Raw genomic sequence first — 72089 nt, forward strand, 5'->3', positions numbered from 1 at the left:
AGATTGCGAGAAACAGACAAAGATGTTTGAATTTGTCACGTGAAGCCAGCGGTGCTAGCAGCTCGTAGCCAAATACGAGCAATCCAGGTCTGGTAACACGCAAGTTCGAGGCGTTATTTCCACACGAATACATGTTTCAGCAAAAGTAAAACACTCGATAATATTGGTATTAACTATGCTGAACTATTTACACCATAGCGGTAACAAGTAGGTATGTTAAATGTTTTCTTTTGTTATATTCAAATAGCCGTTGGGAGGACGTAGCCGACCAAAAAGGCGGTCTATTGTGAGCGCGGAGATGTACCGGAGCTCAACGGAATATACCAGTGCTATTAAAAGAAGGTCTCCGAAACAGCTCCGAGCTTTTTGCTGACAGACCAGTGCTTAGTATATGTCGCTCGTATCAAACCTCTAGACAAGTGAATTTAACAAAGTAATTAGAAAGTCTCATTTAGGGCTTAGACTAAGTCGCCTTATCATTTACAGTGAGTGAATAATAATGTAACCAGAACGATTTATCAAATTTAGTACAGTACGTGTCGGTTAACTCCCAGAAGGACTTGTTGCGACCGGGTATCATACCCATAATACGCGCTACTCATGGTCGGACTGATACCATAACTAGCAGATAGACCAAACTGTATCTTGACTAGGTCATGGCATTGTATACCGGTAGAAACTAGGGAGTGAAGAGGAGAGTCAGGCTTCATCATCCAGTTTTCAGGAGTTGCCGACGATGAAGGAAGAAGACGGCATCTGTAATGGCATTCCCAGGAGTAGTGTGCCGGACTTCAGATACAGAGTATGCAGCGCGAAGATGGGTTGATTCCAATACACGCCGCCCTAGACGGGAGCGCTGAGGCAAAAATGGAAGACTTCAGATAAGTTGAACTGCATATAAGCATGACTTGTAGCTATAGATTCGACTCAGGGTCTTTCGATAAAGTAAATATTAAATATGTAAGTATCAGTGCCGTACGCGTGTATATTCAATTGTAATTTAGCTTAGTGCTGATCGCCTACACCAGCCATGTGCTTATTAGCTTTGTTTCAGGTAGAATGAGGGTAATGTAATAGTTTAGTGGTTATTTCGTCACTTTTGAATGTAGGTTTCGTCTGCACCTTGTAGTGACGCGGGTTTCAGATTAATGGCAATGTCTTTAGAATAAATTGGTCAACTTAGCACCAGAGGTAAATAGACTTACTATGCTTCCTGTAGCTACTAGGTTGCTCGATTTAATCAGAAGGACGTCGAAATTACCTTCCGTCATAAGGTTGAGACATTAGAAATAATATTTCGCTTTCTAGTTGGATGAGTGCAGTTCAGCATCAAGAAGGCACTGGATAACATTCTGAATAAGAAACAATGGCAAATTGTCTTTCGCGGCCAATGGATAGACACCCTGCTAGATGATGACAAACGGAGGACTGGATAGACTTATACTCCATCCAGTGGCTGGAAACTCTGCTAGATGATGGCCACGAGAAGACTGGAGAGTCTAATAACCCGGACAGTGGCTGGAAACTTTGCTAGATTACAAATAGAAGACTCGAGGGGCTTAAACTTCAGCCAGTGGCTGGAAACCCTGCTAGATAATGACAAAGAGAAGACTGGAGAGGGTGATAATCCAGCCAGTGGCTGGAAACTCTGTTAAATGATTACAAACGGAAGACTGGAGAGGTTTACACTCGGAAATGGCAGGAAATTCTGCTAGATAATGACGAAGGGAAGACTGGAGAGTTTTATACTCTGGTAGTAGCTAGAAACTCTGCTAGATGATGACAAAGGGAGGCTTATACTCAGGCCAGTGGCTGAAAACTCTGCTTAATCTTGACTTGGAGAAGATTGGAGAGGCTTATACTCCATCGGGTGGTTGTAAATTCTACTAAGTGATGATAAATACAAGACTGGATAGGTTTGAACTCTTTGTATAGGTTGGAAATAACTGACAAGAGTATCAGTGACTTACTTGATGACGAACGACATGATGAAATGTTTGTTGATAATAATGATTCACATATAGATTTTGATTATGAATGTGATGCCGAAATTATCTGGGAGATAATACTTCCAGTGTTGACTAATGTTAAACTAAGCATGTATGCTTATTTAAGGTTCTTCACTTGTTACCCAAAGACAAATTATTATATTTCTGAAACTACAGAAGTAGAAATGGTATTATTTGCTGTTTATTAATGTAAGCTTTTGTTCTCATCTCACTTGTACTGAAATACTGGTTCTGCTTCAGTTATTGTTCCAAACCAGATATTTGCAAACTAATGAAGTTTTCATGGGCGGTGGTGTGGTAATGTGTAGTTATTTAGTTGAAAGTTTTCTTATGTACTTGCGGTCTCGCGGACTTTACAGCAGAGAATTTTATACTCGATATTTCCTCCACGTGTGTTTTCGACAAATCATTAACGGTTTAAGCCGCATTAAGCCTAGTGTATGAAATGCTGTTCCCTTATGTAGCGTAGGGTTTCTACTCTAAACTATAATACGAACTGTTATTGTGAACGATCATCTAAAGTCAGACATGATGTTCCCCGGAATATTTCTTGAAATACTCTTTTTTTGCCGGTGGCTTTACGTCGCAATGACACAGATAGGTCTTATGGCGACTATTGGATAGGAAAGGACTAGGAGTTGGAAGGAAGCGGCCGTGGCCTTAATTAAGATACAGCCTCAGTATTTGCCTGGTGTGAAAAAGGGGAAACCATGGAAAACCATCTTCAGGGCTGCCGACAGTGGGATTCGAACCCACTATCTCCCGGATGTAAGCTCACAGCTGCCCGCTCCTAACCGCACGGCCAACTCGCCCTGTAATTAAATTTCTAACCCATATACTTCAGGGTTTACGTTGCGTTAAACAGAGTCTAAGGAATGTTCATTCCGTACATAGCGCAAAATTTCTGTTGGTAAATAAGATAAAAATTGTTAATGTCCGAGACTTTTTCAGTATAGTTTGTCCTAATTGGCCGTCTTGAATCTTTTGTAGAACATCGTATACCCTACAGTTCTTGCACAATTACTTTCTTGATATCTTTAACGTTTGTGGAAACTGAGCTGTGATAATGTTCGCGTGTTGTCATATTCTTTGAGTAGTTTTCCTGAAGCCATCACTGCCCGACATCCCTTCATCAAATGAATATCGTCACTGCCGGGACAAATCCTCCTATGTGAAATAATTTAGCTCAGAACTTTGGCCGGTAAGGTTCTTTCATCTAAGGTGCAATATTGTGTGCATATTTTCAAGGCACACTCGCTCTTCATAATGTATGTGTTGCGGGTAAGTATATCTCCAAGAATATTATCACATAGAAGATTTTGTTCCGGCAACGACGATATATTCTTCGGGAAATCGTCTAAGCAACAATGAAAACAACATACGGTTTTCTCTATCAGTTCTCTAGTTATAGAAGGGAATTTGCGTACCTAGCTCAGGACTTCTACTTGTAAAACGAACTGTAATTGCGGTCAAACTTTAAAAGCTAGGTATGTGATCCTTGAAAATTTTCTAGAAGTTGCTTTACGTCGCACCGACACAAATAGGTCTTATAGCGACGGTTGGACAGGAAAGGGCCAGGGGATGGAAGAAGCAGCCGTGGCGTTAATTAAGGTTCAGCCCTAGCATTTGCCTCGTGTGAAAATGGGAAACCACTGGAAACCATCTTCAGGGCTACCGACACTGAAGTGCCGGACTCAGTTAGCATCCCGTTGTCACCTACGTGCTCTCACAGCCCCTGGGAGTTACCGTTCTTTGTGGTCTCCTACAACAGTCAGGGGATAACGGGTACAATCTGCAGTTCCCACGCGGGAGGGGGGGTGATTAGTTGTATAGAATATTGATCGAATAAACAGTATGTTGTTGCTTATTATGTGCAGGTTTTGAGGTTTCTTAATGCACTATATCCTCACTTATTACCAGCGAGAAACAGGGTTTTAAGAAAAAAGTGAGCTGACTAGTTCATAGATTGAACTCGTTCTATGAAAGTCCAGCTCCTCGCCTAAGTTTATTAAGGTCCCGATTCGAATCCCGGTCAGACCCAGTATTTTTATCCGCTTTGTTTGATTCCTCTTGTTCCGAAGCTAGAAGATTTTGATAGCCTTAATGCACATCTTCACTTACACACTATTTATAACTGTACTAACCACTGTGAATACATACCTCCATATTGGGCTGGAGTTAGGAAGGGAATCTGCCCATAAAACTTTGCATCTACATGAGTGCCGACCCGAGATAAATGTAAGAAAGACGAGGAAAGCAGAAATTAATTCTATTCTAATTATTGTTTACAAATTGCTTTACATCGCAAAGACAAAGGTTCATCTTATGGCAACGATTGGAACGGAAAGGGATAGAAGTAGAAAGGAAAGGGCCGTGGACTAAATTAAATTACAGCCCCAGCATTTTCCTGGTGTGAAAATGGGAAACCACGGAAGAACATCTTGAAGGTTGTCGTCAGTGGGGTTCGAACCCACTATCTTCCAAATACAAGCTGGCAACTACGTGACTCAAACCGCGCATACACACTCATTCAGTTGTTCAGAAACTACCTCTGCACGAGTGAGGGACAACTACTCAAGTACGCATTGCAACTCTAATTACCAGTGATAAACCCTTCACAAAAAGCAAAACACGTTAGAAAATCTCATACTACACTTCTGTTCTGGATTTTGTCATACGGTCAACAACGGTATCGCAACATCTGTTCATATTCCATTGTCCTACCCTGAGGGGATTTCCACTGACCTGTAATGTAACCGCCTCAAGTACTTAAAACAATAAAAAATTTATGATCAAAACTCCATCTGTTAACCAAATACAATTAGATGTGAGATTTGATCCATTAGCATGCAGATGGTGAAATGGGAGGAGGGGTAATATACAGGATACGTCGAAATAATTTCTGTGCATAACAAGTAACCTGACAAGGACGAAATATATGACTTCAGACACTGTCCCTTATTCAAATATTACGTGTAACATCTCCTGTATTCGAATGATAATTGTAAGCACATGAACTTAGAATATGGAATCGTTTCCTTTCTTCGTTACTTGTTTTCATATATTAATGTGTGTTGTATAGTTCCGTGTATTATTTTACTATGTGCTTTTATGCCAATGAATACATTACCAGTTTCCATTTCGTACGGTATATACACTGACGGAAAATTAAATCCCAGCACCATAAAGACACTAGTCTGGGGAATGCAATCTAGGCTAAGCAACTGTCTATGTAACATATTTATTTGTTGAAAGTTAGGTCACATATTCAAATACGTACGAGAAAAACATTTGATATGGCGATACAGTAATATCCACTGTAGTCACCACGATTTAGAATGCAAGCATGCATGTCATTTTGCGGGATGTAGCTCCACGCCTGTTGCTGTGGTCAGTCAAATCAGCAACGGTTAATGCTGATATAGGATGACGCTGGATTTGTCGTCCCATAATGTCCCATACGTGCTCATTCGGCGAAGGGTCTGGTGATCCCGCAGGCCAACTCAACTGATTGACAATACGTAGAGCATGTTTGGTGGGAACACAGGTATGAGTTATCCTGCTGAAAAATACCCCTTGGAAACTCCAAATGAACAGCAGAACGATCGGTTTAGTCACTAGTCTGACGTACAAGTCCGCTGTCGATGTCTTAGGGTGGTGAAGAGATTGATCCTGCTGTCAAAGGAAATATCTCTGCAGAGAATAACTCCTGGTGCATTTCCAGTTTGTCGACGCAGCAGACAGCGATCACCCCTGGCCTCGTTCTTACCAAACTACGGCAATCACTGGCGCCAAGATAAAAGCGGCTCTCATATGAGATCTCCACCCCATCCTCCAATGAAGTCTAGATTGACAGTAATGGAATCGCAGAAGGCAGTGATTCGGAGTTACTAGCATGAACTCTACTGCAGGTCTGGCTCGGAGCTGTACGTCAAGTAATCGATTTGTTACAGTTCGCTGTGTCACACTGGTGCCGACTGAAGATCTAATGGTTTCTGCATATGCAGTACGATCCACCATAATCATGCAGTGAATGCGGCTGCGTTCCCTCTCCGTAGTGCCCTATGTGCGGTCAGACGCCGGTCTTTATTCAGACAGTGCCCTGCCGTGAACATTGTTGCCAACACCGACTCACTGTGCGTAAATCACTGACGAGTCTTTCTGCAAGATCGTGGAATGAATATATGCACCTTCTAGGAGCTCCAATGATCGGCCTCGTCCAAACTCCGTACGCTGCTCATACTGCCTTCTTTGTCTCCTTACAGGCATGTTTGACTCACACCTAACTCATAACATCAACAGCGGAAGATGACTAACGCTCACGAAGTGTATAGCGTGTATTTAAACAAACTTGCTTTGCAAGGTCATAGTGACGAAACTAGCAGTACTCTTCGTTGACTAGCGCGCGAACTTTAATAAGTGTCATCTTTGAGATGTGCAAACACAACTCCAGAATTTCTTTTATCTAGGACTCCTCTTTCTTGATGTTTCGAATTCATGTTTCACCCGTGTACTGAGACATCTGAACATATTTACTTGTATAATATCAAAACTTCAGAAAAAAAATATCTAGCTCTGTGATTGACAGACATGTATTCCAAACTTTACCTCATGTCTGGATACGGGACGAGTCCCGCAGTGGTTGCCGATCTCTCCACATGTGACGTTTCGGTAAATGAGAGTGTGGTTACCACCACAGCCTTCCCGTACGCCCGTCGAAAACTCATCAATTTTCATAAAAGGTGAATCTGATTGAAAAATAGATAGAAAAACAATAACACGTAACCTTTTACAGGAAGTGTTGAAAATACTCTCCCTCAGCCTGCAGAAAAGCATTCTATAAGGTTATGGTTTTCGGGATCATTCTCTGTAATTCAGACCCATACGTCATCCAAATTCAGGTGCGAGTTGCATTTTAAAGTTCTCCTATTGTGAAAAGGGTTACTTCCGCACACTATCTTTCAAATAACCGCGTCAATAAATGATCAAAGCCTTAAATGGGGAAACCCAGGAGGCCGTAAACCTGCGCTAATTACTCTTACTCGGAAAATTTCACCACATGTTACATTCATAGATTTGTTAGCGGTATGTGCTGTTGCAACATCTTGCTGGAGATATCCTATTTTAAGGGTATGAAGCGGAGTTTCATGAGCTATTTATGAATTCTCATATGACCAATAACGATTATTTTGTGATTGCATACTGTACCGGTAAAAGATTATATTTTAAAGTAAGCAAGTATATAGTTCTCAGGGCAAAAACTGGGTGACTAGTAGCTAGGGCTCGGTACAGGAGGTAGGGTCCTATCTACAAGAAAACTTTGACATTGACTGAACATGAGTTTATTCATATAAGACATTAAATTGCACATCACCTCCAAGTAGATATAAGCTGTCTTCCACATAGTCCTATAATATGGCTCGGATTCTCCAGTTCACCAAGCCGAGCAGGTTGGAACACGTTCCAGAAGATTCCAGGGACTCCGTACAGAAGCAGCTGGACTGTCTGGGTTGGTAGAAGGTAGAGATGCCTCGAACTTTCGAGGCCCAGGTTGAACCCCGATGATCCTGGTGATGTTGCAGATAATCATTTACGTCCTCAGTCCAATGTGACTGAGAGGGTTGATGTCTCCAAGGTCACTCGCAGTACTGATAAATCTGAGTTCATAAAAACCTTGGGTGATTAACCTATTAGCGAAGTCACTGGTTATTATTCATCAAGACTTTCAAAATTTGACCCTCGTAAAAATGATATGTCTCTGTATACGAGGAAAATAATTTTAGAGTTCACCACTAGCAAAAGTCTTCGTCTCTGAATAAATACTGGCAAAAAAACACAAGTCCCTTCTCATCAAACTATGACCAAATTTAAAGTTCACCACTGATGAAGGTACAAGTCTCTTAATGAACACGGACGAAAAACATAAGTCCATCCACATGAAAATCTGAACAGATTTAAAGTTCATCACTGACGAAATTTATAAAGTTTTGAATCAACACTGGCGAATGTACAAGTCATTGAGTGAACAGGGACGAAAAACACAAGTCCATCCACATGAATAAATTTACAGTCTATCACTGGCGAAATTTATAAGTCTTTGAATCAACACTGGCGAATGTACAAGTCTTTGAGTGAACATGTACGAAAAACACAAGTTTATTAGAGGAATGAGTCTCTTAACACTCGCAAATATTGCAGGTTCAATTTATGAAGAATTCGTTCTTTAACATTCGTATATAATACAAGTCCAATTATGAATTTAACACACGTAAATAATACAAGTCCATTTCATAAATAATTCGAAAAATTCCAATCTCGAACACCCATAAATATTGTAAGTTCAATTATGAAGACTTAGAAAATGTTCTTTAACACTCGAAATATTGCAAGTCCACTTGAGAATACTTGGAAGAATTCGTTCTCCCACACTCGAAGAAAATACAAGTTCACTTTATGAATACTTAGAAAATTACAGAGTTCCTCGTCGGGACTGTCACTACACGACGAAAGTAGCAGCGAGAGTGTACACGCTGACTACTAAGCTGTAACTGAGTGAACAGGCTACAGTGGGCCCTCCTTTTATTCGATCCGGGACGTCTACGTCACAATACGGCTTGACTGAATATATCCTGAATCCCTCGATGGATTTACTTCAAACTCGAGCATTGCGACGTTCAGGTGATCTCAAACAAGATGACATATCGCTCAAGCCGCTAGCATAATTATTACGGGAGTTACAAAATTTTCCCCGTCGAACAATCTGGAAGATGTGACGTGGAATCTAGAATATACGAGTCCAGGCTGGGAATACGTGCTGTGACGGGCGGGCGGTCTAGCTAGCCCCTGTGGCTACGTCACAGCTCACAGCTTCCTTCACTCGCTTGCTTGCCCCGCTGACGGTAAACAAACCAGGCGTGCTCAGAACATAACGCGTGGTAATTAAATGTCATTTATACTCAAAAAATACTCATGTACAGGTCGTAACCGGTACAATACGTCCATGCAAATATAACCACGCCTTATCAGAAAATTCATTATTTAAATCAGCAACGTTGTCAGAAGAAACCAATTGGAATAAGCTTTCCTTGCGGTTGGTCCTTCTGGGCTTAAACTATACACTTCTGTGACACTTTAAGGCTTGAATTTCTGTACTTTTGCCACCTACCTTGCAGTATAATATGAAACCTCACTTTTGTGAGCCAGTTTTATTAAAGAGTTTTCGCTGGATCACCCAAATCTTTTAAAAATAGTCTCAATTTTGTGAAAATAGCTATGACAGTCTGGTGTAGAGCTTGTTTTTAAGTTATCATTGAACCCTCAGTATTGAATTTATTCACAATTTCCTTAATTCTGTAACGTTTTAGCACTCGTGCTCCACGAATTTATCGCGACATTTTCTTCTCGCTCTGAGAGCAGATTCGCATTAAAAATCTACCACACACGGAAATACTTTCCTCGAAAGCTAACCGCACTAAACTGATCAATTATTGATGTACAAGAAGCAATCACGTTGTACGGAAACTTATCGCAGATTAGGTGAGATCATGACATTACTGAGCGATGGTCAGGCGGTTATTGCATCATCCACTTGCTGAGGGACGGCATAGAGAATTGCTCTACTGAAGCTCACTCTATACACGATGTGCACGGTATCTACTGTGTTATTACTGAGACAGATTAAAGTCTGATACGATGTGTTTGACATGCCTAGCATGTCTTATAGCCCTACAGAGTTCTGTTAGCTTCAAGTGGTTTTATAATTTCCCTAAAATGAGAGTAGCCATTTCCTTTTAATGAGTCAGTGATGGGGCAGTTGAATACCTAGCAATCGTTTCAGAGATTAGAATGATTTTTGCATTAAAATGATTTTATTTTGCAAAGAGCTATCCAAACTGATTTGGATGTGCCTTGGCGACTATAAAGATTTTAATGATTATTATATTATATTATATTATATTATATTATATTATATTATATTATATTATATTATATTATATTATATTATATTATATTATATTCAAATATCGCTAATGATAATGCTTTCGCCGGGCTGAGTGGCTCAGACGGTTAAGGCGCTGGCCTTCTGACCCCAACTTGGCAGGTTCGATCCTGGCTCAGTCCGGTTTTATTTGAAGGTGCTCAAATACGTCAGCCTCGTGTCGGTAGATTTACTGGCACGTAAAAGAACTCCTGCGGGACTAAATCCCGGCACCTCGGCGTCTCCTAAAACCGTAAAAGAGTAGTTAGTTATTATTATTATTATTATTGTTATGATTATTATTATTATTATTATTATTATTATTATTATTATTATTATTATTATTATTATTATTAATTACCTAGTTCTGGACGTATTTTCTGCGAACAGTTTGGAAGAAAACAATTTCTATATCGTTATTGTAATAGAGGAAAAGCCACGGTACTTCGTCCCTATCGGTGAGATGTGGTACAATGGACAACTACAGTGGAAGGAAATGTGTAGAAACGTTGTTTAACTTACGTACAAATTTTAATTTATTTGTGATCGAATTTTCAAAGTTAAGATTCATAATGGAATAGAGCCCAGTGAGATGAAATGTACAGTAAGCAGGCCCATAATATATGTTCGCCCTTAGTATTGAAGGAGGAATGCAGGGTATCCCAGCAAGGAAGGTCAATGTACTGGGGGTTGATAGTACTGGTCACTGTGCACAGAAACTTCGTTTAAAAAGAACAGTTGTATAGGTGGAACGGTTTGGATCTAAACGTCGAAAACCTATTTACTTCGGCTCGTTTTGAGGCACATTACAACATCTCCTTTTGTAGACCTCACACATCACTCAACCCTTTAAAATAATATAAAGGGTAGACCTCTTTCCGCTCCCGTGTCGACAACAGGTCGACAGCCGTCGTTCAGCGCTAACACTCGTGTGTCGAGTTCTGGTCGACACACGGTTTTGCGTCGCGTAACTACTCTGTGGAGTACATTACACTTCTATTTATTATTCAATGTGTGCTGATATCTTCTGGGTACTGCGAGAACGAATTTAAGATAACTTATTTTATAATGCGAAGGCAATATTACTCTGTTTCCTTGGTTATGCATATCGTCCCTGTTCTGCCAAAACGGCGAATGTGACAATGCTCTTCCTATCCATTATTTCCCTTACGACTGGTCACGCCTTCCAGCCACATATGGATATGCATTCCATCAGAACAATTTTCGTTGAGTTTTTCCTATGCAGGTGTGTAAAGGAAAATTAACCTTAAATACATCACACTCGAGGACTGGGTAAATGCCATGCAAACATACATTCCTTCAGTATGGTACAGTAAAGTTCATTTTCCTTTACACACGCACATAGGAAACTGAACTCCACGAAAATTGTTCTGATGGACTGCATGTCAATATATGGCTTGAAGGCGTGACCAGTCTTAAGGGAAATAATGCATAGGAAGATCATTGCAACATTCGCCGTTTTGGCAGAACAGGGACGATATGTTCAAGTGATTGCGGGAAAATGGCGGCGCCTGGCTTGACGAAGGATGAAATATTGGTGACAATTTCGACTGAACTTACGGATAGTGACCATGAAAGTGATGAACTTTTCGAGGCAAGTGGCGAAAGTGATGTTTCAGGAAGTGATCTGAATGATGATGATAATAATAAAGATAGCGTTGCTTGTAATGTTAGGTGGGAGATGATAATGTGTTGCTGCGACCCAGACATCATCGGCAAGTACAAAATTATAATACTGCTTGGAGATCGTGGACTACAGGTAATGTAGGCCTGCCTAAATTCCCTTTTAGGTCAGTTAGTGAATTTGTAAGCCATAGGAATAGACTGGTTGCAGAATTAGATAACTGGCAATTATTGTTTACGGTAGTAACCTCCATTACAAATGAGACTAACGAATACGCAAAACTAAACATTCAGAGAAACATTCCACTTCAGAAGCGGTCTATATGGTGATCTTGGAATTGAGTTACAGTAGGACTGCAAGGTTTGCAGAAGTAGGAAAGTTGAGTTGGGGAGGCGAGAAACGGTTTATTTCTACAATAACCTGTGGGAAGCAACCAGGACTTCACCCAGAACTGTGCTTCGAAAAGTATCACACCCTCCAGAAATTCCAAAGAAAATCTGGGAAAAACCTATCTGTGTCTATCTTATGTCTTTGTGTACAATATTCTTACATTATGAACCTGTACACATTTGTTGTAAATATGTAAATAAGTGCTTCACAATACATCTCCCAGTATGGCAACAACTAACTGAAATAATTATAAGTTGGGGAATATTATGGCTAATAAAATATTCGAGGGATAAAGGGTAGAGTGATCTGAGAAACCAGGGAAAGGTACTGTCATGACCAGACCACTGATTAGCAAATGCGGTACTGAGATGCTCCCGCACCCACTGCCGATAATGAGGAGCAGCTCCGTCATGCTGGAGGTACATAACAAGTCAACGGAACGGCCTCGGATTATTCTGTCAATTTACGTCGCAAAAATCTCAGGTATTTTGTCTCACCCCAACGATCATCGATAGAGAAATGAAGTTGATAATGTGTGTCTACTATACCATATGGATGTTTTATTTGTGATACGCCTACTACAAATACGTTTTCTTGATTATGAAGGACGCCATACTTTTCATTGTCGAATTAGTTTAATTAATATAACAAATCGTTTTAGTTTGTGAACGCATAAGTTCAAATATAACATAATAAGTATGTATGTTCAGTCCGACTCATTGGCTGAATGGTCAGCGTTGAGGCCTTCGGTTCAGAGGGTCCCGGGGTCTATTTCTGGCCGGGTCGGGGATTTTAATCAACTCTGATTAATTCTTCTGGTCTGGGGACTGGGTGTTTGTGTTTGTCGCAACATTTTCCTCTTCAGATTCATACAAGACACTACACTACCAACCACTATAGAAACACGCAATAGTGATTACATCCCTCCATATCGAGTTGGCGTCGGGAAGGGCATCCGGCCGTAAAACTGGGCCAAATCCGTATGTGCGATACAGTTTCCACCCGCGACCCCACAGTTGTGGTAAAACGGTAGAAAAGGAAGAATAAGAATAAAAAGTATGTTCAGTCCTCAGCCCGTAGGCTGAGTGGTTCCTCAACAGCTCCACCTTAGCTGTCGTAGATGGCCTGAAGAGGGGTACTAGGGAAATGAGGAGTGAGGTAGTTTCCCGTTGATTTTCTCACTGAGCCAGAATTTGCTATTATTTGTCAGACTGCCAAGCCCACTGGAATGCATGCAGCAACCGACCCCATGAGCAACATTTTCACACCATTTATAGCAGGGACAGGCTGCATACACTACCTGTAAAAATATACTATTAAACAAAGAATGACATGTTTTGTTCTATAAGAACATCCTCAGACTCTATCAAATCACTTTAAATCATGTGCATTATGTACCATATAGTTTACGTTAAATTGGTGATGCTAAGCCCAAATGTGAACAAGTAATGAATGCATCAGCCCTCTACTGCCATTTTAATAAATCATGAAAAACTTCTTGTACTTACTTCAGAAAATGTCGCACAATCTGAGGATGATTTTGTAGAACGAAACATGTAATTCATTGCTTAATAGTGTATATCGTCGTTGCCGGGACAAAACCTCTTATGTGATAATATTTTTGGAGATATACTGACCCGCAACACATACATCATGAAGAGCGAGAATGCCTTGACAATATGCACACAATATTGCACCTTAGATGACAGAACCTTACCGGCCAAAGTTCTAAGCTAAAATTTTTCACATAGGAGGTTTCGTTCCGGCAACGACGATATATTGTTTTACAGGTATGTTACAATGTTATGTATTACATTTTGAACTTGTTTAACTTGTGTAACTGTGGACAAAGGTGTAGATACCCACCATCGTCACCTTTGTGAAGATTTTGGACACGCTGTAGGTGAAATTGGTACAATCTTTCGTAAAGAACTGCTCGTCACTGTTCTTTAAGAATTGCGACGTACAGCGTTACGCCACGTGCTAGTAGTAAGGCTATGCTGGGCATCGCCAATAATGTTTCAACCTTCCTCCACATCGTATTGGTGTCTTAGTTCAGATGGCACATGAGCACTAGGAAGAAAACCGGTATCACTCAATGCACGTACCAATGCAGGTACGTGTTGGAAATATTCAGCTCGAAGGCTGATTCGATCCTGAGTAGTTCAGCCATCAGCTGCTACAAATAACCTAGGCGGCACTGAAGGACCATACTGTGGAAATAACTGGGGAGTTGGTTTCCCATTTTTTCTCACAGAGCCAGAAGTTCCTATTGCATATCATTCTTCCATGCCTACTGAAATGCACGCACCAACCGTCCATGTGAGGGACATTTGTTTCACCATTCATCACAGGAACTGGTGAGCTAAGTAACGGAATTACTATCATCACTCATACCTCACTCAATTTCATGTTTTCAAAGCCAATAATGACGGGAGATGATGGGTTCGAATCCCACCGTCGGCAGTCCTGAAGTTGGTTTCCCGTTTTTTCCCATTTTCACACCAAGCAAACGTTGCGGCTGAACCTTAATTAACGCCACGGCCGATAACTTGTCAGTCCTAACGCTTTCGCATCCTTCTATCCCTAAAATTGTCGACGTGTTTGTGTGACGTTAAACTACTAGCAAAAATTAATGAAGGAAAACCGCGAATGAGACTGAGACAGATCAAGGAAGAAAAAAAAAATGTTATAGGCGATTTCAGAAGACAAGAGTGCACCGTAAACACTTGGTCTCACCAATAAATGAAAAGTATTTATGCAACTCTGGATAACACTAATGGATGACGAAGTATGGCATTAGAAAAGAGTCGGTGGTACCATGCTGCAACAGCAGTAGAACTAGAATAGCAAGAAACTGTAAACAATAAGCATATCTATATATTCCACCCACGTGTAGATGTTTAGCACCTTGTACAGCACGTCCACGCTATCCCTATCACAATAAACATCACTAGTGTAATAGATCATTAATGTAATATACTGCAGTGTTCAAGTTACAAACCACAATAACCAGTCGACTGTGTACGTAAACACGTTTCTGATACGATACATCACCGCCTCGACTGTGCAGTAACTTGAAATGATAGGAAAATATTGTGTTACTGAAATGTTCTAATCTAAAATTGTCACTTACTCTATACAAGAACAAGAAATAAATAAACAGGTATTCAACTTTTAAATTCAAACAGGTTTATATTGATCTCTGTTTTACACTGGACTGTAGAGACGCAATTTTCATATGAAAATTGTGGTTCAAAACGTCAATACTAACATTCTCCAGAATATTGCCCTTTCCAACCTGAATGTGCAGACGTGCACATTAATGGTGTCCCGACATAAACAATCAACACTGCCCCACTCCAGTACTGAAAAGAAAGGGAGAGAGTGAACGGGTAGTGTCGAAGGCACAATGACTCACCTTCTCGCTTAACGCATTGCTGCATGGACTGCATGCAGACAGCCCGCTACAAGACTTCGTTGTGATCGAAATGGGCACAGTGGCGGATGTATTGAAGTACAGCATTAGGTTACCTACTCGCCCGGCCCCGCGGTGTACGGGGCAACGCGTCCGGCCGCCCCGGGTTCGATTCCCGGCCGGGTCAGGGGTTTTAATTGTACATGATTAATATCCCTGGCCTGGGGACTGCGTGTTTGTGTCGTCCTTAACGTTCCCCACATTCAACACTCAACACGTCCGCAATTCCAATTACATGCAGGTTCATATATTGTGCAAGTAGGTGCAAAAGAACTCTATACGTCAACTTCCCGAACAAATAGTATTTTAACAGAAAAAATTAAAAAGTAACCTACTCTGATAATTACAGTATTAAGACGTAAAGGAGGTTTTTAACCGAAAAGTATTTTATACTAGTTAGGAATATTTTGTAGCTGCGTTATATCGGGTCTACCAATCCTTCTTCACCTCGTTCTTGCCATATTTCTATCCATCTCCCAACTGTCTTAAGACTGCATGGTACTGCTTGTGCTATTGCTTGGGGGACCATGTGAGCCTCCCACATGCCAATACTACGTCCTCGATTCACCTGTGAAAGGATAGGAGCCATCTTATTACAATGTTACAGTATAACGCCGGAATACACACACTGTGTATTCAGCACTACCTGTTCACTCCCTTCCCCTCCTTTTCAGCACTGGAGTGGCCTTCAACACTATCCCTTTACTCTCTCCCCTCCTTTTTAGTACTGGAGTGGGGCAGTGTTGATTGTTTACGTCGGGACACCATTAATGTGCGTGCGTGTACACATATCCATTTGGCAACGAAATTATTAATTTTTTTTATTTCCCATTTTGCATACCTTTAATTTCAGTATTCTAAACGATTGATGCGATTAATTATATTTCAACTTGACCATTTAATAATTATTAAAACAATTATAATCATAATTAATTATAAGTTATTAATTATTAATTTATTAATTCAGTCCAGTGGTATTTGAAGGTGCTCAAATACGTCAGCCTTGTGTCGATAGATTTACGGGCACGTAAAAGAACTAATGTCGGACAATATTCTGGCACCTCGGTGTCTCCGAAAACCGCCAAAATGTAATTATACTTAATATGAAAATGCAGCTTGTGGACCGATTGAACAGTTTAAAGATAACTTTTATTGCAGGGTTTATCTTCCAAAGTATGTTTTAGAAGCACTCTTTTGTTGCGGTTCACTGAAAAACTATACCACCTCATTATCTGAGACATAATTGTGATGAAAAACTACTCTTTTACAATATTTTAATAGGTACATTCCCGTAAAAATGGAAATAACTGATTGTAGAAGATTTATATTATTTATAATAATGTACTTTTTGACGGTTTTCGGAGACGCCGAGTGCCAAAATTTGCCCCACATTGGTTCTTTTACGTGCCAATAAATCTGCCAACACAAGGCTGACGTATTTGAGCACCTTCAAATACCACCGGACTGAGGCAGAATCGAACCTACGGAGTTGAGCTCAGAAAGCCATGGGCTCAACTGTCTGAGCCACTCAGCCTAGCCATAATATTTATATACATTTTACTTCTAAGTTCCATGGCTTCCAGATACAAACAAGTAATATTCATCCACCCAATTTACGGCATGAATATTTATTTTGTCTTATCACTTGAATGTACTAAGAATTTTTTGAATAGTGCATGTAAAAATTTATTCACTTGCATTTGTTAAACGAAGCGTGATTTGTAAATTCTAGAATCATTTATAATTGTAGATTACAACTCTGATTAAAGATGTTACCTGTTGAATGAACTGCCAGTGAAACTTGAGCGTTACCTCCATGGAGACAGCAAGTTTCAGCTGGGAGCGAAGTGACGGGGAGAAGATAAATTATCAACAACACCCCATTAACTTTCTGTGCTCATTGTATTCAGCTTACTCGCTTCATACATATATTAGAGTCCTCCCATGCAACACTCGACTTCCATTTAATAAACCATTTCTCTCAATGTGCATTGCTTCAATGAACACGCCCACACACACACAAACGACAAGCATAACATTCTTCTGCGTGACACCACTTTACCCTCTCTTTTAGTTGAGTGATGTTCAAGTTTTCACAGAGTTGTTAGCACAATTCTCCATTCGCACTCTGGACCACACTGCGGTAATAACTTAAAATATATACATAACTTACTAAGATCAATGTGAACTGAATCGTTTCGAGATTACCCATTTCTGAATTTCTACTTTAATCTCGCGTATCCTTGACAATAACATATGTAAAAGAACACGCAAGGTTTTAATATAATATAATATAATATAATATAATATAATATAATATAATATAATATAATATAATATAATATAATATAATATAATATAATATAATATATATAAGAACCTCCGTGTCTCAGACGGCAGCGCGTCGGCGCGGCGGTGGCGCATCATACAACAGATCATGATATTTTTTGCATGAAGCCACTAGTTTCATTTTTCTGAGTTAATGTTAATTATAGTCAGAATTGTTTCCCTATTGAACTGCAGTAAATTCATCGATATTTGAGGTGTTTAATCTTATTCACTTAATTCACTGATCATAGGTTCAGGATATACTTCGAAAGAATCCTCGTGCATACTTTCATTGCACAAAAGTGAGTTACTTTATTCATTACACTTCTCTAAGTTATGAACCACGTGCGCCCCTTGATCCTAATAAATAACTATGAACTTGCTTGCCTCGGCAGTAAAAAAGAAAGCGTTTTATGGTTATCAAATTATTTAAAGGCAATTAAAGCAGTTACATTTAAACATATATTAACCCCGGATTAACTATGACGGCTAGCTAATTACATTTTCTTTGCTGCTATGTTGGTTTTACAGGCACTTGATACAGTACGGATATCGTTAAATTTTTTGCTGATGGGTAAGAACAACAACACCCTATTCTATTGTATTCCAGTGGCCTGAAATGTGCAAGGATAATCTCTTTATTTTCATTTACCTTCAAACTGTTAATTAGAACAAGAATGATAACTTTGGAACGGCATTTTACAGGAACTTTAATTATATGCTGGTATGTATTATATATCTATATATATAATTGGATGTTGGTATATTTGTAATTAATAGACTCAAAAACAACTGGACCGATTTCGCTGAAATTTTCACAGTTTGTTCTTATAACATCTGAGAGGGATTATGAAGTGGTTTGAACGAAATCGTATATCCTGATAGTCCGTTAAGAAATGCTGTATATAGGAGGATGGAAACACATCACTATGGTTTATAAAGTACCATCCCTTGCTAGGAGATTCATGAATGACCGTGGCTGTTATTTGAAAATAGCAATCCAACATGCCGTGATCGAGACGTACTTTCAATAGGACCAACTTTGATAGGTCTGCCCAGTTTGAAGAATGTAGCTCTCTATTAGATGTGCAAAATATTTATGAAACTGTGAAACATGTAGAATATCAGGAGTGGAAGGACACGACTTACCGCCCACTCCTAACGAAGAGCAACTGGGGATTCCCAACGAGCAAAGACGAGTCTATGTAATCTATCTATAGATCTATATACATCAATGTCATTGTATGTGGATATTTATGTATTACATCTCCTAAACCACTGGAACGATTTCAACCAAACTTGGTACACTTGTGACTTACTATCAGGAGACAAAGTTCGTGGGGCAAAGACACCACAAGCACCCTTAAATGCGAGTGGGGGGGGGGGTGAGTGGATGATTTATAAAAATAATCGATAATAGCATCGAATCCATATTCAGGATCGCTGCGATGAATAGTGACATTCCGGATATTTGAAAGTCCAAGTTCAGCCCCCTTTGCTGTGGGGGAGAGGAAGGGAGATATAAAATAATCGAAAATAGCGTCGAGTCCATAGCTCTCGTGGTCGCCGAGATGAATAGTGACACTCCGGATTTTATACCCTTAGGGGTGGGGGTGGAGGGGGAGATATAGAAATAATCGAAGATAGTGTTTAATCCATTGCTTTTGGGGTCGCAGAGATCAACAGTGACACTCTAGGTTTTTAAAGTCCAATTTTAGCCCCGTTTGGGGCGGGGCGTGTGAGATACCAAAATAATCGAAAATGGTGTCGAATTCATTGTTCTCGGGGTCGCTGAGGTGAATAGTTTAATTCCGATTTTTTAAAAATCCAAGTTCAGCTCCTTTGAAGTGGGGGCGAGGGTGGGAGTGAGATAAATATAATCAAAAATAGTGTCGAATCCACAGCTTTCTGGGTTGCTGAGATGAATAGCGACACTTCGGATTTGTTAAAGTCCGATTTCAGCCCCGTTGAGAGTGGAGACGAGGCGAGGGGGATTGAGATACACAAACAATTGTAAATAGTTTTGAATCCATAGTTTTCGGGCTCGCTGTGAGGAATAGTGACAGTCTGGAATTTTTAAAGTCCAAATGAAGTCCCCTTTGGGGTGGGGGCGAGGGGGAGTGATATATAAAAATAATCGAAAATAGTGTCGAATCCATAGTTCTCGGGGGCATTGAGACGAATAGTGACACTCCGGACTTTATATCCCTTACAGGTAGGGGTCGAGGAAGGGGAGAGGTATAAAATAGTCGAAAATAGTTTTGAATCCACAGTTTTCGGGGTCACTGTGATGAATAGTTACACACCGGGTTTTCTGAAGTCCATATTCAGCACCCTCTGGGGTGGGGGGCGAGGGAGGAGTGACACATAAAATTATCGAAAAATAGTGTCGAATCCATAGTTTTCGTGGTCCCTAAGAAGAATAGTGAACTACGGACGTCACTGAAGTCCATCTTCAGCCCCCATCGGCATGGAGCTGAGAAGGGATGGAAAGGAAATTGCCCAAAACGACCGAAATTACGGATGTATAAGTGTTTCTTCCAACATAGCCCTCATACAAATTTGATACACATATTTCTTACTATCTAAAAAGATACTATTGTGTAGAACACCCCTAGCCCTCCTAGCGGAGGTGGTGAAATATGAAAATAAACGAAAATGACTGATATTAATGTCGAATACCATCGTGTATGAGGTCGCTGAGTTGAATTGTGATTCTCTGGATGGTTAAGTCTTACATATGGGTGTATGTGGGTATGTTCCAGAATAGCTCTCAACGAATCTTGGTACACATATGACTTACCATCTGGAAGAATAATACTATGGAGATAAAACATACCAACCCCCGCTGGGGGTGGGGAATGGGAGGAGATGGCATTTGAAAATAATAGAAAATAACCGATATTAAAGTCTAATCCAATGTTTATGTGTCGCTGTGATGAATTGCGACGCTCTGAATACCGTTTAAGTCCACGTTCAGCCTCTACTGAGACGGGAGGAAGAATGGGTTTTGATGGTAAGTAGTAAAAAATGACCGAGATTAGTGTTGAATCCACTGCGTTTGGAGTCACAAGGCTGATTGGTGACAGTCTTAAAGAGAGTTGAAATCGTGTAGATCATATCTATAGCGCGACTAATACATACATGTAGTTATCCCTTATTAATTTTTTTGAAAGGATCAAATACTTCCCAGTCGATTCGAACTTCCACAAAGATAAAGTTATACTTGATGATTAAGTAATCGAAAACTTGAAATCAAACACATCTAAATAACTTTAAAGCTTCATGATATATGTTAAAAATCAATATCCCAAAAAAAGAATTCTAAAAACATTCACTTCGCACATATAACTCTTAATACTAATCTTATAAGTAAATATTAAAAAATCAATCGGCCGAGGCCGGGTACTACTGCCAGTATATATATATGGCAGAATAGTGAGGTAAATTTAAGCTCTACATATAAAGTTCACCATTTTATTAGAACATGGCAATCAGATCGAATTTAAATTTACAAAATAGTGCCCCTCCCCTAATAGAACATCTAATTTTCTTCCATGATCACACATTCTTTATTCTATTAATAATTACCATCCTAATAGCTTACATTATAGGAAGTTTAATATTTAATACATTTACACATCGCTATTTAATTGGAGGGCAAACAGTTGAAGTAATTTGAACAATCCTCCCTGCAATTACACAAATTTGTATTACCTTGTATTGAAACGTAACGAATGGGAACAAACAAGCTTGATTTAAAGCCATAAACCAATACTTCACAGGAAATGTGATAGGAATATTCCGAGTAATATCTCATTTATTTTTTGTTTATTTCGAGAAAAAGATGCCGGTATTGCGTACCGTTGCGTACAGCCACAAAAGCACTGACAACAACAACAACAACAACAATAATAATAATAATAATAATAATAATAATAATAATAATAATAATAATAATAATAACAACAATTTTACCGGATATATTTTGGATTACAGAGGTGTAAGAAGATGCTGGGGTGAATGGGCGGACAAGAAAATGACCAGAGCATAAGTTAATGCACTAAATTTTGAAATTTTAATTCTTTCCTTTTTTATATTTTAAATGTCCTAAATAAAAGATCTGAATAAACAATAATACTGTAATACAATAATGAGCTCGTCAGCTCCAACAACAATGACTTTAAGTCCAAAGATCAGGTACAAAACTAGAGAGAATTATCAACATGATAATATACGAAAATGGTGCACAATTTAATTAGAGCAAGTTTGCTCCACTAACTTCCCTAGCCTAGGAGTCTGAGCTCCAAAGAGTCCAATCTTCTCAGAGGCATACATTTCTTACAGCGCGCAATGACAATCTTCAAATGAGACATTTACAGTCACTTCTGCTCAACAGTTTTTCACTTTATTTTACAGGAACGTAAAAAGAGGTAATAAGTGTCCACACTAAATTGCCTTAATGTAAACGGAAAAAGGTTGAACATGATTGACCATGAACAAAAGGTAGGAGGCTATACACTTGCACTCCTTCTAGAAAATTTTAAAACCGTAATTGGGCTTATGGCCCATTGACACAGAGGCTAAGCCTATTCTACGCCAGGGTGACTAAATGAAAAACATTAACTTCCAAGAGAGTGTTAAGAGTATTAGTGGATTAGAAACTTTAGTCACTCCATATCAAGTTGAATGGGAATCAACAGAAGGTGATCACTTTTTCTTCCTTTACATTACATGTTTTCCAGCAGGCATTTGAACAGAGTCCTCAGACTTGCAAAAAAATCTACATTTAAACCATGAAATTGGAACTTAACAAAAATTGAAGATGTTTGAAACCTTCCCCTCAAGCTATCTGCCGGAGCTACCACATGTTAAGAAAATTCTGCCATTACCTTGAGTTGCTGAGCCTTCGGAGCTCCGACCTGAGGCCTGTGCCCCCTTGGTACACGCCGGACTCCAGAAATAGGAGCGATAAAGATGAAAATACCGCCTTAATGCGCCCAGCTTTTATGGTATCTCGAGGGCAAGTTTCCAGAAATCCTAACAGGTAGACTGGATGCCTGTACACACCCCAATTTTATTTGGTTAGAGAAAATATTCACAAAATTTCGAATCTATATATATAAAACAACAGTTTTGTCGGTACATTGCTCAGAAATCTCTGTATCAGTCGTGTCGAGAGTCACAAGGAAATGCACTTTTTAATTTTCCGTAATTTGTGTCTGTCTGTTTGTCTGTATGTATGTACACGCATCACGGCAAAACGGCTGAATAGAATGTAATGAAAATGGGTATTCAAAGTCGGGGAATAAGTCACTACAGTCTAGGCCATAAATCATTTTATGCAGTCTGAGTGAATTGGTACTTTATGGGAAGGCCTAAAATTTAATTCTCAAATATTTATGTTATTCGTGGTCCTATCTTAATGAAAATCGATACGAAAAATCGGGGAAAACTCACTACAATCTAGGCCATAAATAATTTTATTCACTCTGAGTGAAATGGTAGTTTAGGGGAAGGCCTATAGTTTAATTCTCAAATATTCATGTTATTCGTGGTCCTATCTTAATGCAAATCGGTATGCAAAATCGGGGAAAAGTCACTATAATCTAGGCCATAAATAATTTTATTCTCGCTGAGTGAAATGGTAGTTTAGGGGAAAACCCAAAATTAATTCACCGAGCTCGATGGCTGAAGTCGCTTAAGTGGGGCCAGTATCTAGTATTAGTGGGTTAGAACCCCACTGTCGGCAGCCCTGAAGATGTTTTTCCTTGGTTTCCCATTTTCACACCAGGCAAATGCTGGGGCTGTACCTTAATTAAGGCCACGGCCGATTCCTCCCCAGTCCTAGCACTCTCCTGTCCCATCGTCGCCGCAAGACCTATCTGTGTTGGTGTGACGTAAAGCCAATAGCAAAAAAAAAAAAATAATAATAATAAGATTCTCAAACATTTATCTTATTAGTGGTCGTATCCATAAATACTACATAACTAAAGTTGTACAATATTAAATTTCCGATCACTTATGTCTTATACATTGTTATCGTACCGGCTATGAAAACAGAGATATTCATGAATTAGGATTTTGTTACTAAGTCCATATCAGCGCCGAGTCTCGAGAAAATGGGTAAACAGAATTTGATGAAAATCGGTATGTAAAGTCGGAGAATAAGGAATTACAGTCTACGCTATAAATGATTTGATAAGACGCCTTAATATGACAGTCGAAAGAAAACTAAATGTGAAGGCCTACAATATAGAAAGCTGAAAATTGATCAACAATAACATTACATCGACCATTGTCTGTTGTGATGTTCTTTTTTGTCTTCTGTTGCCACTCATCTTCGATAGATAAGATTACTGCTGCGTACCGAGTATTTTTTAAAATTTGCCTTTCGTCGCACCGACACAGACAGGTCTTATGCCGACGATGGGATACGAAAGGGCTAAGAGTGTGAAAGGAGCGGCCTTGGTCTTAATTAAGGTGTGAAAATGGGAAACTACTTAATACCATCTTCAGGACAGCCGGCAATGGAGTTCGAATCCACTATCTCCCGGATGCGAGCTCACAGCTGCGCGCTCGTAACCACACGGCCATCTCGCCCTGCCGTACGGAGTGTAAGGCCGCGTGCACACCGAGCGCGTTTCGCATAGTGTGTCGCGTGTTGCTCAACGCTAAGCGTCACGCTAAGCATAACCAGTGCTTTGTTCCTAAGCCAGGTGTTCACACAGCCCGCGCTCTGCTGCGCTGAACGCCTACCTTACAGCTAAGCGAAGCGCCAGATAAAGAGCAGTGTTGGTTAATTGCTTAGCGTTACCAGCTGGTTCTGAAGCTATGGAAGACGAAATTACTTATGCAGTGTTTCAAGGAGAAGGAATATGGAACCCAAGACACAAGAAATGTAACTGTTTTGCAAAATATGTGGACTTGAGTATCTAAAACAGTTTTACTGCATTCCTGCAGTAAACATATACAGTAATATTACTTCTGCGGTCACACTTTACTGGGCTTAACGTTGTGACAGGATGAAATTGCGTATGGATTTTAGTGTCGGAAGTGTCTGAGGAGAAGTTCGACTTGCCAGGTGCAGGTCTTTTGAATTGATGCCCGTAGGTGACCTGCGTAGTGATGAGGATGAAATTATTATGAATACACATATACACCCAGCCCCCGTGCCAATGGAATTTACTAATTATGATCACAATTCCCGACTCTGCCGGGAATCGAACCCGAGACTCCTGTGACCAAAGGCCAGTACGGTAACCATTTAGCCATGTAGCCGGACACTTTGTGACAAAGTGCATAGAATCTATAATTTTGCAAATGGAGGGTGGTAATATGAAGAATATCGCTCTGCAGGCTAGGAGTGGGTTTGGAAGTCACACATTTACTTCACTTTTGTTACGAGGATACAGTGTGTGTGTTAATTGTAACAGTATTGTAAAATACTATTTATAATTATTATATAAAGAGCGCGATATAGCCGAAAATTTAATTTCCACGTGTTTGCTGCACGGTGCTCCTGGACAATTGGGAAAATTGAATTTCTTCCAATACTTCTCTGCTACATGTCGCCACATTTCAGTTGTAGGGTTTGGAAGGTCAAAGGTATTTTTTGTCATTCTTAAGTAATCATAAAATGTATCGCGATCTAAGCTGAGAGCACGGCGTACAGTTTTCGGTGTGAACAGCAAGCACGCCTTGCACTATGCATAGCATTTCACGCTACACGCGACACTATGCGAAGCGTGCTCGGTGTGCACGCGGCCTAACAGCCTGCCTGAATATTGGCGGGAAGTAGCTGGGGAGTTTCCTTCTTTAGCATGCCATTCCTCTGGTTCATAAATTTTCTGATACTACTTGTATAACACACTGGTTCATAATAGGATTCGAGCTATTCAGTCCCTACTCTGAGGCACAGATTTTAATGTGCAGTGTGCATATTTAACGGAATAATGGCAGAGGAGTGCTCTCGGCTGTCTGCGGGCTGGTCATTCCAGCTATGGAACTTTGGACTGTTAGATCGGCACGTTAGTACTGTTCGTTAAAAATGAGAAAATGCGCGCTTTTTCGTTTGATCGATTATTTTATATGGTAACATTGCTTTTAATCGCTGCTTTCCTACTGAAATTCTTGTAATGACCTATGTTGATTTAAGTTAGGAAAACCACAAAGTCAGTATTTCAGAGAATCCCGTAGCTAAGCACGGGTACGCCAGCTAGTTAGTTGATAATACAGGAGATCGAGGGGGCAGAACGGTTGACAACTTTGACACAAGAACAAAACAAACTTAAAAACTAAGGTTATCCAACTGTGATAATGAGCTTTCCCTTAAGAATTAATTGTCCTTAATCCCGCTAGAGGGGGCACTTAGGCCGATGGTAGAGACATCTTATAGTTGCAAACTGAAATATCTTGCATTGCATTAGTTCAAGTTCTGTAATATAGATGTCGTTATCGAAGGCACGCAGTATAATCCGACGGAGAAGGTATTCCGCCGGTGTAATAATAATAATAATAATAATAATAATAATAATAATAATAATAATAATAATAATAATAATAATAATAATAATAATAATAATGTGTGTCTTCCCCTTAGTCCTGTTTCTTGATACGGGATCGAGAATGAGGTGAGATGTAATGATGTGGCGTGTTTTAACGACCGAATGCCCTTCCTAAAGCCTATCTCATTCGAGAAGGTAATGAAGATGAAATTAAAGCTGGGTGAAGGGAATTGGATAACAAGGCGGAAGGAATCGGCTGTGGCCTATGAAAAATAAGAACTGTCCTGGCATTTGACTGGAAGTGAAAATAGGAAACTACAGAAAAGAGCCGACGATGCAGAGCTTGGCTCCATAACCCTAACGTGGTAACACGTGCAGCTACTCCGTTCTGTAATAATAATAATAATAATAATAATAATAATAATAATAATAATAATAATAACAGTAATATCTACTGAGCGTGTTGACCGTGTGGTGTTAGGGGCGCGAAGCTGTGAGTTTGAATTCGGGAAATAGTGGGTTCGAACACCACTGTCGGCCGTCCTGAAGATGGTTGTCCGTGAATTCCCATTTTCACACCAGGAAAATGCTTCTCCTAGTCACTCCAATTGCAAGTTTTTATTGGAAGCTGAATATACAATTTTATATCACGGCCATGGCCGATTCCTTCCAACTGCTAGCTCTTGCTGATGATGATGCTTGTTGTTCTAAGGGGCCTAACATCGAAGGTCATCGGCCCCAACTGCTAGCTCTTTCCTGTCCCATTGTCACCATAAGACCTACCTGTGTCGGTGCGACGTAAAACAACTAGTAAAAAATATAAAAAATAAATAAATGAAATTTATGGTTCAACTGCCTGTACATTCGTCTTTCGTTGCAATTTTTTGGGGATGTTTATCCTTTCGAGGTCAACTGAATGCCACGTCACTGATTCTTAGTTGTGTTTTGTTTATTTTCTTGTTCGTTTGTTTTCCCATTACTAGGAAACGGCTATTCCAATATAATTTCATACCCGGAATCAACGCATCCAGAAGTTGATGATAACATATTTGTGATTTCAAAAACATACAATAGCCTCGGGCTCGCTGGAATTCCAAATCATTTATTTAACGTCTTTGTGTCGGATACTATTGAATTTCTTTTTCTTTGTAAGAATATTTATTTGAAAGAACTGTTGTACAGCACTCGGTTTTCTATTTACTCTTAAACCCTATCAGCTTGCATTCGGAAGATAGTGGGTTCGAACCCCACTGTAGGCAGCCCTGAAGGTATTTTCCCGCGGTTTCCCATTTTCACACCAGGCAAATGCTGGGGATGAAACTTAATTAAGGCCACGGTAACTTCCTTCCCACTCCCAGCCAGGGTAGTCGTTTTGTCTCCTACAGCGTCACTTCATTTTCGTACTGGCTCCCGCATCTGAATCACTGTTCTTACCTGAGAGGTTGTATCGACGCCTGTTTCCAATCGATTCGATATTTATGTAACGTATTTTATTTGTTCCAGGTGCAACTGTTTTCTATCGTGGAGTTTATGTACAGTACATCAAATAAGTAATAATTGGTGATAGGAAATTCTAAATTCAACTTCCGTAATGAAACTTGCAAAGGGAATGACCAGGAGAAGTGATCTAGATGAAGTTGCAAAGCATTCATGAAGTTGGTAGACAAGACTATTCTGGAAGAAAAAGTAATTCTCAATCACGAAAAGGAAGACGACAACATGTTAGTTCGGCAAAAAATGAATTCAAAGAAACGCAAGGCGGAAGCAGCCATCACCGAACGGCCAGCAAAAAATTGTAAGACACGAAGTAATGAAGAGTGTGAAAATGCAGCTTTTGACTTCGCATGATGTCTACAGAATACGAACAAAATTAAATGCTTCAGTGTCGAGGGAAATTCCGCAGTTAACCAAAAAACTTAGAGAAGTTGCATGAAAGTGTTATCACTATAAATTAACGTGCATTGGAGAAAAAATTATTTTCTCTAACGACGCAGTAAAAAGCATACAGACTTTTAGGTATGGTGAAAACCTGGAGACTTTTAAGAACACTGCCGTGTTTCTATATGGAACCCTCAAAATTTGTCCGAAGCAGTATTGTCAAATGTTTCCTGTATTTGTAAAAATTAGATGTTTTTCATTTTCCTCTTATCTTCAGACTTCTTCCAGGAAAAAAAATTGCAAAGCAACAACACTGTACTAAAACAGCTTTCTCAGTATACATCGTCGATCAGGGTAGTCTTTGCACATTTAGACAAGGGAATACATACAGCTGTCCGTTCTTCTTGGCCCATGACAGAAGTTAGAGGATGCAGATTCCACTTGGCTCAGGCATGGTAGAGAAAAATTCAAAACATCAGCTTTTCTAACGATTTTAAGAACTTCTGAAAATGTTCTTAGCTCTACCCCTAGTGCCTCCGTCACAGATTGAAGACTTCTTCGTTAACGACTAAATGTCCGGCTCGACTGGTAAATGGTTAGCGTGCTGGTCTTTGGTCCAGAAAGTCACGGGTTTAATTCCCGGCCCGGTTGGTTAATTCCAATGGCTGGGGGGGGGGGCAGGGTGTGTGTGCCGTCTTCATCACTAGAATTCATCATAGGTAGGGCACCATTCTCATAGATGCGCAGGTTGCCCATACGGCGTCAGCTTGAAAGACCTGAACCAGGCCTCCTCGGAGCTCACACGTCATTAAAAAAAGGTCTTGATGAGTATGAAGCCAATACACAAGAAGCTGGATGAATTTTTTGACAGTGTATATGAAAATTATATGAATTGATGTAACTTACCCTCTGAAATGTGGGATAATTTCGGTATTAAAGGAGACCACACTACAAACTGATGCGAATCGTTCCATGCAAAATTCAGCCAGGAATTTAATGCTGTCTATCCTATTACATTTCATTTCATGGAGGAATTTCTTAAGGGAATTCAGACTGGCACATACTTGAAGCTTCGAAGCAATAACGACAGAAGGTAATCAAATAAACGGAACACTGTTGACACAATTATCCAGGCAGCAATGAATGTCTACCAGTACACGAATATCACTAGACTCCAGTACATGAAAATGTCGGCTACAAATTTTTCAGTACATGTTTATAACATGCATCAATCGTACTCACATAAATAACAATTTTCAACTATGCCAATATTTTAGAATCGACAGTCCTAAGCCTGTTCAACTGGAAGGGAAATGTTAACCCGCAGAAGCCGTAGTGACCTACCTTCAGTGCTGAAGCGGGAGCCAAAACTACCAGTCCCAATCAAGAGACACACTGCAAATCTAGTTATTGGGAGCCGAAAGCCCGCCAACCCTCCCAGCACTTTCCGATCGCGTCGTCGCCATACGACCTAACTGTGTCAGTGTAACGTAAAGTAAATTTTTAGAAACCATTTTTTTTTTTTTTTTTGTGAAGTTTATGTTCTGTCGCGATTGATTGGTTCTCCAACAGCTCGGTGCTAAGTGCACTGCTTGGCACGGAAAAGATGCATGAAGTTTCACTGTCACATTATATCACGTTCATCATGGTTCGTGTAAGCTCGAGGATGTTCATTGAGTAGTGAGTGAGAGGGGCGTAAATCCACAATTCAGTGGAATACCCTGTTAATCCGTGTCCCGAAAAAGTAAACAGAAATAATGTTGTATATGAAGAGGTTCATCAATGACTGTGGTGTTTTGCCACCCCCACTAAACACCTATATCGGATAACCTAAAAATATGTACATTTTTATATAATTTTATAGAAATTTATATCTTCTTGTGGATGCCACTTGACAGAGTTAAAATAATAATACACTGACTGACAGTGACAATGCAACACCAAGGAGGAGTGGTTCGAAAGGGATGAAATTTGGGGAAAAAAACAGAGACGGCACGGATGAATAATTGATGTTTATTTCAAACCGATATGCAGGTTACACAATGCGCACGGCATCGACTCAGTAGGATGTAGGACCACCGCGAGCGGCGATGCACGCAGAAACACGTCGAGGTACAGAGTCAATAAGAGTGCGGATGGTGTCCTGAGGGATGGTTCTCCATTCTCTGTCAACCATTTGCCACAGTTGGTCGTCCGTACGAGGCTGGGGCAGAGTTTGCAAACGGCGTCCAATGAGATCCCACACGTGTTCGATTGGTGAGAGATCCGGAGAGTACGCTGGCCACGGAAGCATCTGTACACCTCGTAGAGCCTGTTGGGAGATGCGAGCAGTGTGTGGGCGGGCATTACCCTGCTGAAACAGAGCATTGGGCAGCCCCTGAAGGTACGGGAGTGCCACCGGCCGCAGCACATGCTGCACGTAGCGGTGGGCATTTAACGTGCCTTGAATACGCACTAGAGGTGACGTGGAATCATACGCAATAGCGCCCCAAACCATGATGCCGCGTTGTCTAGCGGTAGGGCGCTCCACAGTTACTGCCGGATTTGACCTTTCTCCACGCCGACTCCACACGCGTCTGCGGTGACTATCACTGACAGAACAGAAGGGTGACTCATCGGAGAACACGACGTTCCGCCATTCCCTCATCCAAGTCGCTCTAGCCCGGCACCATGCCAGGCGTGCACGTCTATGCTGTGGAGTCAATGGTAGTCTTCTGAGCGGACGCCGGGAGTGCAGGCCTCCTTCAACCAATCGACGGGGAAGGGAAATTGTTCTGGTCGATATTGGAACAGCCAGGGTGTCTTGCACATGCTGAAGAATGGCGGTTGACGTGGCGTGCGGGGCTGCCAACGCTTGGCGGCGGATGCGCCGATCCTCGCGTGCTGACGTCACTCGGGCTGCGCCTGGACCCCTCGCACGTGCCACATGTCCCTGCGCCAACCACCTTCGCCACAGGCGCTGCACCGTGGACACATCCCTATGGGTATCGGCTGCGATTTGACGAAGCGACCAACCTGCCCTTCTCAGCCCGATCACCATACCCCTCGTAAAATCGTCTGTCTGCTGGAAATGCCTCCGTTGACGGCGGCCTGGCATTCTTAGCTATACACGTGTCCTGTGGTACACGACAACACGTTCTACAATGACTGTCGGCTGAGATATCACGGTACGAAGTGGGCCATTCGCCAACGCCGTGTCCCATTTATCGTTGGCTACGTGCGCAGCATAGCGGCGCATTTCACATCATGAACATACCTCAGTGACGTCAGTCTACCCTGCAATTGGCATAAAGTTCTGACCACTCCTTCTTGGTGTTGCATTTGCTCTGTCAGTCAGTGTAATAATAATAATAATAATAATAATAATAATAATAATAATAATAATAATAATAATAATAATAAAGAAGTAGAAGGAAAAGGAAGAATTCTTTGGATTTCTTAAGTCAATATGAAATAATTTAGAAACATGAAGGAGTACACCTATATTTCATAAATGTTGTAACCGAGCTCGATAGCTGCAGTCGCTTAATTGCGGCCAGTATCCAGTATTCGGGATATAGTAGGTTCGAACCCCACTGTCGGCAGGCCGGAAAATGATTTTCCGTGATTTCCCATTTTCACACCAGGGAAATGCTGGGGCTGTACCTTAATTAAGGCCACGGCTGCTTCCTTCCCAATCCTAGCCCTTCCCTCTCCCATCGAAGCTATAAGACCTATCTGTGTCGTTGCGACGTAAAGCAACTAGAAAAAAAATGTTGTATTTGCATATATTTTGCAAAATACTCAGTACCACCTTTATGAGGAACTGGGATCAGTATAACTTCTTGACGAGCTATGCTTGCCTTCTGGGAATTGAAATTATAGATAAGTAGACTTACTATTTACTAGCCCTTCTGAAGGCAAAATTTGTGGGGCCGGTTTAGTGCCAGCACTTTCATAGCAGCGAGAAGTCTAGATCACGTTTACAACGACAAAGAAAATAACCCAGCAGTTACACTCATTGAAGGACCCTCGGTACCAGCTATTAAGCGCAGGCATGTACCGCATTCTTTATTCGTGCAGGAAGGTTTATATCGTGAAACGTAGTATTAAAACAGAACTAAAATGACATCAGTATAATTGTCCTTTTATCGAAGCTAAAAATACATATACGATGGCTGAGTATACCATTCTTTCCCCCTATCATGAAATGAAATTTGAGGAAACTACGGTTATAACTACCTGTCAGTATAACATACATTCCTACCGAGAATCATTGGGGATAATGAACCATGACAGCAGTTTCCATGAGCAATTATGAAGGGTAAAGCTGAGTCTGCTAACGTCCGTAGCCGTGTTGAAACACCGGATCCCGTTAGATCTCCGAAGTTAAGCAACATTGGGCGTGGTCAATATTTGGATGGGTTGCCACGCGCTGTTGGGACGGGGGGGGGTAAGGTGATGGAGGAGGGGAAAGGAACTGGCCACCCTACCGTGCGTAAACTCAGGCTGAGGCACACCTCTGTGGAGGTTCGGACCTGCCTTCGGGCAGAATAAACCCTTACCTTACCTTAAGGGGAGCCTTGCTTGAAATGTTGCAATTTTTGGCCAAAAGTTGAATTCAACTCTCTTTCAAATCCCGTCATCACTTTTTCCTAACGCGATTTTTAAAGCTCTAAATGCCGGATTTAGAGGGCAGCGGTTTTGCATGTCGTCGTTGCCGGGACACAACCTCCCATATGATAATATTTTTGGAGATATACTGACCCGCAGCACATACGTTATGAAGAGCGAGAATGCCATGACAATATTCACACAACATTGCATCTTAGATGACAGAACCTTGCCGGCCAAAGTTCTAAGCTAAAATATTTCACATAGGATGTTTTGTCCAGGCAGCGAAGATATATAGATCAAACCCGCGCCCCTTCCTGTCATGTTGTCAGCCAAAATTAAATCCAAAGATGTTTCGGACCATAATTTCAATAATACCGCTGGAATATATTCACCTTGTAGCAGGTCTGCGCGGTGTGTAAGAGGAAGAATACATCTGAGGAAATAATTTACAGTCCAAGGCACTTTTAAAGCAAATATATTTCTTGAAAATTTGTATTGCTTTTATCTACTTTAAAACTTTTTCACCGGGCGAGTTGGCCGTGCGCGTATATGCGCGCGGCTGTGAGCTTGCATCCGGGAGATAGTAGGTTCGAATCTCACTATCGGCAGCCCTGAAGATGGTTTTCCTTTGTTTCCCATTTTCACACCAGGCAAATGCTGGGGCTGTACCTTAATTAAGGCCACGGCCGCTTCCTTCCGACGCCTAGGCCCTTCCTATCCCATCGTCGCCATAAGACCTATCTGTGTCGGTGTGACGTAAAGCCCCTAGCAAAAAAAAGAACTTTTTCAGCTCTTTGCCGTTCAGGAATTGCTCCTTGCAACAGAGTTCATGTCGGATTCACCTGAAATGTTCATGGAATATTTGAATATGTACAGGAATTAAAACTATTTCCGCATTTTACTACTCCTAAAATAGCAAGAATCTAGATTTCCGCACATTCAGTGAATAACGAAAATATATATCTCCAGTAGTGTATAGCAGACTGCAAAACCCGGAGTTTTTCTTAAATAATGAGTATTTTTGACAAGTCTGCCAAACTATATCCCAAAAAATAAAAACTGCACGGCAAGGTGATTTGTCTTTGTGACTCTTAGTTTTTTTCGGAATATTGATAATAACATTGCAACCAATGAACTAATCATCTCAACATTTTGTGTGGCGCTATATATTATTAATATGTGCTTGTGTTTTAAATTTCGTTTCGATAAGTGGTAAATTGTGGAAGTTGAATATTTCAGTCATGTTGGTGACAGTTACTCCCCACTAGACGACAGAAGAATGGCTACACTCTGTAAACGAAATATTGTGAAGTACAGATGCGCATAACGTCACTCGGTAGAGCACGGAGTCTTACTGTGCTTGCTCCCTTCACTTCATTCCTGTTAGTCCTAAGAAGGAAGCAGATGACTTAAATTATCTCTCAAGATCTCACATACCATTTTATGTATAATGCAGATCTGCACAACACATACAACATATTTGGTGAGATGAGCCAGACCTCTCTTGAGGTACACGCTAGTGATTCAATTTCAGCGAAAGGCATTCTATTTTCATGGAATGGATATCACACATTACAAACATAATAAACAGTGAATTTCTCGCATAAAATAATTAACAATATTTGGGGGTATTTTTCGAAATAAATTTAACATATAATATATCTGCTCCTATTTAAGCTAAAGGAATATTTATTGCTACAGATTGCTCTGCAATACGTTCTAAATGTTGTATGGCAGAATAGTTTTGTATATTTGATATGGGTAAATATATTAATGTTTATCTAAAAATTACATCACTGTCATTGAAATAATTTTAATTTTGGGGCTGAAACCTTAATTTCAATATAATTGCATTATTTTACTATACAAAATGTATCCTCATTTTAGTTGTTAATATAGCTAATATCTCACTTTTCTTTGGATTTTAGGTCAACCTGTGCTTACTTCTGACTCCTAAATATATTATACGGTGTTTTTGTTCCGGAGTATACTGCTTTGAAGACAGATTAAGGGCATCTTTATATGCGGCATCTACGCTGAACATGGTATGGATTGATTCCAGGCTTCTTTAGGATGTCTAGTTTTGACGTACTGCCAATGTTAAATTGGAAACCATTGTCCATTATTCTAAGCTGGCGAGTTTTTGTTTATTTGTACTCATCCTTAGGGAAACGTTGCCAAAATCACGCCGGTGAACGATTCGTTGGGATTCTGTTTTTGCCGTGTAAGCATTTCGCCATCATATCAAGGACAGTAAGGTTCTAATGCTTAAACTTCTAGTGGTAAGCCATGCTTATGTTTATAAGAATCACTATTATCATTAGTCACTGCCTCCTCTCTGAAATGAGCATCAACTGTGCTAAACTTCTGGACACTTGCCATGCAGATTGAGACCATCACAGGCACATAGATGTGTTGCCCACATTGAAATAATATTTATGCTGCTGCTGCTGTTTGATCTCAGTGCAATGCCAAAATAATGTTTCAGTTTCTCAATCAGTACACCAGCGAGCTTTACCTTCCCACCAAGCTTCGTATCAGATCCCAGTTTTAGGAGTACAGTATTACGGTCCTCCCGCGTCCAGGATAGGTGACGTAAAGAAACCCCGACCAGATCTCAGGGTTCATTCTTTCAATCTTCATTATTATTATTTTTACGTGGGATCCAGATAACGCTGATACGCTAAATATTTCTGTCACTAATATTGTTGGTCGTCCGCATCTGACGTATCATTAAATTACAAGTGAACCTATAATTCAACAACTTATATCTAAGTTGGCCTTAGTTATAACAGGAAACTGAAAATAACACATCATACAAATCTTAAATATTAAAATTTATTCAAGAAATAATTACGTAGATAAAGAAATATTAATTGTGCAAATAAGTTTGTAAATTGATTGATATTTGTTTTTCTGGAATGTACTAATCATCCAAGCTCATATTATTTAGATTAATCATGTTGTCATCACATTTGAAGTGAGTTATCTTTCATATTTAATTAAAGATCCTTAAAAAAATAAAATGCATTTTGGCATGGGAAGTTATTGGTTAAATTAATTTGAAAGATCGTTTCTTACACCAGTTCTCGTTGATTTTTGGATTAGGACAAGGTTCGGAGAACATATTAATATTTTTTTGTTTATTAAAATTTCAAGATAAGCTTCCGGAAAATGATAAGGTCCTCTATCGACAACACCAGTCTGCTTCTATTCAAATTAAATTATTATATTATTCGTTATAATATTTGATTAAAATTAATCATTAAAAGCAAATTATCATTCGACGTACAACAAGGTGATAATATTCTCAACTATGCCCAAATATATAAACAAATGATCTAATGTGCGAGTATTTCTAAGTATCTTTCCTAGGAAAAAATCATCTCTGAAGACAATTAGTAATGTCTACTCTGAATTATATACGTTATACAATATAGAAATAACTAACCATATTAACCTGCGTATGCCGTCATTATTTTAGAAAATGCAATTTCAGACTAGAAGTATCAAGTTAAAATATCCAAGTGAGTAATAAAATCAATCTTAAAATGGAATTATTTTGATGAACTTAATCTGTAATAACATTTCATGCATGTGTTACCACCTCACCTTTAACATATGATATAGATTCTTGGACAATACATTATCATTGTATAATGAACAAATACGATCCTACTGTGCGTCAATATTTCTCTCCTAACGTTTCAAATAGATCATTTAGATCTCATAGTTCGTCGTAGTATTACTTATTCCTTCAATATATTCTCAATTTTATTCATATAACATCATAATATCTTCATCATAACTCCTTTTATCTCATATATCTTTATATTGTTTCAAAAATTTCGCATATATATATATATCTTATTTGACGCTTAAATAACCTTTTTTTAAATATTCGTCGTCTCGGATCAATATCTTCTTAAAAAACATTTACATGTCTTCAGTCTGCCATTATATCCATATCTAACATTTATCCTAACTTATTATCGTAAAATATAATCTCTACAAATCATAATATTACTTCGCATTGCGTAGTGAAGATTCTTAAATTATTCACCTTATACACTTCACATATGTTACGGTATAACATGGCTAATTGGAATTCGTTGCTCTCATTGAAACATTTTATCAATTTATTAATTCCTTGACTGGGGTTTGTCTTATTTCTGATGAAGACTATCGTACCTATTCCCTTATGTGATAGGCATATATAAATCATTCGTGATAATCTAATATCATTTAGATCATTCTGAAGGTACTGAAGACATCTTTAACTACAAATATTACTAACTTTCCAATTCCAATATGTCTGCTATTATTTCAAGTTTATCTCGTATAGAATGGATTTCCTAGAAACTTATCTTTACCGTCGCTTTCCGGAATGATATCTGTTGTTTGGTAATCCTCCGCATCTCTGGATTCTGGTCCTTCAGCTTGGCCGGTCATAGTGATGTCATCAGACACCGGGGGTCATCTCTGCCATGTCGGTTCAGCTCGGAATCATCCAGATAGTCGAACTCAAATCTTCTTAGAGAGCCATCGTTTCCATCAAAATCTCTGTCGAAAAGACAAAATACATTGATGAAATCAGATGTAATATTTTATCGTTTTCAAAGCCTTCTAACATAATTCAACTACTTAATTCCGCTTAATAATGCTTCGTATAATTTCAATTGCTATTAGATAATCCAATATGTCTGCTGATACTTCAAGTTCATCTCGTACAGAATGGCTTTCTAGTTATTGATCGTTTATGCTGCGATATGTTGAATATCTGCTTTTATTGCCACGGCCTTGTCTTCGTAGATTTTCTATGCCGCAGCTACTCGATTTACACGCCTCGTATTTTAATATCTCCCGCGTATTATTTAATATTTTATATATTCTTTTATTATATTTTTGTTTATACGTTATGAGTATCATTCTTTTCTTGAATTCTTCTCTCGTTGTTAATATATTGTAGGCTTTATGCAACTTCTTGCTTCGAACACGTCCAATCCGTTTAGTTAGCTTTTCATTTGTGATTTTTAAGCAGAGTTGGTCTTAACAATTCGAATATCTACTTTGTCTTGGTCACTAACATAGTTATCTTACTCATTTCGATTTTGGGCTACACTCAACTTCCTTGACATTTTATATAATTTATTCGCTGTATCTAAATTTATTACTAGTAACTGCGTTCATCTTAATTCGACTGCGTCTCCGAAAACCGTAAAAAAGAGTAGTTAGTGGGACGTAAAACAAATAACATTAATTAATTAACTTAATTCGACTGAGCTTAATTTATGGAATAGTGGAATGGCACAGTATTGAGCTTTCTCTGATGGTGTCCTTGACACTTCAACTTCACGATATCTCTAAATTCATCTATATTTAAGGCGAAAAACACCTGCCAACCTTTCCCATATAAATATTCAAACCTTTTCTATTTTTCTTAAAATATATTTGAGTTTGCCAATTGAAAGTGTTAAGGCCTATTATTTACATCTTTAGCTATAATAACAGCAAGGATTATTTGAAAATGAAAATACACAGCCTGCTTCCAGTCATTCGACCGGATCAGGAATGGAATGAATGAAAGATTATTTGTTGAAATCAAATGCATTTTTGTATGCATTTTAGAAGGTGCATCTTTTGACTTAAAACGTGCAAAGAAATATATATAATTTCTTTCAGGTATTACGTTAGGTTTTTGTTGACGTGGACAAACGGATTCCGGGAAAGAATTTAGAAGTTCCGTTGCAAATTGTACCAAAGTTTAAAGGAATATATCATCGCTGCCGGGAAAAAACCTCCTATGTGAAATAATTTGGCTTAGAACTTTGGCCGGTAAGGTTCTGTCATCTAAGGTGCAATATTGTGTGAATGTTGTCAAGGCATTCTCGCTCTTCATAATGTACTTGCTGCGGGTCAGTATATCTCCAAAAATATTATCACATAGGAGGTTTCGTCCCGGCAACGACGATATATTGCTACACAATGTTTCACCTCCGACGGTTATTAGGCATTTCTGTCTCATACGGTGGATTATTTTTGCCCTCCATAGATATTTCAGGTTACTCTACTTTCTTTTGGCTCTGTTTGCCATCTATTCCGTCACCAGTATCTAGCAGATTCCATCCAAGTCGTTCAAAGCGTTCACTGTGCTGTATCCTAGCCGAATAGTAACCTTCTTCAGAACTCTGACCCTAACATACCACTTCCTGCTGGCACACAATCATTGGTGGTATTCGCACCATTACTAGGAATAACACAGTTATTTTCGTTTTGGAACTTATTAGCGTTGGTGAAATTTCGCGATTTATGAGATTATGGACCTAAATTTTTGCAATGTTTGGAGAAGTATTGGAAGTATAGCGTAAAATATGATTCACTATCTGGCATTGTTCGGAGACCGTTAGATAGGTAGGTGGATAGAGGTTAGCTAACACTAATACTGCACTTTAGCGTGTCTTTTGTTACTTGATTTTTAAAATGGAGTGTCTTCTAGCACTTGTAAAATTCTTTCGTTTAGTTTTGTTAGACACAACGAATAAAAAAGGATGTCAGTTGATTATTGCAATCGATTATTACAACCAAGAGGGTGTTTAGCTTTTGCAAGCTCTGACGACATTTCTGGGTAAGTTTTAATAGAGTTTCATTCGATAATTTTAAATAATTTACAAATTATTTAGTTTTGATTAAATCCTTGCATGTCGTGTAATTTGGACCGTTGGGACAATTGTAATAATTACGTTTCTCCGTAGTTTTACTGGTTACTCTGAAAGAACAACTTTTGAAATTTGATACTGGCCCCGCGTTGTAGGGGCAACTTATCTGCTTTTAACCGAAGGCCCCGGGTTCGATTCCCGGCCATGTCAGGCATTTTTACCTGGATCTGAGGGCTCGTTCTAGATCCACTCACCCTACGTGATTACAATTGAGAAGCAATATGACATTTTATGTGACAAGTATTATGATGACGATTGGATTCAGTGCAATTGTTGCAAAAAATGGTCTCATGACAACAGCGCCAAAATTCAGGACGAATTGTTTACATTTTGCAACATGCCAAAAGTCATGATCACAGTTCAGAGTATCGTATTTTATAGCTTAGTATTTCATAATTTTATTTCGTCTTTATTAATCCGTTCACCGTCGAACTCAGCAAGGGATCGAACATCTACCAACTCAAGGACATTGTTCTGGAGCGTGAGAATTTAGGCTGGGGATACAACTGCGTAGGAGGATCGTTATCTCACCCAGGTGGCCTAACCTGATAAGCTGAACAGGGATCTTCTGGGAGATGGGACGATTGAAAGGGATATACAGGAAGAACTCAGCCTTACATCACCCATCCCTGCCATCTGGTGGAGTAAAACGGAACTTAGAAATGGACACGCCCGCCGGGTTTCGTGGCGCAGAGAGTTAAAGAGCTGACTTTCTGAGCCTAAGAAGGCAGGTTCCATCTTGGCTTAGTCACATGGTATGTCAAGATGCTCCAAAAACATCAGCCCAGTGTTGGTAGATAGGCTTTCCAGTAACAATTTTTGCGAGACAAACTTCTGAGCTCTCGATATCTCAAAGAACCGCAAAAATAGTTAGTGTGACGTAAAAAGAACGGCAATCTTAATAGATCGACTGGCAGGCAGCCAATTAGCCATCACATCGAAATGCCTAAAGAAGATTGCTGAGGCCTTAAGTTTATTATTACTGCATATTTTATTTAAAGTAACTCTTATCTTGAGAAAAAGCACGGCTTTCAAGATTTGGTAACAATGTATTTATTAGAAACTGTAAAAATGTATGGACTGCTCCATTCTACAGTATACTTTAGGACTGACAAGCGGGCAAATTCGCAAGGAAAAAATGTCCAATACTAAATATATTTATAATAACAGTACTTTCGTAACATTCGTTTAAATATTATAGCTAAGGGATTATTTCCATACAACAACTGATATAAATGGAAGTTACAGTCCTCAATCATATCCCTTTCTGATTTGTGTTGGGGCTTGTGAAATATTGTGTATTCTGAGGTATGTAATGATGATGATTGTGTACACATTATCACATATCGTACTCGAATTCCCAGTCTTGCATATGTTACCAATTCAAATGACTATAGATCCAGCGTTGTTTACACGGGGTAATGACATACTGTTTACGCCTGCCACAATTCACCTCCATACTGGTGCTTCTAAAGTACTCGATCTGCAGAGATTTACGCGTAAAACACATTTCATCTCTATTGAATATGGGAGACCACTATCTGAAATAAGTAACGGATTGTTTAAATTTCCTTAAAAATATGTATTACTTCTTAATTTATGGGTTACCGAATATTAAATGATACACAATATTTACACTTAAATAATAACAATGAACATTGGTTCTTAAAAGGGGGCGTAAAGGTGATCACGAATAAGTTGAAGCGATTGCTAGTATTGATACGACCGGGAGGACGCTATGATTTCGAAGATGTTTGACATACAATTTTGTCATTGTTCCTCTGGCGCTGATTGAGTGTCCAAGAAATTTATCGCCATAAATTCTGTAGGAGTGTTCGAAATATTTTATTATAGGCTCATAAATCCCTTTCTTTTCTTAGTCTATCTCAAATGTTATAATTGGATCCATGATCCTTTTTGGTGGGTGAGGGGGAGGGTTGAAAACTGAAGCCAACTTTATTCAGTTTAGATTCAGTTAATTTATAACTGTTAGGTTCTTCAGTCTGATTAAAATAATTTTGAATAAATACATTTTAAAAATTTCTGAAAAATAAAATACAGGGTGGCAGTACTATACTTGATAAAGAAACAACTTAATTAAAATAGAATTACATGTTCCGTTCTTGAAGGGCATCATCCTATCAAATCACACTCAAATACATTTACAAATGAATAAACATTTATGTTGATTTCTACTTAAACCGATAAATATTTTTTGGAACAAACCTTAATGAAGTCCTCGCTGTTCTCCACCCTTGCTAGATATAATCTGATGATGTTCTTTCAAGAACTAAACACGTTGTTCTACTTTAATTGTTTCTTTTTCAGGTAAAATTCTGTTAACATGTTTTCTTTTCCAGATAGTTTATACATTTTTTTATTCAAAATTAATTTTTGCACTTTGAAGAATCTAACCATTATATATTTCATCCAAGATCATAGTGCTATGCTTTCTGCCGTCGACTGTGACATTGTCAGTTATGGTGCATGCTCTCTCCTGTGGCTGAACAAAAAACTTGTTCGTTAAACTTCCAGGGTTTTTGGATGAGAATAGTTGTGACCATTGTCGGGATTCTATGAGATTTAGTCTGGTGTTTATAAGGAGCTCCCCTCTTGGAAAAGAACCGAGAGCGTGTGCAAGCTCTTCGGTTTGGCTGTAGTATATGCAGTGGCTTCGATCTCGGCATCGTTCTATGAGGGCACGCACTGGAACGACATTATACCGCAGCTTGAGGTTTTCCGACCATCCGAAACTCGGCACACAATTAAGGGTCTGAAACCTACGCGATTCGATGTTGTATATCCATATATCGTCGCTCCTATGCGAAACCACGAATGTGACAATTCTCTTCCTATCCATTAATTCCCTTAAGAATGGTCACGCTTCCAAGTCAGAACAATTTCCGTTGAGGTCACTTTCCTTTAGATAACTTTGCACTTGCTTCATGACTGCCACGTCATCGAAGGGTACTACAGTTAATTCTTGGTAAAGTGCAGTAATTTTCCAATGAACACTCCATTTACACCATTTAAATTCTGTAGGAGTGTTCGAAATATTCTATTACTTGCTCATAAATCCATTTCTTTTCTTAGTCTATTTCCTCGGCGTGGCTGGAGTTACCTTCAAATGTGATGATTGGATCCAAGATTCCTTTTGATGGTGGTGGGAGGGGGATATCTGAAGGCAATTCTATTCAGTTTAGACTCGGTTAATTTATAACTGTTAGGTTCTTCAGTCTGTTGAAAATTATTTTGATAATATTTTTATAATAATTTCCACCATTTATAGTACTCTCGTTTTATTTAAACCCCCATAATTATTTGCTAATTTTGGTATGTTTCTCTGTTTTATTGATCAGACCAGGTTTAGTAATGCAACTCATTTGCGCAGCATCGAGATCAGGCAATTTTTACAATTAATTTATTCCCCGAATTCCTTCGAATATTGTACATGTTTAGATGCTGTAACGCTGCCTCCAATTAAACTCTAGAGATACCTGGCCTTTTAGTTCCCTAGGAGAGTACAATATACAGTCTAATCAATCAACAGAAAGATGGAAAATTTATTTAAAGGCACTTCTAATTAATTTATTGGCGTTATAAATGTCTGTGGAATCTTTATCGAGCTAGCGTTCTGTAGCGGTAGATAAGTGTGGGCCAGATAAACTCATTAATAGTATTCATTCAAGGCGAAAACTGAAAGGTTAGGTTTTCATTATCCTGTATCTAAATACTACTTTATCAATGGCGTAGAATGGAAAAGTAAGAGAGTATTCACAACTGATAAAACCACATAAGGAAATTCAGTTTTTTAAACGCAAATCTGTGATATAGCTCTTGGTATATTTCGGGATTGTTTGAACTAAAGCTAGGGATTTTAGTATACTCACCAAGTAAAGATATAGAGATAGGTGAGTATATTAGAAGACCTGTAGCTATAATCACATATCAATAATCCTGCAAAACTAACATCTTGAGAATTACACTTCGAAATTACCAAAATTTTGCTGGAGGCTGAGGAGTAATATCAAAAAAAAAAAATATGCGTTATCGTTATTGGAATCATATGTACTTAAAACCCATTTTAATTTACGAAGAATTATCCATTCCAGCTCAATTAATCCACAGAAAAATTCCCAATGTAATGTTCTGGATTAAAAGGTCCCATCAAATACGGTCGCAGGTAAACTTTCCGGTATACAGAAATGTCCATATGTCAAAAAATGGTTTCAGGACATCATGAAAATATTTGTAGAATTCTATAAAACGTAATACAATAACAGAATTAGAATACCTTAATCGAAATTTAAATTGAAAGTTTCTGTTCCTGTGGTTTGTATAAAACTTGGTATTGAACGTACTGTGCCTTGCACCCTTGTGAAGGTAGTCAGAGGGCGTAGCCTACGAGCACGATTTCAAGAGATCTGTAAGAAAACATCTATCAATTTTTGATCAACTGTAAAGTTAATTGTCCAAGATATACGGCTTACGGTGTCTTTAGCTGATAACGTGAGAGGCACCTGGCTGGAGAGCAGAGTTCGTGGAATGTCATAGCTCAAGACGGACCCTATGTGTCAAGGGTTTTTGTTAGTAAATATATTTTTATTCGTACTTTGTACGATTCGTCACCCCGATATTTAGATCAATGCAGATAATAAACGTCCCAATGTATACATCTGACATGGATATGTAAATTTAAAAAATGCGTGCAAAGATGGATGAAAATATTCGCTTCAAATTCCTCGCACGCCCCGACAGTTTATCGAACATGCAATGGTAGCGTGGGGAACGAGCTATCCCCTTCAATGCTTTGATCTCGAGCGGAAAGTACCACTTCCACGCACAGTTCTTCATTTAGATTCATTGCACATTGATATGCAGAGTTCATCTCTTTTATTTTATTTCCGTCTCCGGGAGCAATGTCCTTGTTTCTCGGTTTGCTAACAGGAAGAATGCTGCCTTTCTTGCTAATGGTGCTTCGAATATCTGATAATTAGCTCTAAATAACAAGAACAACTCCAGGAAGTTGCCATGAATGTCAACTAGACTCGGTTACTTTATCTGTAGAACAATAATTGGCTGAACACATAGAGATTTTGATTGAAAATACTATAGAGGATTGAAATACCGTGCTCATGGTATTCATTGAACTCGGGAATATTTTGACCGCGTGACGAGGAAGCTAATTTGACAAGGCCTGATATCATATTAGGTTCTAGATTACCATATTAACGCTGTGATTGACATTACTGGATTATTTTCTTTGTGATATCTGAAACCATCTCTTGTCGGTTTCGTATCAGTTGATTTATAAATATTAGGTTCTTTAGTCTGCTCATACTAATTTTGAATAAAATTTATAAACTACCTGAAAGAGAAAACATATAGTAAAAAAATAGCTTCTTATGAGGTGGCCTCGGGGTGCTTATGGCTGCTGCTCTTACGACACGCCCTAGGGACGCTTGCGCAAGATAGCGGAAGCTCTTATGAAGAAAGATAGCTTAGAGGCTACAGCACATGATGGAGGCTGATCTTATGCATACAATTTGAAATTCCACGTGCTTGCGGTCATCTTTATTCAACAGAGCATAGTGCTGCCATCTTTAGCTACTACCTTTGAAATGTGGTGGCGGAATCAGCAGAGTATCGTGCTCCCATCTTTAGCTACTACCTTTGAAATGTTGTTGCGGCAATTTCTACATGCTTTTTTAACAGCGGCCATCTTTAAACAACAAAGCATCGTGCTGCCATCTTTACGGCACTACCTTTGAAATGTGGTGGTGGCAATTTCTACGTGCTTTTTGACAGCCGCGATCTTTTATCATGCTGCTATCTTTAGCTACTAGCTTAGGCAGCTGTTATCCACCACCTTGCATCACAAACCTCAGTGCTGTCATCTTTAGCTACTACCTTTGAAATGTGTTGGTGGGTAATTTAAATATCTTAGCTATAATTTTTAAACAGTAAAACTTTAGTGCATTCGTGAACCTAACCTCTCATCTACCATCTTGAAGGACAATATCCTTATTTTTACGACAAGGTGCCCTTCCCGACGCTAATTCACAATATATTACTTAGAGGTTACTACACAAGATAGCGGCGGCTGTTATGACTTTCTCTTCTGCTAAGGTACAAGTTTAAACATGCATCGCGAAGGCTAGAGTGAGCACATGCTGCAGTGATGACGTGATTGTGCATGTTTAGACTTGATCGTTTTCTCAAGAGTGAGTAGGTGTAAGGAATGCAATAAGTATGCATCATAAAAGCAAAAGTGTGCATGTGCTGCAGCGATGACGTTATCATAGTTGTACATGTTTAAAACTGTTCGTTGACTGAAAGCTTTAGTCTTCGACATACAGTGATAGGGAGTGGAGCGCAAACATGACGAAAACATTAATAGTTGATATACAAGGCTTTAAGGCGTCCCAGTAGGGTCTATATCTATAACGTTAAATTTACTGTTTTTAGGTACAGTTATCTCAGAAATGGTTCATACTAAAGGCTTCAATTTCTTCTCATGCTTTCTTTATAACTTATTGCGTGTTTTAACATGGGGTTCATTCATTATAGATAATCGTACATTTTTTAAAATTTTTTCTATTCAGTCCAACATTTTTTGGAAAAAAGACTCGCTAACTTTTAGCCCCATGTTTCTCTACTAAACACTTCTCTCCAAAAACGTTGTGTTAAAGTGTGTATATTATGACTTTATGTATAATCTGAAAGTTTCAAGACTGTATATTGAATAGTTTTTTTGAGAAAATGTTCCTTTTGTTCAGAAACAACGTGAACTTGCAGAAACAAGCCTTCAAAGTATTTCAATGTAATCCTGCCCCATATGCTGGATCATCTGGGTTGTCTAGTCTTCTTCTCACAGCTCTCGTCGTTTGTCTTGACAGTTTTCTACAGTCCTATTGCACCTTCATCCTTACTTTTCCGTTCACAAGCGATTTTCTTCATGCTTGTTATCATGCGATACCCTGGAGAGATTCCCAATTTTTGTAAGGCTTTACACTTTATGATGTTACCTTCATTATATGTAGCCACAGCATCGTACACTCCTCTACAAAAATTCTTTTGGGAATTCGGGTAAAAATCAAATTATTAACACTCTCGTTGGGGTTCTGGGTTCGTCCATGAAAGCACTTTTCAGGAAGTTGTGGATCTGCTAGATCTCTAAACACTGGCCTTATGAATAGGCTAGCAAATGTCACAAATACCCATTATGTTACATCTACACACATATACCACCACTGGGCGGGAATATGAGGAGGGAGCCAAGGAACCGTGCATTGTCGTTGTCAACAACGAGATCTCCCGGCAGATAAAGTTACCGTGCCCATGCAGTGTTGTCTTGGAAACGCAATACAAAGCACTTTTAATTTAGATGTGAGCATAAATGATAGCTCTAATTAAAGAAGAAAGTCTCTAGATTTTTACGGAATGAAAAAGTAAAAATTCCATTTTTTCCGAATTTCACCCTCCCGGGTCCCCTTAAAGAAAATGGCAACAATTTTGTGTTTAAAGCGGTGCGTGTGTTAGATTGCAGTGTGCTGTGGTACTTAGCCCACCTTTTCCTCATTGTTTGCAAAAAGATTAAGATAAAAAGCAGATTCAATGGATCGAAAACAATTTAGGTTTGAAGTGGGAAGAAGAAGGAATACCTTATCGTTTCTTATCCTTAATGATGAACGCAAATTTTTAAAGAGCATATCTTGTTTTTATGAAGGGTTGTGGAAAGAATGGTTGCGTGAGTATCTACCATCATCGTGTGATATTATTGACATGCATGAATTAGGGTGTCCATCGTTTAAAACTCTTCCGATGGAGCATAGTAGAGAAACAAGAAAACAGTCTTTACAACAAGTGTGCTGCAGTGCATGCTGGGAGGTAAACAACATATGTAAACTGCAGTGTTGAAATAACGTTAGTGTGAAAGAAACATTTGTAGAGAAAATACATCATATCATTTCTAAAAGGTACTAAGTGTAACGCAGTTGACAAGGCAATCGTAAAGTCTTATGCATGCAAAAAGAAAATAATCGCTTTTACTGAAGAAGAGTTAAATGCATTATAAAAGTCATTTTTGGTTAATGTATCAGCTAATGCTGTAAAGAAGATTTGGGATAAGGTGCCTCGTGAGTAGACTCAAGATCCTGTTTTGTCAGAGCTTCAAACGTGTAGTTTACATCATGAACACGTGAGTTTAGCTAGAAGACCTTCTGTAAGACAGTGTCGTACATGTCAACTGATTAAATTATATCACGGACCTAAAACTAACGAGTTGTCTTCGCTTATAAACACTTATCATGGCTGCAAAGAGAGTAAACAAGGAAAAGGTGAAGAAACGTGCTGGAAGAAATATGAGGAAGCATGCTGGGCATGGGCTCATCAACAAAGTTATTGTTCTTCTTCCCTTCGAGCATCATCTTCCCTGCGGCCCTAGAACACGTTCTCCTGGCACGTGGTTAGATGCTGCCTGCAAAGAGCATGTCGACAAAAAATCCTAAACTAAGAAGAGTAGCTGATAAAAATCTGGTTCGTAAAGTTATGCTGCGTGTATTATTACCTAGTGCATTAGTTTCTGAGAAGATATCAGCACTTGTTGTTGGTGGTGCAATAAAAGGAAAACTGAGTGACAAAGACAGTAAAATAAAGAAATAATAAGAATGTATACATATATATTCTAAAATAAATATAAATTGTCAAAACATATTACAGGTGTCGTTTAATCCTACAGCATGTCCTAGTAACTTAGAAGAAAGGAGAGGTAGAGGATTAAAAAACACACGCAAGTTTTAAAGTACATCCTCTTTATTAATCCACGAATTAAAGCTGTTATTAAAACCAAGCCATTTAACATACAGTTTATTCCCACGACGTCGAATAACACGTTCAACTAAATAGTGATCAGGATATTTTGTTTTATGCAGTCCTTCGGTGTAGAATCCTCCTTCAATAGGCTGTCCTCTGAGATCGCGAAGTAAATACGTAACTGGGTTAGTAAGCTTAACACTCCTGATTTCTAAAATTTCAGTGCTCCAGTTGGGTGTGTATCCTTTTGCAAAGATAGACTTGTGTTTGCTGATGCGAACAAAATCACCTTCTTTAAAGTGATAGCGACGTGGATCAGCTGTTTTCATTACAAGATTAATAGCATCTAGGCGAGGTGTATTCCATGTAACAAGACGTGACTTTCTTCCGATAGTGCGATGAGGTGTATCGTTCTAGGTACATACAAGTCTAGGTAGCAGATCAATCCAACGATATGAACCTTGTACTGTAAATTCTCGCCAATTCATTGTTTTGAGTGTACGATTAAAGCGTTGTACAGCACTTGCTTTGAGATTGCTGAACGTAGTGTTGAATGCCAAGTAACTTGAGGTAAGAAGAAAAACCCTTTACCTTGATCAGTTTGAAGAAGCCTTGGGCAGCGTTTTGATTCTTCAACGATATCTTTAAATGCTCTTTCACATGAGCTGCTGCTTTAGAACGCACAGGTTGTGCAAAAGCAAACTTCGAGTACACATCGATAACAGTATGTAGATACTTATACCCCTTATTACTAGAGGCATACGGAATCAATTCTACTAAGCCTGCTTGCCAGAGATCACCTTTTCCTCTTGTAATAACGCGTCTGCGACAGTAGGTGCGGCGTTCTGGTTTATGTAACTCATGTGCGATGTTTACCTTTACAGGTGAGATCTTCTCTTGACGAGCCATTACAAAAGAATACCGGCATAACGTAATTCTATTTCTATTTATAGAATTTCTGATTCGTGACCTGTGTGACCAGCATCTTGCGTTGCTCATAAAAGTTGTAATCGTTCAACGAGTAAATTTGGGTCATTCCAGTATCTTATGTCCACATACGGCAACAAAGGCTTGTAGATAACATCAGGACCACGTGCAGTCGAGAAACAGCTTAGAAATAAACTCACGATACTTGTAACTCTTATTTGCATTTACAGCTTCTGGTCTCTTGTAATTACGTCGTGTTGAGGTCAGTAGAAACAAGTATTGTTTTATATTTTTATGATCATCTTGTAAAATTATATCCTTGTCAGAAAAGAAGTTCTAAGAGTCCTTTCGTAGGTTTATAGGTAACACCTTTTACAATAAGTTTGTTGCTATTAATTTTAACATTTGATTTTCCTATCCAGAAACATTCATGTTCGTAGCGAATACCGTACGTAGTGTCAGTTTGTCCTGAATTTCTTTTTATATAAGGTGCAAAGAGAGATCCATAGTTATCTTGAATAAAAGTTCTAAACTGATTACGATACTCAGGCGTGATCATAACCTCAGGCAAAGTTGGTAGATCTTGCGTTGATGTAGTAGCTGTTTCAGCAATAACATCTATAGTTAAAAATTCAACACGATTAGATGGTGATGTATCGTTAATTTCTTCTTCCTTATTCTCCTACTCTTCTTGATCTATATCTTGCTTCTTCTCTTCCTCATCTTGCTTCTCTTGTTTATGCTTTTCTTCTTCATGCTTCTATTTATTATATGATGTCTGCATAGAAGCAAAACTTGAAGTAGACTGCGGCGATGAAATAGAGTTAAAAATTTCTTTGAGTGATGTAGAGTTGTGTTTTTAAAAATAATTCCGTGTCTGTTTGAATACGTTTAAGCTCTTTAAATTTCCGTCGAATAATGTTTCGAGCTTGGATGATATGTTTTGTAATCTGCTTGCTAGATGTTAACATGATGATGGTTTTCGATCAAGTAGTTACTGTAATTCTGTGTTAATGCATATAAAATGATCGAAACCCACGCAATATCTTCCGTGCTGAACATCACTTTCTTTATCAATAACTAAAAAGCTGCAACGATGAGATGACCAACAATTAGCACACATACGTTTAAAGTTATTAAATGTCATATCAGTGTTAACATGATCGTAATACACATGTTGCATGTTGCGCTCATCTTGCTGAAAAAGCACAATAACATTTGTGTTGTCGCATATCAACTGCCTTAGGCACACGAAAATAGGTTTGGCATAAATAGATGCAATCAACATATTTATGTCGTCCCATACTAAAGAATGCACGAATAACGTCTTGCTGTTCTGTTGCGACATCGTCAAAGATCATAAGAGAATTAGGAAGCACATCGTCCGGTGATGGTACTTGCTCATGTGAATTAAATTTGAAATATCTTATTCCATCTTTAACTAGATCGGACATTACAGTTTGTAGAATAGTATGTAGCGGTTGATAGAGTGACTTTACAAAAACCTAAATATTCTCGAAACGTATACCATTTAAAGAAATAATGTGTAAGTAAAAGATTTGTTTTCCCGCATCCCGATGGGCCTGATATAATACATCGAACATTAAAAGGAAACAAAATTCCATGACGTTTTCTTGTAGATGTCTGTATACGAACCAAGGTTGTCACCGTTATTTAATTTTAGGCCTTCCTCGAGTTATCGCCAATGTAGTGGGAATTGAATCTGGACTCCATACCCGGTATTTGGAAATTTAGTGCCCTTTAAAAATATTAATTTTTAATTTTAGGCTTTAAACGTTAAGGTATACCTTTGTAAATTAATTACTGGTCATTAATAACGAACTTGTTGCAACAAGGTTTCAATCATCCTTTTGTCAATCACTAGACCATACACAAAACATACACGAACCCGAGATATGTGGCAATCAGTACCAATATTAAAAATAAATTAATAAAACGAACCAAATGTTAATAACTAGTAAGCAGAAAAATATTCCCCAAATTCATACAATATTACAAGGGGAGGAAAAAAATATGTTCCACAATGTAAACGTAACGAAAACACCCGCTAAAGATCAGCTAGCAGCACACACCCAAGCTATAGAATTTTATTAATAATAGCCAAAGCCTGCCAAAAATTTTAGAGTTCACCAGATAATAAATATTTAGGCTAGTGACGTAACAAAGCAAGAAGAAAACAAAACTACGTAAGAATAAGGTAAGCCCCTATGTGAGCGTTAATCTCCTGAAGTTGAAAAACCGGGAAAGAAATTTTAGTTTTCTACAACCGAGGAGTTACCGACATGAATAATAATAATACTAAAATTATAATTACATGTATCATAAGATTTCAGTTCTTGGGATGTGACATTTCATACAAGAAATAATTTTACAAAAGACCTAGATGGTTGTTATTAAATTAACTACGAGGTGGCCTTGGAACCACGACAATGCGCACATGAGATAAGACCAAAAACGCGGATGATATCGGAAAGAAAAGGATTACATAACAACAATTCACAAAGTTGGAATATAACACGAAATCAGACACACACAGAGCACGCGTTACAAAATCAAGGAAAACAAACAGAAATAAAAACACACCCAGATAATAATAATAATACGAAGAACCAAAACAATACGCTTACCTACCTTATATGGAGCAGAAAACAAAAACGTACAACAATATCAAAATAGCAAGGTTAGAATGACGTAATACACATATGCTAACACTGCGAGTTTCCAATTCACGTCATAATTAAATTTACATATCACTTACATGCGAAATTTTAACAATAGTGATTTAATTTTTCAGTCGGGTACTACATTTCAAATACCGGGTATAGAGTCCAGATTCAATTCCCACAACATTGGCGATAACTCGAGTTAGACCTAAAATTAAATAACGGTGACAACGTTGGTTCGTAAACAGACTAGTTTTGTTTTTGAAAATTCCAAGACGACGGTTGTAAATAATGTCTCCTCCAAATAATCCGCTGAAGTTGATGATTCTGCATAGCAGTTTTTGAATAAATATTACTTACATATCGGTGGTTTTATATCCAAATTAATGTAATCCTTTATCAAAACCTTACACTAGAAATATGGTTTCAGAGGTAATCTGCCTGCTTGGCACGCAGGCCGCTGTCAACACGCATATAGTTGAAACAAAAGTGTCACCAAAATACCAAATTACTATCACTACAGGATAATAACATAGAAAACGTATTTAGGTCATTGCCTAGTCTATCTCCCGCCTAACCCGGGAGTATCAAACTCCATTGCGCCCGTCTTCAAAGTCTTCTAAGGAACAAGGCTAATGGCGTCCATCTCGCAGCTTGGTAACAACGGGACTCCTTGCTCGCAAACCGACAAGGCAGAAAACAACTGCAGAGCCCTCAGTTCGAGAGAGACTGCACATGCTCAAGTCAAGGATTTGCTTATTGAGCCAATGAGGAAAATCGAAGTTATTGACGTAATAATGGGAGATCAGTTATTTAAATAGACATAATTCAGTCACATAAATTAACGACAATTCAAACAATCGCCGAGAATGGTAGATAAAGACCCCACACAAAAATGCATTTGTCCAATAAATGAGGGTAGCTTAAATTCTTGTCACAGTACTAGAACTATGTAAGAGATGTGGAACAATGTCGCTAACAGGTAGTGTGCCTTGCTGCTGTATAATCTTCATGATAACTGAATATAAAGCAGGCAACAGTAATATAAATATTAAACGAAACGAGAGGTAACGGTTAGTTAATAATTTGCTCTTGACAAGTAAAGTCGTGTACAGCATAGTGACACAACGATATCCAAACGACATGAAGGAGAAGAAAGCAAAAACTGTTGGATGGAAAGATGTTATAAAGGCTCGACAAAAAGCTATTCGAGGGGAATACAATCCTCGTGTAGCTATTAGTAAGGCATTACGCGCAGCAAGAGCGAGAATTCCTCCAAAGTGCAGAGCAATGTTTAGTAAACGTGCGCGAATTTTTCCTGTACCAAAACGAGGAGGATTTCTTCCTGCGCTGTTTGCTAGCCTAACAGCTTTGGGCCATTGCTGGGTGGTGCTAGTGCTGTTGCAAGAACTGTTAAAGCTGTAGAAGAAGCGAAACAACATTTGAAAGAGAGTGAACGTCATAACAAGACGATGGAGGCAATTGCATTATGAGGCAAAGGTGTACACATGAAGCTAGCACCATACAAAAATGGCTTGATATCTGAATTTCTCCAATAAACGTCTATTGAATGCACTGCCACATTGAGCTCTGACGCATGATGAAGTTTGTACGTTTGCTAAACAACTAGGAGTTCGTTATTTTCGAGGTGGGTATATTCGCGATCAACTACCAGCGCGCCCACTTCAACGTGAATGTGCCGTAATTAACTTGGACAACTGTTGCGGATCTGGAACTCATTACGTTGCTTATGTAAAACGTAAATCTAAAGTATGGTGTTTTGATAGCTATGGAGATTTACCTCCTCCATTTGAGCTTATACGTTATCTCGGAAGCAGTGCAGACATTGTTTACAATAAAAACCGTGTGCAAAAATTTAATACATGCACGTGTGGACGATTATTATCTTATGTTCTTGTGTCAAACCCAGACAGTAGAGAAAGAGCATTAGTGTGTACGTGATGACTAACAGTGAAAGAACGTTTGCTGTGCGTGGAGAAGGACCTAAAACCACCGTCTATTTTAATCCGCCAATCGAACTTGGCTATCAGCTACATAGTCTTGGACTAGTTTCGTTTGAAAGCTACAATATAATCTATAATGTGCATGATGCTGTAAAGAAGTTCTATTACGATGAGTATGTGCTAACGCTACCCTCAAGCAGTTATTCAATAGACGATATTCATGACTATATTGAAAGTACGTTAATTGAACAGTTTGGAGGAGATAGTTTCAGTAATGATAATTACAAGTTTTCAATCACTGTAAGCAACATTACACATAAATGTGTTATTCAATCATCATTTAGGATTGACTTCAAATCACAACCTGATTCGATTGGACCATTGCTTGGATTTTCATCAAAGGAGCTCTTACAGAACGTACGTTACGATTCTGATCAACCTATAACACTCTTCGATGATTATCATGTGAAGATTACTTGTAATATTATTAAAAACTTGAATAGTAATCTACAAACTTCGCACGTCCTGCACGACTTTATTATTACAGAGGAACGTGGATATACTATTCGTGAGAAACCAGCAGTAGTTCTCTATCATCCTGTGTCTGTAAAACACATTAGTAACATTACTCTTAGGCTTGTAAATAAACATAATCAGCTTTTATATTTTGATCGGCAAGCTTACGTTGCTTACAAACTTCATCTCAAACCAGTATGTAGAACATGTATAAAACACGGTGTACATTCCGAAGACATACATGTGTGCGAAAACTCATCGAGTTAACAGATATCCAAAAGCAGATTCTCCAATATTTAGGTTATACGCTACTACAACAGAACGGAGGAAATGCTAGACATTATGAATACAGTAGAAAATCATGAAGGTGTAGCGCGAAGTGAGCTTCATTCCTATCAACCTATTACTTTTGGATTAAATAATGATGAAATTCATTTTATTATTAATCAGAAAGATGTATACACCATACCACATAAAAGCTACCTGTATATTGAAGGACGACTATATAAGTCGGATGGAAGTGGACCAAGCACATCACAACTAAACAACCATGCTCTAGCTTTTCTCTTTCCTGAAGCGCGATATGAAGTAAATAATACTGAAATAGATCGAACGAAAAATGTTGGTATTACAAGTGCAATGAAACTCTACCATTCTTTCTGTGATGAAGAAAGTAACCTCTTGCGGATGGAAGGATGGTGTCCAATAGCTACTAACTACTGGATGATTAATGAGGATAGAACTTTTACGTTTATGTTATCACTGAAACATATTTTTGGCTTCGCAGATGACTTTACACGTATTATAATAAACGCAAACAAGAGCTTATTCTGATCCGTGATCGAAGTGATTACAATTCTCTTAAAGCAGCAGAAACACGAGTAGAATCGAAAATTACACTTCATCGTATACTGTGAAGGATTCCACATGTAACCTTATCTGAACGTGAAAAATTTTGATTGCTAAAGATTGTAGAAAATGATACGTTTTCTAAGATGGGAACTGCAAGAATATCCTGTGTTATTAGCCAACCCCCCGGCCCTCATAACTATCCCTAGAATGAATCAGTGATTCATACAACATCGACGTTAACACATTCATAGGGAATAGTTCGAGGCCTGGATTTTCGATTAGGAAAGGTGAAAACGCGGCCCCAAGCTGGAAACCCCCTTGTAGTTGGTGAACAAGTTATAAGACTATAACTACTAGAAATAAAAAAATTCTTAAAATTACGGTTTATTAGTAAATTTTGATAAAACTTTAAGACAAGGAACCCGTAAGTGAAATCAATAGGGCAAAAATAACGGTAATAAATACGGACGTACCTTGCATAAAATAACATCTCAATGTCATGGTGTGAGCTCAAAACAAACACTCATATGAATACATTACCAATCATTATAAAATGCTAAGCGCCTCACAATTTCCTTTTCGGTTACGTCATTGCAGTATAATGACTGTATTCACATCACAATCAGGTCGCTCGTTTTGCGATAAACCCATTTATTCACGACACGGCTTTTCATACACCATTATGTAACCAACAATGTAAAGCTCTCTCAACAATCCGCCCATCGCGGGGAACAAAGCAGATAAGAAGAACGGAGATATCGGCATGAGGCTAAGACCAACCCCATGGACCAAAAACAAAGACTGATAGATCAAAGAACAGGTCTGTACCGTGAACAAAATAAGGTACAGAAACAAACAGGACAATAAAACAGGTCGACCGACATACTTCCTTTTCCCTCTCCCACACATTAACACACATACATCCAGCATTCACACTCACACATGAGGGTATCGGGAAATAAAAATGAGAAAGAACGTTCGGACAACATAGTCAAATACAAACCATAAATAATGACCCCACGGTCATCAGCAACAGGTCTCACATATTCAAAGCATTTGCGTGCATGGTGCAATTATATTATACGGCCAGGATGAAGCATCACTTTATGCAAATCTATGAACATGACGCGCCTCGTGCGACTTGGATGTAGCTCTATGGTCGAGATGAGAGGCATATTTCAGGAATTTAGAAGTATGAAAGCACGTAGTGCACTAAAATGTTGTCACACAGAGGCCCTTTTTACCATCATCACAAGATCACAGTCACACTCACACGAAACAGATCATACACGGAGCGAGAATGGTGCATGTCAATCAACCGTGACAGTTGGAAATGAATCATCACCAAAAACAACTATTGGAAAAGTATCAACTGTGACCGTTCATCACATCATCAAGACTATATTGTGGCATTCCGCCGCTCAAATATGCCGTTTTCCGCGCTTTCATACGTTAATTAGCGCCCAAGTCAGCGCACGTTCACCCTCCACGGGGTGCGAGTGGCGAGCTGTCAGCCCCACGCACTAAACTCTCTTTGCGCGTAAGTACTGTACCGAGACATATTTTCGCCTCCGGCCAGAAGCGCTCTCACTCAGGCGCGACAGAGAAAGAAACACTCCCACAGCAAGTAGGTCACGGAGGTCGTGCCCAGCGTTGGCAAATATCACTTTTTCGCTCCTTTTCCCGCGGAAACACCGCTGCCAGAAACCTGTCTTCAATTGTTTTCAGGAGAGAAATTAACATAACTCGCATACTACAAGGCAGATTTTCATGACTCAAGGTTCATTAAAAGCGGCGAATTTGATAGAAAATTTTGACACCAAGAAGTCCTTTACATGATTCTAATGGAATAATCTACGCTGTTTGTGGACATCCCACAGGTGTTCACCATCTGGAGAAAGCTGTTAGGGTGACCGAAGCCACGGAACCGCCAAATTGCAAGCCCCTCCCTCACTGGGATATCAAAGGACGCTTTCGAGATTAAAGCAAAACACGTGAAGTGATCAAAATGATAAGTGATCAGTAGAAACTCGCGCAATTGAGCTTTAATTTGATGCATTGATCGATCCTGGAAACCACGTGCCACCGGACCGATTTCTGCAGGTAGGAGGAGTCTTACCCTCTCTCTCAAGTCTGACACGTTTCATGATAAAAGGGGGTGCGAACTGAGGCAAGCATCTTGTTCTATTCTGCCAGTGGCATAGTGAGGTGGTACCTAATGTGAGTGACTCTTCAGTATTCTTTGCTTCAGTGCTACAAAGTGTGACCAGTCAATAATCATTTGAATAGTGTTTATGTAGCTGAAGTTCTATCAGTGATATGATTATGTGACAGTGGAGTGAAGGTTTATTGATACTAACAGAGTGCGGTATTTAACCCTAACCATGACGGTCATATGATATGCAGAGTGCTTATGTGTACGAATATATGAGTAAAGAGAACGCAAATCAAACGCTAGTAGGCCGTGAAATCGTGTAAGTAAATTCACGAGTGTATTAACTGCCGAAGAAATAACATGGGAGATCCAGTAACCATATAATGATGAATGATCAGGTGTAGGAGAAAGTGCGGCTCAGTGGCGACGCGTAAACTCAGGGCGATATCGGTAAAGAAAAAAATCCCAGACGTAGTAGCTAATCTGTACTCCCATATAAACTAGTGCTGAATTAGGCAAGGTCAAACCACGTTCGTAAGGGTAGCTTTGGGACTTCTAATAACAGTGAAAGTGCGAACGTGATAATTAGGGCCTAAACTGCCGACAGTGGGATAGACAGCCAATAGGGAAAGCAACGGGCTACAAACATTACCGGTGCTTGGTTAGAGGACTCGAGCCTATGAGTCTCTCTGATCATAGAAATTATAATGTGTTGCCAGTTATCACGATTATAATTAAGTCAGATCCCCTCATTGTGTTGTGTGCCAGTGACATCAGTCTCCGAGGAAGAAGAGAATCAACGGGAGGCCCGTACTTAATCAAGACGCCGTGGAACCTCAAGGACTTCCTACTGTGTACGGCGAGTCAAGACATCATGCCATCCACCCAGCGGCAGCCGAACACCGGACTCCAGGTTGCTGATACAGTCGTAATGGACGACTAAACGACTAGATGTGCCTTCTTGGGTGAGCTGTGGGGTGATCCAGGCAGATGAGTATTGTGAAAATATTTGAAAGTCTATTTCATGTAAAAATGTAAATATTTAATGCATGCAGATTCTTGAGAAATGTAGGGTAGGATTTCGTTGTTCTCAAAGGGATGGCAGTAGTTATTGATAGGGCTAGTGTTTATGTTTCTTCACGGTCGGGGACCGTATTTCTTTATTTAATATGGGAATTCAGGCATGATAATTTAAGACCCTAGATTTGATTTACCGTGGAGCACTATGGGAATTAAAAGGGATTATTTAATATTCTTGAAAATCATTCCCTGTACCATCGATAAAAAGATACGAGTAATATGAGTCATCTGGAAATTTCAAGGTTTTCTGTAGTAGATGCTTCACGTAATGTATTAGGTCATCCCCTGTATAAATTAAGTATGGCGAAGAAGAAACCTCGATATGACAAGTGAAGTGTGATAATGTGTGAATTTATTTAGAACGCGAGTGTTAGCATACTTTGTCCCGAATGCTAGGGCTTTTCTTTCTTCCATAATATGCGTGTATTGGTTATGCCGAGAAGTGAGATCGAGCTACTCCAGCTGATAAGGAATAGATCGAATGCGGTGTTGATGAAATATAAGCAAAGTATGCGCAAGGTTGTTTATCCCGTGCTAATGGTATAAAGTAGGCTAGATGCAAGCCGATGTGTTTAATTGATGCGTGTGGCATCCAATGAATAATGATATTTTGAAGCGAAATGCCGAGGTGGCTAGATAACGGGACCGAGTTCCCTTGTGTTGAAAGTGAAAGTGCAGGGTGAGGACAGTGTAAACAGCTGGCTGGTGAGATTTAAAGTCCGGCCAGGTAAGGAGGGATGTGAAATACTATCACCGCTGTGAGAGGAACTTAGTGTTAGAGGGCTCGTTCTCTTTCTCTCCGGCATCGATATTACATGCAACCAGTCAGAAATAAACACCGCTGGTTAGACCTACAATTCCAATAAATGAGAGAATTCCCCTATTTCTTTATGTTAACTAAAACGACTAGGGATTTTCAGAGTGGAAGTCACACTTCACAATTGTCATGGGACATGAGTTCATGTCTCATCAGCACCAGAGGCAGTTATGCTGCTGCCACCAGCTACGGGCGGATGCCCCGGTCCGTAATTTATATTGTGAATGTCGAGTGTATTTATTGTCTTCTCTCCACAGGTGTGATATGTATTTGAATACTGTATTGTTTTTCTGTTTCGCTAAATATGATTCGTTTAGGAACCATCGTTGTATAAGTGTCGAATTTGTGTATATATTTAAGTGACATCCCATTGGAACATACGATGTGTATTATTTGTTTATTTCATGAGATAGCGAGATAGGTGTTTTTCTTTCTAATAAGTGAGACGACTTTCGGATATTTTAGACAAGCTCATATATCAAATACGCCTCACCTGGTTCATTCGATAGCTAAGGTTAATTCTCGCCAATAGGACTACGACTTGGTATTTGAATATATAGTGTAATAATGTAAATAAGGCGAGTAATACAAGATACGCCATCATCCAATTATTTCTGTGTACAACGGTACTAGTGCATAATGTGTTTGAATATCTTCAGAGTGAATTGCAATTCTAGGGAAAGGACTAGAGAGGACAGTTACACACTCAAGAAAATTTACGGTGTCTAATTTATATGTTTAATATGGTGGCATATCCATGTATAAATTATCTACGTGTTTCCTCAGGCATTAAATTTTTTAAAAAAAGAAACGTAATTCATTCTTCTCATTTCATAGGTAAATAGTATTCCTCTCATTATTATGATTCCCCTACTGTAAATTATTAGATTACTGCCCAGTAAGGACAGACTGCGACCCGTATGTCTCTACCGGCTCAGCTAGTGCTTTGTAACGCTAGTAGGGGAGAAGGGGTCTTCGGCGCTGCGCCCGGTCGAAGGCCTCATCCAAGGTGTTCCATTTTTAACGTCATGTTGCGGGAATATTATGGTCTATTGATGTACTGATACCACGAAAGGTTACACAACATACCTGTAATTATCAGTAGTTATAATTAAAAATAATAAGCTTTAAAGACCCAATATTGAAGACTTTAAATGAGTATTTATTACACAAAAACGCTACTTCAAACATCGTAGCTTCCTTTGTTGTTATCGGCCATACATACACAGAGAAGATGAGCTCCAAAGAGAAAAAATCGCCACTCTCGCAAAACGAACGACCTTTCAGTTTAAACACAGTAGGTGCTGCTCTCCACTGTACAATACTTGACATATATAGGTAAATATGGGAAGATGAGGCTGATAGAAGCCATTTGCCTAAAGAAGTGTCAAAAAAATGAACATGCAACAAGCACGGTTCAGTTACCACCTACAAACAAGCATAGCTGGGCTGTTAAAACATCATGTTTTACTGAGAAGCCCTTGTATATTTTTTTGGATTTCAAACCAATTGTAAATTCAATCACGAATAAGATAGCTCACTCTTTGACCACTGTAAATTAAGGCATGTTAGACTATATCTCAACGGAATTACGTATCCCTACGATAACACCGACATTAACTTTGAGAAAAATAAATTTGGGATGCTCTATGACATGTTTTGTAAATTTCAATCATCGTATTATCAGAAAGAAGATCGTCCGCAATTTACACCTCAAGAATTTAAAAATAAAGCACCCATTGTAGTTATAGACTGCTCTTATCATGAAAAATCTATAATAGAAGCTCCTGTTGATATTCGTTTAGAATCTGAAATATTTGAAAACATTCCTGCTAACACAGCAGCCTATTGTCTTATTATTCATATTATGAGTGATGTTACTTACCATCCGCTAACGAATATTGTTACCAGACTATAAATAAGGACAGCCCTCTATCATCAACATTAGTGTGTGCTTCGACATACTACGCTATGGAACAAAACTGTAAATGTGCATGCTGTTTGCATGCTCATACGCAACATCTTATTTATCTCACACGAGTAAGTGAGGCTATTAAGATGTTCTATAAACATAGAACCTCGATGCCAAGACATCTTTTATAATACTTACCGCCAGGATTTTTATCTACGTACGCTGCCCCTTACGTACATGGTTATGGGACATCCGTCCTCTACACAGTAAGATTTTAGTCGATGCAGCTTTATGCCGAACCTGTGAACGTCATTACAACCATCGAAAGGAAAATGGTGATGATGATTGGGATGAACCAAATCCGAGAATTGAACACAGCACACAGTGTATAAATGAACTTTTTCTAGTACCTCTTGGCGATGATTCAGAAAAGGAATAACACCAAGGTAAGAAGTGTATGATCTTCTTTGTAAAGCACAACATACATAGTATAAACTATTTATAATTGTTTTGTTTAATTTGAATGTTGCAGGAGGCATTTCGGAAGCTTGCTACCTCTTCGCAAGATGTTGTTAAGAAGCATACAAACCTTGTCAGCAGCAAAACGAACATTGTTGTAGCACATTGTAAATAAATATTTGATTGCCTTCAAAATGTTGTACTTTCGCATTCCTTACACCTACTCACTCTTGAGAAAACGATCAAGTCTATACATGCACAATGACGTCATCGCTGCAGCATGAGCTCACTCTAGCCTTCGCGATGCATGTTTAAACTTGTGCCTTAACAGAGGAGAAAGTCATAACAGCCGCCGCTATCTACGTAGTAACCTCTAAGTGCTATCTTGTGTAATTAGCGTCGGGAAGGGCACCTTGTCGTAAAACTAAGGATTGTCTCCATCAAGATAGTAGACGAGAGGTTAGGTTCGCGAATGCAGTAATATTTTACTCTTTAAAGATGACAGCTAAGGGAATTTTTAAATTACCCGCCACCACATTTCAAAGGTAGTAGCTAAAGATGACAGCACTGAGGTTTGCGATGCAAGGTGATGGATAACAGCTGCCTAAGGTAGTAGCCAAAGATATCAGCATGATTAAAGATGGCGGCTGTCAAAAAGCACTGAGAAATTGCTACCACCATACTTCAAAGGTAGTGCCGTAAAGTTGGCAGCACGGTGCTTTGTTGTTGAAAGATGGCTGCTGTTAAGAAAGCATGTAGAAATTACCTCAACTTCATTTCAAAGGTAGTAGCTAAAGATGGCAGCACGATGCTTTGTTGATTCCGCCACCACATTTCGAAAGTAGTGGCTAAAGATGGCAGCACGATGCTCTGTTGATTAAAGATGACCGCAAGCACGTGGAATTTCAAACTGCATGCATAACAGCTGCCGCCATCTTGTGCTGTAGCCTCTAAGCTATCTTTTTTCATAAGAGCAGCCGCCATCTTGCTCAAGCGTCCCTAGGGCGTGTCGTAAGAGCAGCAGCCGTAAGCATCCCTGGGCAATCTCATAAGAAGCTATGTATAGTCGCCATCTTGCGATCGCCATCTTGCGCAAGCATCCCTAGGGACTCTTAAGAGCCTATGTTTGGCAGTCATCCTGCGCAAGCGCCCTTAAGGCGTCCCGTAGGTATCTGTAAATAGCCGCCATATTGCAGCCACGATCTTGCGCAAGCATCCCTAGGGCGTCTCATAAGAGCGTATGTATAGCAGCCATCTTGTGCATGCACCCTAAAGCCGTCTCATAAGAAGCTATGAATAGACGCAATCTTGTAGCCGCCATCTTGCGCAAGCATCCCTAATGTGTCTCATGAGAGGCTATGTATAGCCCCAATCTTGCGACCGCCATTTTGTGCAAGCACCCTTAAGACGTCTCATAAGGAGCTATGTATAGCCACAGTCTTGTGTAATTGGCGTCGGGAAGGGCATCCGGCCGTAAAACTGAGGTTAGGCCCTTCCATGAGGTTAGGCTTGCTGTCTTGTGCGTTAAAAGTTAGGTTAAGGCCCTCCAAGATGGCGGATGTGAGGTTAGGCTCGCGCTCTTAGCCAGCGAGTTCGGTGAGGAGGAGGCCTCTCCCGAGAGCCTGAGGAGGAGGGGGAGGCCTCTCAGGAGGGCCAGATTAGGAGGTGGCTGCAGAACCCGTAACTTATACTACTAACAATCATCACCACCGCTTCAGTATGAAGGTTGGAATGAATGATGGCTTCGCACTCACAAGAGGAAGCCACGGCCTGCTGAATGGCTGAATGATCAGCATAGCCGCATTTGGTTCAGATCGCCCTGGTTTTGATTCCTGATCGGGTCAGGGAATTTAATCCCAAATAATTAATTTCCTTGACTTGGGGATTTGTTTTCCGTGCTGTTCTTTACATTCCTGCAACTCATATAAACGTAACACTATTCTTCACCACAATAATCCATAGTTTGTCCTATACAGCAGATGCCTCCCACTATTGTGGTTATGGTGGTGGGTGTTCATACAAGGTCTCTATAGGCCATTTATCCGGTTGCGTTAGATAATTGCTCTGTTTAGGTTAGGTTCGGAGACTGGCAAGACACTTGTTCTGCAATTTCCCAATGGGCGCTTTTGTTATTTTCGTCGAATATTGCAGTCCTGAGGCCAGGTGCCCTCGTGAAAGTCTAGGTACACTGACTGTTAGACGAGTAGTATTGCGTATATTCTTATTCAAATTAGCAACATGTATACAGGATGAAAAGTTTAAAGGGATGATTTTCTCATTATGTAAATGACCGATCTCATAAACTTTCCGACAACATTCTGTTTAGTTTTGACGTAGACCAAGCTCCCAAAATTTGAATAAAGTGAGTGACTTCACTGGTCAGTCCGTTCTTATTCAATCTCGTCATGAACTAACAGCTGAACTGCACCGCTTATTCCGCGTGCAAATGACAAAGTCCTCTTAAGTAGTGGTAATAATAATAATAATAATAATAATAATAATAATAATAATAATAATAATAATAATAATAATAATAATAATAATGGTATAACAAAGATATATACAACAATTTTTTTTATCTAAAAATCTTTTAAAAAACCACTACAACACAGTTGTGAAACCAGAATGCTTATATGCCAGTGAATGCCTAGTACTCAATTATAAACTTGAAAGATTGGAAGCATTCGAAAGAATAATTGTAAGAAAAATATTAGGCCCTCTAAAAACTACAGAATTTTGGAAATTAGGGAGTAATAACCAAATTTACCAGAACATAGAAAACATATCTATAACAGTACGGAAGATGAGACTGCTACTTTTTGGACATATATACAGAATGGACGACAATAGACTAACCAAGAAGATCTTCACGTATCTTTGGAAGAAAAAGTCAACAATCACCTGGATTCAAGAGATCAAATAAATGCTTGGGAAGAAACAACATCAGAGAAGAAGAAGTAATGGAAAGATAAATGTTCAGGAAGAAAGTTTTAAGATGGAAGGATTCCAAGGGACGGAGGCAAAGAAAACCGGCACAAATCGGTCTGAAGAAAGAAAAAAGAAACATAGTGAAACAATGATTGAATATTGGAAGAAAAGGAAGGAACAACAACAAAGGATGAAGAATTGAAATTGGAACATGGTCCCTAGTAGGCTCTAACGCAAGAAGAAGAATATTAAGAAAACGAAAAAGCACAATAATAATAATAATACTAATATAATAATAATAATAATAACCTGTCCATCATCCATAGTGTTACCTCACTGTAAACTTGGGGGACAGATTGCTCCACCCGTTGTCAGAACTCTGGTTGTGAGCCATAGAGCCAGTTCGTCTGCCCTTAGGAAACTTCCTCTTCCCCCGTCGAGGCCATTGACTGCCAGAGAAAGAACGCAAAGGTTTTGAGTAGCACAGAAAGCCTCCAGTAATCTGTGAGATTTGCTTAACTTGGGCTCAAATCTCTGCAAACGAATATAATATTATTATAATACGTAATCTGTCCGGCTCCTTGGCTAAATGTGCAGCTTAGTGGCCTTCGTTTCAGATGATCTGACTCCCAGCCGGGCCAAGGATTTCAGTCACGTTTGGTTAATTCCTCTCTTTCTCGGGGACTAGGTGTTTGTATTCGTCTTAATTCTCACCTTCATCTACACACGACACACCACACTACCAACCATCATAGAATCCCGCAAAGGTGAATATATTTCTCCACATAAGATAGGAGTCAGGGAGGGCATCCGTTCACAAAACTGGGCTAAATCCACTTTATTGTTAATCTATACTAATGTAATTATAAAGAGGTAAGGTTTGTTTGTATGTAATGGCTAATCTCAAGAACTACTGGACCGATTCTAAAAATTATTTCACTAATAGAAAGATACATTATCCCTGAGTGCTATAGGCTATATTTTATTCTCAAAACAATTCGAAGGGGTGGGGGTGACGTGGGGAGATATAAAAATACTAGGCTGTAGGCGAAATATCGAATTTGTCGTACAAGGACGAGACAAAGCTCATTTTATGCCCCTTGACGCAAAGAACACAACTCGGTAAGCCCGACGGGTCCGAAAACCATGTTTTAAGGCCCTAACTCCAACCGTTATGGGGATATTGGCACCATTTACCCCCGCTCTAGGAATCGGATAAAGAAATGAACTGCCATAACCATGGCAACGTCAGCTCCAGTATTCTTACAGCAGCGTTATTATCTACGATATCACAAAAACCTAACATGTTACAGACATAAAATTTGATATTCGAAATCTCCTTTAAATTAAAAGAACACATATTTTTTTTATTTTCAGAAAATCCACTTAAGGGGTGAGGGTTGAAAAGAAGTGAAGGAGTTGAATTATTTATATGAGGATACATATACCTCAGAAACGGAAGATGTTTCAGACGTTAAATTTGGTAGGCCGTACTTGGAATCTTTTAAAAATAAATGAAGGCACTTTTTCCGGAAAATCCTCTTAAGGGGGTGAAATTGTTTTAAAAAGTGGGTGATATTGAAAAATGAGTATCTTCTTCTCTTCTTCCGGTTTTTCCACACCTGTGGGGTCACGGGTGCAAACTGTGTCGCACATGTGGATTTGACGCTGTTTTACGACTGGATGTTCTTTCTGACGCCAACCCTATGTGTAGGGATGTAATTACTATTGCGTGTTTCTGTTGTGGTTGGTAATGTGGTGTGTTGAGTGAATATGAGGAGGAGAGCGTTGGGTTTAACACAAACAACCTGTCCTCGAGCCAAAAGAATTAATCACGCTCGATTAAAGTACCCGACCCAGCCCGGAGTCGAAACCAGAACTCTGTGAACTGAAGGCCTCAACGATGAACTCTCCGTCAAGGGATGGAGAAGTTTTTAAAATTAGTATATCTGCAGTATATCTCATAAAATTAACATGTTACAGACGTGAAAATTGGTATTTGTAATCTCTTTTAGAAATAAAGGAACCCATTTTTTACTTTTTCTCACGTGTAGAGTTCCATATCGCATGTTTCAGATTCATCTGTGCCAGTAGCTTGGTCATCTTAGACCCAAAAGGCAATGCCACGAACGTGATTTACAAAGAGGTTCTGGCGTAAATGAAATGCAATTTTCGGCGAGTTACTGTACTTCAGGGATTTTTGGATAATGTCTTTTATCAACTTACGAAATCCTCGCGAGCGAAGCCGTGGGTAACAGCTAGTTTTAAATAATTGTAATTAGGCAAGGAATAATAATAATAATAATAATAATAATAATAATAATAATAATAATAATAATAATAATAATAATAATAATAATAATAATAATAATAATACAGAGCAAGTGGACGCGTTGTCTGAGTTACGTACCTATCAGCTTGCATTCTGGAGGAAGTGGGTTCGAACACAACTGTCAGCAGCCCTGAAGATGGTTCCGTGTCTTCCCATTTTCATACCAGGTAAATGGTGGGGCTATACGTTAATTAAGGCAAAAGTCGTTCCCTTCCCTCTCCTAGCCCTTTCCTATACCATCTTCGCAATAAGACCTATCTGTACCGGGTGAGTTGATCGTGTGGTTAGGCGCGTGCAGTTCTGAGCTTGCATCCAGGAGATAGTGGGTTCGAACCCCACTGTCCGCAGCCCTAAAAATGGTTTTCCGTGGTTTCATATTTTCACACCAGGAAAATGCTGGGACTGTATCTTAATTAAGGTCATGGCCGCTTCCTTCGCACTCCTAGGCCTTTCCTATCCCTTCGTCCCAATAAGACCTATCTGTGTCGGTGCGAAGTAAATCAGATTGTAAAATTAATAATAATAATAATAATAATAATAATAATAATAATAATAATCATAGTGATAATGGCATGGCCTCGGTTGCCTTGTGCCGACATTTTATTTTACGCCATTTACTGCGTGTTAATTTCGACGTTAAAAGAGATCCCTCTTGGGTAATCTGTGTATGAGTTTTTATTTATTTTTTCGGATAAATTACAAATGTATCATCAAAAATCGTACGACATGTAGTGCCGATTTTCCGTTTTCCCGCCCTTCAAAATCTGAATAACTCAGCCGCGTTTGAAACACGATCTACCGATCCGGACGTCAACACTGTGCCACTTATTCACAGAGGGAGCTATAAACTAAGGTCTAGAATGTAGAGGATTTGTAAAGGGTGTTGGGGAAATGGAGAGCAGGTCAAAAATGGTTGGTCTGAAAACAGCAGCCAGAAGTCCAAATGCATGTGTTGTAACTTTACCAAGTCTCAAGCATGAAATGCATGTATCTGTTAAAATCGCACTGAATATTTCATTGTCAACGTTAAATTATTTAGCTTGTGAATGCTCTGGATTGTAGAACCAACTCAGATTTCATCACTAAATTGCACCAGGTGGAACATGAAATAAATTATTCACCAGCAGCAACTGAACTGCAATAAATCTTCTAGAATATCAAAATTAACGTACAGAGCTTTATACTTCAACAGAGACCAGTGACACACTGCGGCTATTGATCAGTGCCTTCGAAATTGCCTCACGTCTCATTGCCCTGATTTGATTTACAAATCTCTCGACAAATCTCCAGTCCTCGCTCGGGCCTCCGCAGTGTTCTAGCGTGATTCATTGCGACTCTCTCTCCAGTGGAATCCACCCACTGGGTGAGGATTGGAGAGCAGTGACTTTCAATACCACCCAGTACTGTAGCATGCACAATGTATGTGCAAAATTAGATCGGAAGGAGAAGGTTCCGTGAAAGGAAAACTGTTCTGCAATTGAATTGTGAAATTGTGGATAACGTACATTAGTACTTTAATGATTTCCGTATTTAATTATTTACACAACTTCTCCCACAAGGAGACTGCCACAAGGACGAAGTATGTTAACAACAAAATAATTTTGATATAGGCCCTAGGCCAAAGGCAGGCATTTATATAAGTGGAGGCACATGCTTCCCCTAGTGCAACGTCACTGCATTGTCCTTCGTAGGATGTTTGCAGAGGTGTCTCAACGGTGCAATAGCGCCAGCGTCTTAGAAAGGTGTAGCAATCCAACTGATGAGCCCACTGCTACACTGGGGCGAAACGCTGGTAATTTCACGATTAAAAAAGCCCAATGACTGAAGAGCTTAAAAAAATAATTATTTCTTCCAAGTCATTGTTGAATATGCTAGCATGTGCCTGATAGAGGTAAAAAAAACGATCAATTAATTTGATAAAACAAAATATATTCTTTAAAATGTATAGAAAAAATAGTAAGACTTGCTGCGATAAATCAGATGAAAATATAAAATTATGTTATTACAACTGAAAGAAAGTAGGCGTTAAATTTGAATTCCTCTTGACCGGACATTTAAAAGTTATGCAAGATATGTATCCCTCACTGTTCACTTGACTGTACCTTCAACACTTTGAGTGTAATTACGACGTATTCCTTTGAGTTGGTGTCTGCTGTAGGTACCTCAAGCCTAATTTGGTGATGCATTCTTTTTGTTTCACTGACGAGATACATCATGGCTTGAAATTAGATTCACACTCCGAACATTTAATCCATCTAGTGATTGGTGAGTAAGTATCCATGTGACTGCTGCTTCTCCATCCAGATGACTGACTATCTCACTGTTCACCATCCATTTGACTGAAGCTATAAGACGCTGGTCCAAGTACTGTATATATAGCCTTAGCTGACACACCTACGCAATCTCCAGAAATAAGTATAATGTATAAGTACAGTGTTACTCCCACCCGGCTCAAAATGTTACATAATATGGTGAAATTGCCTGGCGCACTCTAGGAACTTCCCAAAAAATGAGCTCATCGCTAAATGCACTCAATGACAGAGCGATGACTCGGCAGTTACGCTAGCGGTATTGCACAATGTTGTATTGTCACAAGTTATTACACACAATAATTTCACATCTGATATTATACAGCAGCTCTTACTGTACATGTCTCAGTGCTAATCTACACGTACATAATAAATGAACTACCATCAATCAAGCGATAATCATTACAGAATTGAATTGAACAATAATAATAATAATAATACAATAGTAGTAACAATATCACAGATACAATAATAATAATAATAATAATAATAATAATAATAATAATAATAATAATAATAATAATAATAATAATAATAATAATAATAATAATAATAATAATAATAATAATAATAATAATACAGATATAATCTTGTAACGGGATTTGAACCGTTACAGAATAATGTAGCACAATTTTTGATATATATAGTTATAAAATTAAATATGTATTTCTACAGGCGGGTTGGTAAGTCTCTAACATTGACAATGAACACGTGTATCTTTCCTGCGTGTTATAGGAGTTAATATTTCGAAGATTCGCATCCCTCTACTGTCCATTTCATTCTGAGGGAACATTGTACACCACAACCAATTCAACATATAATTTGTGCTGAACACAAGTTCCCATATTACAAACGTGCATTCTGAGAAGCTAGGTGTTGTTTGACGCTGTTTCACTAAAAGTCCCGCCGTTGAGTCGGCGACAAAGACTATTTAAATCTACCTGTTACCTATTATTATTATGCTATTTGATTTACGTAGGACCTACACAGATATGTCTTATGGCGACGATGGGATAGGAAAGGCCTAGGAATTGGAAGGAAGCGACCGTGGCCTTCATTAAGGTACAGCCCCGGCATTTGCCTGGTGTGAAAATGGGAAACCACGGAAAACCATCTTCAGAGCTGCCGACAGCGGGGCTCGAACCCACTATCTCCCGATTACTGGATACTGGCCGCACTTAAGCGACTGCAGCTATCCAGCTCGGTACCTGTTATCTAAACCATACCCAAAGTAGATAGCAAATTCAATCAGCATACTAAATTCCAGATCATGTTTTAATTAAAATAACTGAATGGCAGATTGAATAATAGGAACATCCTGTTCAACAAAGTAAATTCCCAAACAACACTGTCTCCGCTCTGCTTATTTCTCCTTCTTCTTCATATTCTATCTCCTTCCCAAACATGGGGGGTTAACCGCGGCTGTGCCGCTAACACAAAATTTCAAAAGCTTCTTTTCTTTTCCTGTGTGAGCCAGTTATCGTCTATGTTTCACTTCCATGCAGTGCCACACTCCAGACGAAGATCATCAAAAACATGTTTCTAATTCCTATATCAGTTTTCGAAGTAAGCTCATTTCTTCCACTGTGTCACAAAAATTTGCATTTAACCCGTTTTACTGCCGGATGCTCTTCCTGACGTCAACCCTTTGTGGAGGGATGTAATCACTATTCCGTGTTACTGCACTGGTTTGTAGTGTGGATTGTTGTCTGAATGTGAGTGCTGGTACGAACACCTATTCTCCGAACCAAAAGAATCAATCAGACGCAACTGAAATCCCTAAGCAGGTGGTGAATCGAATCCGAGACCCTCTGAACCACAGGCCTTAACGCAGGCGGGCCAGCCAAGGAGTCGGACACTTCTTTACACTAAATTGTCCAATTTTACATTTTGGAATGCGAATTTTTTTTGAACGTACTGTACATTAGTCTTTTAGTAGAATGTGTTTCAGTGATTGTCAGCGATAATGACCATCTGTAATAAATCCTCCCCCCCCCCCCATGGCACTACAGCCCTGGAAGGGCTTTGGCCTACCAAGCGACCGCTGCTCAGCCCGAAGGCCTGCAGATTACGAGGTGTCGTGTGGTCAGCACGACGAATCCTCTCGGCCGTTATTCTTGGCTTTCTAGATCGGGGCCGCTATCTCACCGTCAGATAGCTCCTCAATTCTAATCACGTAGGCTGAGTGGACCTCGAACTAGCCCTCAGGTCCAGGTAAAAATCCCTGACCTGGCCGGGAATCGAACTCGGGGCCTCCGGGTAAGAGGCAGGCACGCTACCCCTACACCACGGGGCCGGCATCTGTAATAAAACAACTTAAAAATGTGGGTGGAATGGCACATACTCTCAAGACACCGGCTAATACACAGTTGTGTTAATATAAAAAGCATCGGGCGAGTTGGCTGTGCGGTTAGAGGCTTGCAACTGTGAGCTTGCATTCGGGAGGTAGTGGGTTCGAGCCCCAATGTCGGTGGGCCTAAACATGGTTTTCCATGGTTTCCCAATTTCACACCAGGCAAATGCTGTGGCTGTACCTTAATTGAGGCCACGGCAACTTCATAATAATTAATAGCACTTTCTTATCTTATCGTCGTCATAAGACCTATCTGTATCCGTGCGACCTAAAAACAATTCTAAAAATAATACAAACTGAAAACATCTTATTCCAGCACAGTAAAAACACAGTAAAAGAACAGTGTACTATAGGAGCAATTAGTACCTCCACTTATTAACATTAACACTTAGTTAGTGATAATTTCAATTAGTGAGAATTTAACTTAGTTTTCTCATATGAACTCAATTTTGAATTCAGAGG

The sequence above is a fragment of the Anabrus simplex genome, chromosome 6 (genome assembly GCF_040414725.1).
Source record: "Anabrus simplex isolate iqAnaSimp1 chromosome 6, ASM4041472v1, whole genome shotgun sequence".
Lineage (NCBI taxonomy): Eukaryota > Metazoa > Arthropoda > Insecta > Orthoptera > Tettigoniidae > Anabrus > Anabrus simplex.